General features: G+C 34.6%; 4 protein-coding genes across 7 annotated transcripts in view; all 4 read right to left on the bottom strand.

Moving 5' to 3' along the window:
- The window catches only part of LOC145334793 (sialate O-acetylesterase-like), an 11,622-nt gene extending 11,450 nt beyond the window's left edge, over positions 1–172 (bottom strand). For 2 of the 3 annotated variants that reach the window (XM_080180398.1, XM_080180400.1), the window contains exon 1: positions 118–172. The gene's annotated coding sequence lies outside the window, so the exon portion shown is untranslated. The remainder of the gene's footprint in view (positions 1–117) is intronic. The other variant, XM_080180401.1, reaches the window with a different exon arrangement.
- An 18,600-nt stretch (positions 173–18,772) lies between these two features.
- Positions 18,773–22,497, bottom strand: LOC145333858 (uncharacterized). Of its 2 annotated transcripts, none has more exons than XM_080179116.1 (12): positions 22,365–22,497; positions 21,910–21,975; positions 21,782–21,820; positions 21,216–21,275; positions 20,866–20,917; positions 20,599–20,671; positions 20,456–20,512; positions 20,319–20,362; positions 20,176–20,215; positions 19,928–19,974; positions 19,755–19,803; positions 18,773–18,964 (listed from the first exon to the last, which is right to left on the bottom strand). In XM_080179116.1, the coding sequence occupies exons 2-12, from the start codon at positions 21,950–21,952 to the stop codon at positions 18,893–18,895; spliced, it is 576 nt and encodes a 191-aa protein (XP_080035242.1). In that variant the 5' UTR covers positions 21,953–21,975; positions 22,365–22,497; the 3' UTR covers positions 18,773–18,892. The 2 variants fall into 2 exon arrangements, with proteins under 2 accessions (XP_080035242.1, XP_080035243.1); XM_080179117.1 differs by having other exon boundaries at positions 21,910–21,967; positions 22,365–22,452.
- A 21,869-nt stretch (positions 22,498–44,366) lies between these two features.
- LOC145334012 (uncharacterized) lies at positions 44,367–46,252 on the bottom strand. Its single transcript, XM_080179286.1, has 2 exons — positions 46,112–46,252; positions 44,367–44,973 (listed from the first exon to the last, which is right to left on the bottom strand). The coding sequence occupies exons 1-2, from the start codon at positions 46,118–46,120 to the stop codon at positions 44,626–44,628; spliced, it is 357 nt and encodes a 118-aa protein (XP_080035412.1). The 5' UTR covers positions 46,121–46,252; the 3' UTR covers positions 44,367–44,625.
- Positions 46,253–56,082: 9,830 nt separating this feature from the next.
- On the bottom strand, positions 56,083–69,979 carry LOC145333914 (uncharacterized). Its single transcript, XM_080179175.1, has 24 exons — positions 69,020–69,979; positions 66,958–67,754; positions 65,764–65,849; positions 65,309–65,376; positions 65,137–65,225; positions 64,651–64,722; positions 63,992–64,057; positions 63,793–63,852; positions 62,015–62,071; positions 61,836–61,907; positions 61,638–61,697; positions 61,473–61,538; positions 61,188–61,250; positions 61,019–61,078; positions 60,846–60,908; positions 60,557–60,619; positions 60,348–60,413; positions 59,999–60,061; positions 59,826–59,891; positions 59,498–59,563; positions 59,334–59,399; positions 59,002–59,067; positions 58,378–58,445; positions 56,083–57,565 (listed from the first exon to the last, which is right to left on the bottom strand). The coding sequence occupies exons 1-23, from the start codon at positions 69,450–69,452 to the stop codon at positions 58,422–58,424; spliced, it is 2,592 nt and encodes an 863-aa protein (XP_080035301.1). The 5' UTR covers positions 69,453–69,979; the 3' UTR covers positions 56,083–57,565; positions 58,378–58,421.
- Positions 69,980–72,089: the final 2,110 nt, after the last annotated feature.

Genomic DNA, 72,089 nt, shown 5'->3' with positions numbered 1-72,089 from the left:
CAGAGTTAGAGGTGCTAGAAATAGGAGAAAAGATACTGTGAAAAAAGGATGAAACTCGCTACTGCGTTATCTTTAAATGATCCGTTTAAGCTAATACAATAAATTAGTAAGGCTTACCTTCAAATTGAATTAACCAGGAGAAACTGATAAATTTACAATATTTTCAGTTCATATTTATATACAAGTGTTTTGAAAAAATAATTATTTTTGGCAGAAAAATTTTAAATAAAAAATCACAAAACCTTTCCTTAAACCTAAGAATATTTTTTACAATATTGGTCATTGCATTATCACAACCAATGCAAACATCAAAATCGTAAGATTTTCTAGATGTCACCCTTGATCTAACTACAGGCTGCTTCAAACCATTTAGAAAGAAAACAAATTTGCCTTGTTAAATCAACACTAAAACTTACCATAAACTAAACATCATTGAGCAATTACAATTAATGATTGAAAAGCGACTTTATAATATGTCTCTGTCAATGAAGCTCTTTTTAATAAAGAAAAAGACCTGTATAATACGACCTTTAAAACAGCAGGTTACATGCACAACATACAATACAAGCAACAAGCACAACACAGCGAAAAAAATCGCAAAAAAAAGGTTATTTGGTTCACCACTCCCTACATCGCTGCAGTTAAAACAAACATAGCCAAGGAGTTTTTTATTGCTAGTAGATAAGCACTTTCCTCCAGGCTCAGAACTACACATATATTACAATAGAAATACCATCTAGATTTCCTACAGCACAATGCCAACCATGCAGAGTACAATTTCTACTCATAATTAATGCATCCTTAGCGATTCCAAAATATCTAGAGTTACATTTTTAAATTCATTGGCCCAATAACTTTGGGGACTTTTATTAAATTTTGATTGGTTGGTTCATTAAGTTGAGAGTTCAAACATTTTAACTACTCATTGGAATTCTCAGAAGTGGTATTTTTTGTATCATCATTGGAAATGTACATAAATTTATCGGAAAAGCATCTCTGTAATCAATACCCAAAATGTGAGTATGTAATTAATTATTATCTTGTATTTAAGCAGTTTTTCAACAAATTTACTTACAATTTTTTTCGACTTTTATACTTTTATATTCTTATTATTCAGCTCTGACACTCTACTAGTGTTAATGTTCGTTTTTCCTACTGTTTCATAGCTTCGCTTTTATGGATGTTGTCATCCTGGTTTTTATATAATTGAAAATAAAAAAAAAACTAAAAAGTAATAAAGGAAACAAACACGTGTTGGTATTCATTATAACACAGATAGCGATGCCACATAAAAAAAATTGTGTTGTATTTTTTTGCCACCTTGGAAACTTCAATAAAAAAAGGTTTAATTTTTCTACTGTGGGATAAATATCCTGGGAAGTAAAATGTTGATCAATTCTATTATGTTTATTTACGTTTTCGTGGGTAATTTTAAATCATCTAAATAACTCATTGTGTACTAAGAATGGCAATTTCTAGGACTATTGTAAAAATCTTTAAAATTATAGGAACAGTTAATTTTTGTTCCAATTTCTGGAGGTTATTAGATTATTTTTTTTTTGCATATTCCAATATTAAGTGTTAGTATTATTAATTTTCATAAAACGTCTGCTTGTCCATTCTGCAGCGCTTTTATATATGTTGTCATCCTTGCTTTTGAAAATGCATTTTATTTTGTCAATTTCTATTCACAAAGAGACATTTAAATTGCATTATTTGAAAAAAGAGAATACATTTAAATTTCTTATCTCTGTTTTAATCGGCCTATCATTTTATTAAAACAGTTGTACACATTCAACTATTCATTCTATGTGGACTGTAAAAAGTACATATATACATCTAAAATCTAAGAATAAGAATATTTAATGGGATTTATTACTATTGTGCTAATTGTCAGTATTTTATGTATGTTAGAATTTTCATATAGATTTTAAACTTAGCATGGTGATTCCTGTAAAGGTTAGGTACGATTATGAATGAGTAGCAATGCGTCCATGCGTCCATTGATGAAAAATAGCCGAAAACCATCTTAACATTTAAATTAAAAAAAAGTAGCCTTAAACTAACCTGGGACTTATGTGAAGCTCCACTAAATTGGAGAACTCAATCCCAAGTAATAACATTTTCCTTCAAACATCTATCATTAATACCTAAAATATTTGTTTTTTTATTATTATTTTTTTGCTACATATGGAAAGACTTAATTGAACTTCTTTTTTCCTTCCTTCAGTAGGAAAACTATTTTATATCACTTTGTTTGTCTGACGGTCAGTCAGTCTGTAACGCTATGTAAGACATTGGATTTACTCATCCTATATTTAAGATATACAGCTGATATTTACAGTAAAGATTCCTAATATTCTAGAATGGAGTTCGGCGATGGCGGCGCAGCAGCAGAAAGCAAACAATGGATTTGGCAGCTAATAGTGACAAAGACAGTTTGGTTGTTAACTGGTGGTCAACATGTTTATTACATAGATACAAAATAGATATATATGAATAGATGGGTGACAATTAGAGATAGGTGGTAAAAGGCTGGGATAATCTTGTGATAACAAATAGGATGAGATTCTGTGTATCTTGATAGTAGGATTGTTTGGAAATCAGGGTGTGTGGGTGTGTGTGTAGATAAAGCTAGGGCTCAAACCCGCAGCACTGTGGACTTGGGGGCTGTGTTGATAGCTTCACAGTTGAAGGGGAAGGCCAAGCTGATGAGGGGGGGAAGGGGGTAACAACTCTCTCCTTGGGCAGGCAGGTTTTCATCTACTGGGTCCTGGCGGCTAATGGTCTCACAGGGGCTTCTAGTTCTCCTGGGGGGGGGGGGGGTACATTGGCGTCATTCTGCACATCTGGTCCAGCTCACGGCTGGAGGCATTTGCTCCCTCAGCTGAGGCCTCCTTCTTCTCATTAGGCTGGGGCCAGCCACTATTAGCAGGCAGGATTGGCCATTGCTGCTCTCCTGGTCTAGGTAGAACTTCACTCAGGGAATCCAGGCTGGGGTAGGTAGCTGGCAGTCCAGATGTGGCACTGCTCTCCTCTGGCCGTGCAACTGCAGTCAACCTGGCCATCTGTTCCTTTCTGTGCGGCTGGAGCCGTATCTCCAATACATCTGCATTTTTATCCAGATCATCCAAGCTGGCAGCCGGGTGAGAGCTAGCGGTCAGCTCTGTTGTGTACTGGCGCCATTCTCCTACATGGGCTGTGACTTACTTCAGGTTGGCAGTTGGCCTACCCGGCTGAATGAATTGGTGTACCTCTGTCATGCTAAAGACTACTAGCCAAGTCCTGCCTATTACCGGGTCCACTTGCCAGGCTTCTCATTAACCAGGTGGTGCACTAGATGCAAGACAGAGCCTCCAGCTGCATGCTTGGCCTTTTCCTCGTGTGTGGATGTGCTCCTTCCAATTACTTCTTTCTCTTTTGGCTGTGCTGACTAGAACACTGTCTGATAGTGACCAAAGCATTAATGGCCGCTAAATAACTCCCCTGGCTGGGCTACAACAGCACCACTTCCTTAGGCAGCGTAGCCTCCTTTCTGAGAAAGGCAAGGGAGGGGGTCACCCCGGTCAAATTCCAGGTCTTCCCAGGGGGCAGCTCCAGGTTCATTGCTGGCGGCATGTCTGGTGGCTAGATCCAGTCCTGGGTTGGCAGCTGCTCCCATCTTGGTGTTGACTCTTCTTCTGGGGGATCTCTGTCAGCCCTGGCCTGGTACTGCAGCGTGCTGACAACTATCTCTCTCTGGTCCACTAGCTGGGTCACCTCTTGGGAGCTTCCCATAGCCATAGCTGACAGCCCCTTCCAGTCAAGATTCCCTCCAGGAAGATGCCCTAAATTTGACCCACTACATTAGGGTCTCCAGCACTAGGGGCAGAGGGGTAATTTTCCTGGCTGTCCTCTGGCCAAGCCTTGAACCAGTTTAGGCAGCTTACACAAAGGGTTGATAACAGGGTCCAGGTGCTGTGGGTACTGGACAGCTGGTGGTGGCTCCTTGGTTGCATCCACCATTCTCTCCATACTTACAGGTCCTGCCACCACAACAGACATTCTTCTTTCCTTATTATCTTCCACAGACATCTCTCCACAGGGGGGATCCTGCCTCCACTCTCTCCAGAGGTTGTAGTCTGGCTGGCTGGCTGATAGCAGGGGCTGTTGCTGGTGATAAATTATATGAATGATAATAATTATTTATCACATCATATTATAGACAGCTTTTGGCAAATAAAAAAAAAATTGTAAGATTAAAATCGTTTATGTTAACTCTGCAGGGACAAAAAACCAGGGATAACAAAACTAGTAAAAATTTTATTATATTTTAATATTCATAAAAATTGTCTGCAATATGATGCTATACATGTTTTTCAGTATGGCTGACAACTAAAAATGTCCAGATATGAATCATTAAAAGATTTTTGAACCGTATAGGCTAAAAAGTGTGGATTTTTATCAAAACTAATGAATCTTTTGAAATTTTTGAAAAAAAATAATTTTTACTATGTGCGCCTAATATCAAAAAATGGCTAACAGCGCAGCTGCGGCTGTTACCCAGCTGCCATATGGATGGACCCTCATTGTTTTTAGTTGTATTTTTAAGCTCAGCACCCATGAAAACCTACCCCTAGACACGTCACAAGCCCTATCTACATGTAGCTTACAGTTTTCTATAGAATTATAACAGAGTGGGTAGGGGTACCCCTCCCCCCCCCCCCCTATGAATGAAAATCAAAATACTCTATATCTAAATCTTATTCTTTAGGTTAGTAGACAACACACTAAAAAAATCTAGGCTCTACCTCTATCAAAAGCATGTGCGCCAGAAACTGGCAAAAAAAAGTGATTGATTGATTGCTGAGCTGAAAAACAGACCTTAAACTTTTAGAGATTTGCGCACATAGTAAAAAGCTATATATCATGAAAATTTTTTCTAAGGAAGTTAATATGAACCCAAATATTGGTTTATAATTTAGTGGTAAGTAAATTTCTTTTTTTATTACTGTGTTATTAGGTTTTTTATGAAAAATTAAGTTTTTTTAAAAACTTTAAGCTATAGGCGCACATAGTAAAACTTATTTTTTTCAAAAATTTCAAAAGATTCATTAGTTTTGATAAAAATCTACACTTTTTAGCCCATACGGTTAAAAAAATCTTTTAATGATTCATATCTGGACATTTTTACTGACAACTGGTTCTAATCCAGCCGATTTCAATCGATTTCTAAGTTATACTGGAATAAGAATTCAACTGCCTATATGCCAGATGTATGACAGTAATATTAAAAGTTTCATAAATATATGAATTATCACAACTCATTATCGTTCAAAGTTGTAACTTATAGACAAAGGTAGTGTAATCAAAGAGTTGAACAACTATCCTAAAATGAACCAGCAAGACATTTGAGTTTAGAGGTTATTATGACAATAACTAATACCCAGGGAGGGAGGGGACATCTTTAGTCTCCAAAGTTTTATAACAACGTTTTTCTTATTAGTTTACTTTTGGGACTTAAATTAATTAAATTTTCATTGGTTTGTTCATTAATTTGAGTGTCCAAACATTTCAACAATTAATTGTTATCTACAGAAGGGCTAATTATGTTTATCATCATTGTGGATGTACATAAATTAACCCATTAGTGACGAACCGGCTTTTAACGCCCGGTTCCAGAAAATGCCGAAAAAAAACGGTTCTCAGTTTTAGGATTGCATCATTCTCAGTATGAATCCCCCCTCTACTACCCTGGTTTTCATTTCCCCCTGTAGCAGACAGTTTTACTTACTTCCGTTTGCCGGTATAGCTCAACAAAATTTGAAAACCAAGAAAAACAAGGTGATTTTAAAATACCCCTCCTAACTTTTTTGTTTATGAAGTAAAGTAAATGATTTTTTTCGTGAAATTTAAAGTTTATTGGCAACTACATTCATTTGTGAATTCATTTTATTCAAATTATTATTTTTTATATGATTTTTTTATCGTTTTTTTACGTTCTATATAGCTCTGGCTCGGCGTGAGTAAAAATACCTGCTAGTTTTATTGCCCTGCTCGGCGCGAGTAAAGATACCCGTCCACATATAATATCAAAAGTTTTAAAACTTCCTCGAAATGGGCTTTTTTAACCGAAAAGCGCGGTACCTATAGCCAAAATCTTAAATGTGATATAAATTGTTTTGTATGTTAGTTGTAGCTCTATCAATTACATGAGGTTATGTAGTTTTCAATTACGGATCGTATCGTAGTTTTAAAAAGTGTTCATCTCACTTTGGGCGTTCAAAAATTACATTTTTAATTTTTTGGGCCAAATAACCGGGTATTTAGGTCGAAAATGGGCTTTAATGCCGGGGGAAAGCACCAAAAAACGCCAAAAACGGTTATTAATGCCGAATGGTTTCTTTACTCGCGCCGAACCGGGTTTTCCTGCAACTTTCCTGTGCACGCCACTAGAGCAAAACAAAAAAATTGGAATTCCGTTTTTACCATTATAAAGCTTCCCTGAGATTTTCAGCTCGATCGGTCCATAAAAGTGGCGCTCGGCACTAATGGGTTAATCAGACATTGTCTTATCCCACACAAAAAAAATTTAATTGGGTTAGATATGGTGTTAGAGAAACCCGCAACTTTTATGTACATCCAGCTACTTTAAATTTTAAATATTTGTATTTACGGAAATAGTAAAGGATATATTAAACAAAGATAACATTATTTACAGGACTTGTTCTTAAACATTACAATAAAGAAAATATCCATTAATAAACAATAATAAATTTCATATTAATGAAAGTGGAACATATAAAATGACTTAGGATCAGGAGAATATTCACAGAAAATTTCTATAGATATCAGATCTACATGAAATTTAATCATCATTTAATATGTTTATGTTAATGTTTGCTGCAGGACAAATCTCTAGATATTAAGCAAGAGTCAAACCGCAGCTATGAATTTTAACCACTACTTGCTGTTCGATTAGATATAAACAACCAGATTGATTTTGAATCTCTTTATTCCAAAAAGATGAAAACCATGCAACTAAAACAAAAAAGAACACATTAAAACTACATACATATTCGAGAATCAGATAAAGCAAAAAATCATATCATAAAAATGCCGCGCTTGTTGGATGCCGGAGGAAAAAGAAAATTGTCGTTTTCACTGCATTGGGATAAGGTTTTGACGTCATATGGGATTTCATACAGAGCACGACAAATGACTCAAGAGAAGCCTTCCCTTCGATACACTTTTGATTGCATGATGGTAATTATATTACTTTATTTAAGGTCTTAAGATATGAATAATAACAATAATGACAACTTCCATAAGTATCAATGCTCAAAAATCATGGAAGGACATCTGGAAAAAATTAACTATAAAGCAGTGTCATAAAAAGTAAACATAAAACTAAAAAAATCACGACATCTTTTTATAACAGTTGTTACTAAGATCTTAAGCTTTATATGGATATATAAAAAAACAGACGAACAGACATCGTTTTACTTTGTATTATATGTTATAGACATAAATTAAACATAAACCAATGGAGATTTAGTTCTAAAAAATATATGTACATATTATTCATAATGCATAATTTGGAATTTAAGCAAAAACTGTCAGTATTAGAATAAATAAGAAAAATGACCATAAACAAAAAACAAAGCTCTAAAATAAGAAAGTAGACAAATGGACAACACTTTCAATTGTTTTCCTAGAAATCATACGAAAAGTCTAGAAAGGTAAAAATCAGCATGTATTAAATTAAAGTACAGTCTTTCAGATTACGACTAAAAAGTTGCTAAGCCTCCTAAAGTATACCTTACTGTTGTAGGAATCATCATGCAAAGTATGAAATCAAAAAGAACAATTCTAAAATGCTTAAATTAACGATAAGAGCTAACCATTATGGACAAACGGACGGACACTAATTATATAAAAGTTTTTATAAATACTGTCTGTGAGATATTGGTGTGCTATTGTTTGGAGGTTCAGACAAAATTATTCAAAATATTAATTCTTGCTAGATATTGTAATTTTAAATTTTATGAATCATAAATTCAATAATGGAAAAAATCATTAATTCAATAATTTTTTTTATTCTATGTTTAAATTCATTGAAATTTTATCATGCCTAAATTCAATGATGATTTGATACAAATGTTTCAAAATTCCTTGAACGTTTGCAATAATTAGAGCAATTAAAAAAAAACAAGGATGACAATATCAATTAAAGCGGTCATTAATACTAATATTAACAAATGTAGATTAAAACTGCATTTAATTTTAACCTCAATTTTGTATAAATCTATTGAAAAATTACATAAATACAAATGCTTAATATAGTTATTGAGACTATGGATGTAATAATTGTTAAAGTAATCATCATATGTAGTTAAAAATAGATAGGACAATTCTAACATACATAAACAAACAAAATGCTATTCATCACATACCAACGGCCGGACGGATGAACAACTATTTCATAACAATGAAAACTTTTGCATTTAATAAAAGCGTAGACATTTGAAGGAAAATTAAAAGAAAATGAATGAACAGACAGACAGAGGCGTGCAGAAGGGGGATTTAGGGATATATGACACAAAATTAAATGTGTTTGATAAGTGTTACCCTCCTACAGCTCACCTGTAATTTAGGGACGCAACCCCCTCATACACCTACTAATACAGTCAAGTTGGGGGAAGGGGACCAAGTTAAAATTATGTAAATTAGCAACCATATTTGCTGTTCAAGGGTTGGTTTCGAAATGTTCTAATGTGTGCTTTGCTCACCCCCCAGGCAAAGTCCTATCCACGCAAATGATTTTAGACAATTTTTTGGCCTTGCAAATAATTGGCTTTTCATCTACATATGTTTCTTTTTTCATAGAAATATTTTTACATTTTTCTTGAAATTTCTAGTTTTATCTGGCTTTATCAATTGGTCTAATTCGAAACAAATTTAACTATTTAAAATTTTCATTAATGTATATTGAAAAAATATATCTTTTACTTCTTTTTATATTAAATTTATTGGGTCATCAATTTTATTCTTTATTTAAAAGGTGTTTATTTGTTGACTATAATAAAACAATTTAAGTACTTCTATTGAACTTAGATTGGCTGGTTCAAAACTATTAGTGTCCAAACTTTTAACAAAGAATTAGAATGTGACAGTAATACCATTTGTTGAGCAAAAGTAAATTATTTTATCTTGATTATGCCACAACGTTACCTCTTGCCTAATTTATATTACATAAAAGGTGGGATGGAGAGGCAAAGGGATGAAGGGCGCTGGAGAGACAATTAAGGGGCCATTAAGGGGCTATGTGATGTGAATCAGGGAAGGGTGGCTGATTTAGAGTATGTATATATTTAATTGCCTATTGAAATAATCAAACAAATGTACACATCATTTCAACAGACTGGCCAAAAAGTATGATACACATTACAATAATACAAGATTTCTTTTCTGGTCTTCCAATATTTTGAGATGTTTAAATATGATATCAGGAAATCAATCATAATTTTAAATTTTTTTGTGAAGCTGCACAACAACTAAGCAGTTTCTGATTAAATGCAAACATGGTGTCATGACCAGGTAGGTAAGGCCGTGGTGTGAATTATTGTCTGTTTGAGATCTGTGACAGTATAAACATTCATAGAGTTTGGACCATCGAATCAAACAGGGATTTGTATACACTCTTTATTGAATAGGTAGAAAGGTGTCAAAATGACTCCTGAATTAACAAATATCAATTAGTTATAAAATAAACATACATGGTAATCATTTAAGTAATAAACTATTTATATTTAAGGCTGGGACTTTGGTTCTATTAATAAAAATTTAAGCTCAATGTTTAAATTCGTTGGGTTAAAACTTAGGAACCAACGAATTATCAATTGAATAAATATAATCAGTCTTTTAAATGTGGTGTAAACTATAAACTATAAAGTAACTATTTGGTATACAAATGGTCAAATAAGAATAAATTGCTTAAAACCATAATTATATTCTTTTGTGGTAGGGGTGAAGCAGTTCAACCCTACTGAGCGAGTCCGGTCAAAAGAGCCCCTAGCCTTAAGGATTCTATCAATAAAGTACTTCAAGTAGTTACAGTTTGAATATTTATTTAGAACTGATTATACACAACAAATTAATGGCTTTATATACAAACAGATTACAATATTGGGTTAGGTAGAAAATGGGTGAGGAGAAGATGGGGGGCTGCAGCCAGGTGAATAGCAGGTGGGCAGGCCCCTGTGGGGGGTAAGGTAGACGTCCCCCGGAAAAGGGTAGGTTATCTGAAGCATGAAGGGGGGAGGGGCAACTCCCTCCCCATATCGGCGGGTGATAACTTTGACCGCATTCTTTGGCGGTCAAAATAGAAGAAAGAGTTGGCTTAGGAATGTGATGGGTGGAGCTTTAACACCTGCATTTGCCGGGAGTCTCAGAGCGTAGTATGCTCTAGGAAATGACAGTCTGTCTGTCCGACTACCACACTTTTACTTTTATGGCCTAAAATGCCTAAGAAAACCTGCTCAGTTTATTCCAATACATGCTAGGGTGGGTCGATTTTGAAATTTCATATTACTACACATTGGCAAGGGTTACTGGGCCAATATAAAACCCTGTGAAACTTGAATGGGATTTTGTAATCTAATAACAACGAGCGCGCGGGGGGTATAAAAATTGCCTGCCCCTTTATAAAACCAAAAATTATAATTCCTTCAAACACAGGCATGTTGCATATCAAAATGACCGCATTGAAATGCTGATTACAAATCTAAAAACTATTTTAAAAAATATTGATCCTAGCTCAAATAAGATCGAATTAAGTACCTAAAACAGCTGATTTAGTCAAAACTGTTTATTTTGGTAGGTTATTTGAAAATCAGTTCAGACTGAATCAATATTTTTCAAAACGGTTTTCAGATTCGTAATCAGCATTTCAATGCGGTTATTTTGTTTGCAACATGCCTGTGTTTAACCCTTACAGATCGGGGGGGGGGGGCTGAAAGAGCCCCCCCTCTAGTTTTTTCAATCTCATTTTTTTTGTAGGTAAGATTGAGAGCTGTAACTTCATGACTTTTTAAGTTTAGTAATTATACGTCGGCAAGAGTTAATTTTATTAGGATATCTGGTCTGTGTCAGTCGTGGTGTCCGGTCAAAGTCAGTTGGGTAGCAAAAAAATTAGAAAAAATTCTAAATAAATCTTAATTTCTACATTATGACTTTTGTGTATAAGGTAGAAACCTAAAATTTTGTTGGTGAATACTTAGATATCAATGACCATCTGAGAAAGTGGTGTTATGACCGTTTGACCGCTCCCTGACCGACTTTATGACCGATTTTTGTCCGGCTTTTACTACAGACATATATCATGAATATCGTGGCTTCTATTACAGCTAGAGACCTATATTTTTTTTGGTAAATCCTTGAGCAATAATAAACAGATAAAAATATTAATTTGCGCCGCCAACCGCCGTTTTACCGCCGTAACCGCCGAAAATGGCGGTTTCCATTATTTGCCATTTTTCGGCGATGATCAGAAAAAGTAATTTTTTTGTTATGAAAAATAAAAGTTCGTCTTTAAATTTGGTCATCCTAGCTTCAAAATTGGCCGCTCTACAGCTGTTTTAAAATTTAGCGGCTGGCCGCTAAAAAGTGGCTAAGGAGCGGTCTGACTGCTATGACTAGAAAAAGTAATTTTCCCTAAAAATACACATGAACCACAAGAAAAATTTTTTATGTCTTTATCTGTACCAGGAGCCGAGATAGAGGGGGGGGGGCTCTTTTAGGCCCCCCCCCCTCCCTGATCTATTAAGGTGGGAATTGGGGCTTGATCTGTAAGGGTTAAAGGAATTTCAGTTTTATAAGGGGGATGGCACATTGTATACCCCCCCCCGCGCCCATTGTTTTTAGATTACAAAACCCCATTCAAGTTTCACAGGGTTTTATATTGGCCCAGTAACCCTTGCCAATGTGTAGTAATGTGAAAATCCCAAAAAGCTTTCAAATCGACCCACCCTAATACACGCATATAGACACTAGTCTAGTGTTATATATATGTACTAGCGGCTTCGCCCCAAGAGGTAATTAAAAGAAAATTTAAAATAAAAAAATTTAGTACTACTGGTGCTGCAATAAATTTAGAGTATAGATGTATAAACAGATAGCAATAAGGTTTCTTAATTCAAAGACCTATCACTTTGCAGAAGGTTGTTTATCGATAAAATTTTTGCTTTCTCACTTAGCTGCTAGAAAGCTCATAAGCTGTCATTGGAATAAGGTTTGAAGGAACTTTACTTATTAATCAAAATCACCAAACATTTTGGTATAAGGATTTGGGGGACCTTTATTATTAATTAAAGTCATGTGACCTAATGTACAAGAGTTAAAACAATTAAATCAAAAGATTTTAGTGTAAAACTATTTGTAAATAAGACTATAAGAATAAGATATTGTTATCAACGACAAATAATAAATGTTTTGCCTTGTTTTTGTAAAAATTTAGAGCATATTTATCATTTAAAATCAATGCTATCTTTTTAAAAGTGTTTCCATTAATTTGTTTGTGTTTTGTAACCAAAACCTGTTTTTTATTATTTGTAGTGTGTAATTTTATTTAAATATTTAATTCAAAGATTTGAAAAAAAATAAACTAAGATGAATGTCGGAATTTTCTTATTAAACATAATAATGTATATATAATTAGAATAGTAAGACCTTGAAAATAAGCGATGAATTATTAGATGATAATTATCAGTAAATTTAACAGAATTTAAACGTAATTATTAAAAAGCTAGCTTTAAAAGTTTTGACAAAAAATAATGATATATTTTTTATTCATATACTATAGTACATTCTAACAAGGATATCAAGTTTAGGAACATTTAACAAATATGTCTTTCAAAAATCAGTTCATTTATTGAATAAATATTGAAAATGCATATAGCAATTTACAGATTTTTATGATTTTCAGGAATTTAAAATAATTACATTCATTTTGTAGGTGTAAAAGCAGAGTATACCATGTATAGTGTCATAAATGAGCTACAATTTGAAATAATATACATATATTTATTAGGATGTAAAATCCTTTTCTAAAAGGCAAATACATATTAATTTTAATTACCAATTCATTGAAAAAAAATCTGGACTGACTGATGGATAGACAAAGTGAATTATAGAGTAGCTTCGCTACTAAATACAACATATAAACAGACATTTTCACTGGTTCAGTTCACATTGCTATGGACAGTTAAACTATTTAGGAAAGTTGTAAGGAAGAAAGTTATCTATATAGTCCTAAGATAAAGATTTAAAAGCCTCCTCAAATTAAATCTATAGTGCTGTTAACATGAACTTTGTTATTGGTATCATAAAAATTGGTAATAATGTCTACTTTCCGAAATTATTGTATTCAACACAGCTTGTAATAAAAAAAAATATATACCAGGTTTTTACAGTTTTATAATTTTTTGACAACGTCAATATTGTTTTGTTTACTTTATTAATTTTAAGATAAATTAATTTTTTATAGTGGGCAAACACAAATAAATAATAAATTTTATAGTTAAGGCATCGTTTCTAAAAATGAAAAAACCTCTATAAAACTCGGCCATTTTTGGGTCTATGCTGTCAATTCCCCAAGCAATGTGATTGTGTTAGTGGATCTTATTATATTAAAAAATTAATATAAGGTAGAAATTTGTTAAAATCCATTTTGAATGTGCAATGGAAAAGGAATAAAAAGACATCTCGCCACAATTTTATACACAGGTAGGGAGATACTAATTTTGTTCTAAAACACACAATTTTCAGAGTTCTTTTCCTTTAAACTTGCTTAACAATCAAAAACCTTTAAATCAACACATTTATTAATGTGTAGGAGAACAGCTTTTCACAAGTCATTTTTACCTGGAGCTCGATTGTGGAAAAACCCTGGCCTAATATCAATTTTTTTTCATAAATGGAATAGTCCATACTTGGGTAAAATATGATATCAATGCTAGATTTGCTACGTTACCTATTCTAACTAGTTCTATAACTGTTTCCAAAAATCTAGCTTTCTTTTTTTGCACTTCTTTGTACTTGTTTTTTGTCATCCTTCTTTATTTTGTAGTCAGGCGAAAATAAATAATATTAAAATATTTCTGTACATAATTTCCTAAATACCATATAGAAATGATATTTACATGTACAGAAACGTTATGCAGATTTAATTGCTTCAAGATTCAATTTTAAAATCATTGTAGAGTTAAGTTTCCACTCCGACGTTTGGTAATCCTGCGTTGTTCTAGGACCAGTGTCAATACTTAAAAATTTTATTAGATTTTGTTATTAATTTATTTCTAACGTACTTTAATTCCCAAAGTCAAATATTAATCATTTTAAAATGCAACAAAGAAGAGCAATTATTACGTGTATAAAGAAACACTTGTAGATTTAGAGCTAATTATTTGCAAGGCCAATTCATTTAATTTTATTTTTAGAAATGAGTCAGCACCAATTATTGCAAATTCTAAAACCTACAGATGCATTTTAGCTTTAGCAACTAAAAGATAAGTAATAAGTGTAATTTGTAAAGATTCTGACTAATAAGACGTAACTAAAAAAATGTTTTTTCAAGAAGAATCCTTTTGTTTTTGTTTTAAATTTTAAAGCGTCCCGTTCTGGAAGGTAATTTGTTGAAAACCTGCTTGATACAGGATAATGTTTATGGACATACTTACATTTTTAGCACTTGATTATAAAGTAGCTTCGCTTAAAATATTGTACTTTGTTGTCCCAGGAATCAATATACCAAAAATCAGATCAAATGTACAATTAGATCACATAAAAATTTGTTGTTAAAAAATTAGAAAAATCAACATGTTAAAATGGACGTAAGGACACTTTGGTAATATAGAGTTGCTATGCTCTCTAAATCGTACCTAATTACTACAAGAATCACCATGCAAAGTTTGAAATCGATAGGACAATTCTAACATTCCTTAATTAACGGAAAAAGTTATCTGTCTCGGACGGACTGACCCTAGTTATAGAAAGAGGGGACAATGGGCCGTTTATAACACGAGTCCCTAAAGTTTTATATTAGCGCTTTCTTATGCGTCGGCTTAACAACTTTGGGGAGTTTTGAATTTTGATTGACAGATTATGACTAACCCATGCAGGATCACTAAGCCTGTGGACTGTATAAAAGACTAATAATAATGTATTGCATCATATTATAGACAGCTTTCCATGGGTATTAAATTAAATCCAGTTTTTGTAGCCGCGAAGGGTCGAAGGCCTGACCTAACAAAACTAGTATTACTTTTATGGTATCGTATTTTATGTATTGTCTGTAATATGATGTGCTGTACATAATTTTTCTGTATGGCTGAGAGCAGCAGGGGCGTCCAATCATTTTTTTGGGGGGGAGGGGATAAAAAAATTTTAGGGGGGGGGGTAATTCGTTTCTTGGGGGGGCGGGGGGGGGGGGTAAAATTTCTCAAATGCCAGGGTAGGGGTACATTTTAAATAGCCTACGGCACCCCCAAATTCGTTATATTACCCCCCCCCCCCCGGCCCCCCTTGGACGTCTATGGAGAGCAGGTTATAAGCCTGTGGATATTAATCGGTTTCGAAGCTATATATAAGGTAATCTTAAAACAACCCTTCCCATTAGTAAAGAGGTTAAAAAGTTTTATAATTTGAGAGGTTTTGTGATAATTAAGAAATAATTATTAAATTCTACTCTTAATAGGGAAACCGTAAAAATACGCTGACATACATACAGTGGGTTGCAGAGTAGTTGAAATAATAAATTTAATTCGCCAATAGTTATTGAGGGAGATTACAATGACAATTAGACAAATTAACATTTGGATGTTAATTACACTAGTCCCCAAAGTTTTATAATAACGTTTTCTTATTCGTTGGCTTAACAACTTTGGGGACTTGAATATTGAATAGTTTATTAAGTGTCCAAACGAATTAACCACTAATTTCAAGGATAATTTTGTGTATTTTGGGATGTAGATAATTTACTATCCATTGTCTTATCCCTTTAAATTAATTAAACTTTTTCTATATATATTACAAGCTGCCACAGACAAAATATTATAAAAAGAATGTATTTTTTCGCGTAATTCTGTATAGTTGTTTGTTAGGTTGGAGTCAAATGCTCTAGTTAAGTCAAACTGTTTTCATTATGGAACATTTCAATATACTTTATTTTTACAACCCTCCTTTAAAATATGTGTATGGGCCAATAAGAAGCAACATTGTAAAGGAGAGCCATATCAGTCCACTGTTTAGCGAGATCCTTTGGTAGACAAACACACTTAGATCTTATTACTTTTATATAAAGATGAGCATGCAAGGTTTTGTGATTTTTGAAGAATTATATAGCTACTTAAAATAATGGAGCTAATGGGATAGGACAATGGGCTATGAATTTATGTACGTCCCCAATAATGATGATGCACAAAATTACCCCTTCTGTAGATTAAACCCAGAGTGGTTGAAATGCATCAACACAAACTTAATGAACCAATCAATCAAAATTCACTGAAGTCCCCAAAGTTGTTAAGCTAACGAACAAGAAAACTCTGTTATTATAAAACTGGGGACAAATCTGCGCTAAAGTGCAAATAAGTTGACGTCAATTGTGCTAATATTATTGAAAACTATTTATACAGATTAAAATAAATGTTTATTATCTAACTTTTATTGATTTATTTAATCAATAAATATTTATTATCTCTAATAAAAAAGTTTATTGATTTAATTAAATATTTTTTCAATCAAATGCAAGTCTTAATAACAGGGATCGGAAGCCTCACGTAAGCCGCGTGTAAGCCTCAGTGAAATCGTGATTTTATCACTATAAAATTCAGCTGGATGTATAAAACGGCTCTTTAGCAGACAATCCTTCTTTCTTAATTTTTTTTATTCTGCTCACAAGCAGGTTTAAAACTGAGGCTTATGCGCGGCTTACGTGAGGCTTCCGATCCCTGCTTAATAATATTGTACAAAAATTTGTTGCAATATTGCTTAATTACTTAGACTTACAAATTTATGTTCTACGTATTAAGTTCTAGGAGTTAATGTACGTTTGTCCTTCTTCTGATTTTAGAGCTCTGCTCAAATGGGTATTGTCATTCTTGTTAAACATGATATATAATTAATCTAACAAACAAGATAATTTTATCCTGGATCAAAGGTCGTCTTTTCTTGATTTAATTTTAAATTACTATTTAGATTTACATACATCTAGAATTTTAGCGGAAACATTAATGTTATGTATAAGTAATACAACTAACTTTAAAACAAGGATGAAAACAACCATAAGTAGTGAAACATATATAATTATGGAATGGATAAACGGACAATGTGAGTTATAAAGCGAGAGTAAATAACAAAGTTTTATAACAACCTTTTTTTTTTTTGTTGGATTAACAACTTTGGCGACTCTAGTGAACTTTGATTGGTTGGTTTATTAGGTTAAGTGTTCAATAGTTTCAACCACTAATTTTAATCTATAGAAGGGGTATTTTTTGTATTATTATAGAAGATGTACATCAATTTATCGAACATTGTCTTATCTTTAGATCCCTGGTTGAATATAGCTCATGCCCCCTTTTTATTTGAATCATTCTTATTCCAATTCCCTGGCTAGCTGCGGACAATTATCCTATTATATAAAGTAGTAAGCGTTTTTTGTCTGTCCCGAAGGATCTCGCTAACCACTGAACCGATATTGTTCTCCTTTACAGTGAAGCTTCTTATATGTCCTGGGAAGGTTTTAAACTATTTTGGAGAGGGTGCCTTCATCCCCCTTCCCCCCCCCCTCCAAATTTTTTTTGTTGACTCTTTTAAATTTCAAATTTCAAATGGGATGAGGTTGACTTTTCCCCCTCCTACATTAAGTGCCCCTAGAGGCTTCTAGGGGCGTAGCCGCTAGTATGAATATAAATTGCATATTCTACATATTGAGTCTGGAAAAGTTTCAAAATAATTGGATAAGTAAGTACACCAAAACATATCTAAATTTCAAAAAAAATATATATCTATTTAGAATGTTAGAAACTCAAACTTTGCATGATGATTCCTATGACAGTTAGGTACGATTTATAATCTTTAACATAAAGACCATACGTCCTTAAAACATATGATAATCCTATCTGATTTTTGTAATAATGATTCTTAAGTCAATAAATTAAAATATTATAATCAAATCCTAAAACATATATATTTATGCAATTTTGCTACAAAAACAAACCTATGTATCATTTTGTATAGACTTGCAAAATAATGTTCTGCTTTTTAAGTTATGACACTCTCCAATAGTTAATGGTCGTTTATCCTTCCTTTTGATTTTAGAGCTTCCTCTAACCTAATATGAAAAATCAGGGATCTAAAGGGATAAAACAATGGCCGATAAATTGATGTACATCTTCAATGACCATACACAAAATTACCCCTTTTATATTTTTTGGTTGAACTTAATGAACCAACCAATCAAAATGATCTTAGTTGTGAAGCCAACACAAATTTCCATGAACTTTGCTAAATGTTTGGCAGAGAGTATATTCAATATTATTTACTACTCTCTATCTTACTATTCACTGGCGGCTACGCCCCTAGAAGCGTCTGGTGGTTGGGGGGAGAGGGGGGGGGAGTGAGTGAAGTCGAAACCTCCCCCATTTTTAATTCAGTTTTTAAAAGAAAAAAGAAACAAGTCATATTTCTAGTTCTAGATTATATTGAGTGTTTAAAAGTGTATAAAAAAATTCAAAAATAATGCTTATACTTTATTCCATGATTAAATATTAATAGCAAACAAAGATATATCTATATATATAATGTGATCACAATATATAAATCATACAACTTAATCACAACTTGATAGAGCTAAACATTAAAGATTAGGACATCCAATTATTTGAATACCTTTGAATCCAACGTATGTTGGTCCACCATATGGTACCATCTAAAACAGTTAAAATATAGTAGTATGATAGAAAAATAAGCACATCAACAACTATGACATTTATTTATGGTTTAATATTTAATATTTACTACCTGCAGAAAAATGTTTATAATACCAGCCAATATATATCATTGTATTTAAAAGTGAAGCTTTTCTATAATTAGGGTTTGTCCGTCCGTCCGTACTGGATAGCTCTTTTCGTTAATTTAGGCATATTAGAATTGTTCTATCAATTTCATACTTTGCATGATGATTCCTATAGGAGTTAGGTACGAGTTAGTAAGTGAAGCAACTCTATAATCGTTACCAGAAAGTCCGTACATCAATTTTAAACATATTGCTTTTAAACTTTTTTAACAACAAATTTTTATGTGATAAAATTATCTGATTGGTCTAATTTTTGGAATACTGATTCCTAGAACAACAAAGTACATTGTTTTAAGCGAATCATATCTATAATCAAGTCCTCAAAACCTAAGTATGTCCTTAAACAATATCCTGTATTTAAGCAGTTTTTCAACATCTCTACTTAATATTTTGTTTTTTTCGACTTTAAAACCTTTATATTCTGATTATGCAGTTCTGACACTACTCAAGTGTTAATGTTTATTTGTCCTAACTTTTCAGAGCTTCGCTTTTATGGGTGTTGTCATCCTTGTTTTTTGTTATTTTATCAAATCTGTGACGGTTACATGTTACAGTCCCAGAGTGCACAAGAAAAATCATTGCATCAGAAGTGTTTTTTTTTTAATGTTATAATTATAATCAATAAAGTAAACTAACTAGATACCTCCATTACTTTAATCCTCAAAGATTTGATTGGAGTAACACGTTTCAAACTTAATAATTTTATTAAATTCATTATTCATATGTTTGTCTTAAAATTTCAAATTTAAACTCATTAAATAAATCTATCTTTTAAAACTCTATGTTTGCAGTAAAACTATGTATGAACAATTTTACCTGATATCATTCCATTCAAAGCTTCCAAAATTTGACAAGAATGCTTCCTAAATATATAAAATTAGGTTACAAACCAAAAAACCATTTAAATACTTAGTGTATAGGAAGGCTTTCTGATATTTGTGTTGTTTTGTTCGCAAAGATATAATTGTAGTACAATTTCAAATATCAAAAAATTAGCTTACTATGAACTAAATTTCAAAAAAAAAATTAAAATACTTTATACATTAGTTAAAACAATAATTTACCTCATAAGAGTTGTCATCAACATATTCAAATCTTATACGCCTTAACAATTTGATATTTATTTCAGGTAAAATTTATGAACAGTTAAGTAATTAATATAAAATAGATATTAAAAAATAATTTTATAATTATTGTTTTGTTTTACCTGGCATTTTCATGAGAATAATACCTCTGCAAAAGTCTTACCATCTGACAAAGAAAAGAAATCAATGATCATATGTATTTTAATTTAGTTAATATATAAGATGGAAAACCAACTTGAACAATACTGAATGGCTTTACCTTTACAACAATGGGATCATTAAACTCGAGGTGAATCCATGCGCCAACTCCTTGCCCCTGATTTTTAGTTTTAATTATAATTTGAGGAAAAATGTGTTATTATCAATTAAAATACTAAATTCTTAAATAAAAGAAAGGAATACTTTAGTTGCCCAGGCTCTCCCATTATCTCCTCTTTGGTAGGGTCCTTGTAAAGCTTTGCTGCAAGTGTATCGCCTAAAGAAGGAAAAGATTGTGATACTAAAATTAATAAAACTTAATGATGCATTTAAGAAAGATATGTAAAAAGAGAAATATAAAATAATACCAAAATGTAACTGTTACTGAAGAGTAGTATCATTATCAAACAATAGGCATTACTTATAACCTTGCAATCATCATTCTTATATAATAATAAATTTTTTAATTACGTGTCATAAGTAGAAGAAGCTGAACACTTTATCATTGTGGCTGGCAAAATCTTTGAAAATAAACTATTTGACTATATATCAAGATTCAAAGAAGTAATTTTTTGTAGAAATAATACTTTGGCTGGTTTTAGAATATTCTTCTGCACTATTTTTACCACTTTCTAAACTAAGAACCTAGATGCTAGGGGCGGAGTAGCTAGTTGCATAAATTAATAATCTGTAAAGCTATATTTTTTAAATCTTGTTTGGTAAGTTTGAGTGTGGCAAAGATGGTTAAATAGTTTTTTTAGTCATGTATTTTATTATTCATATTACTATCTCTATTGACATATAGACATTTAGCATTTCCTGTGGAGTTGTACCATCATCACAAGTAACTATTACATTTATTTGCCGTGTCAATGGACATGCTAAAAGAAATTTACAAGTAAATTAAATGTTAGTTAGAATTGACAATCAACAAAAAAAATTTACATTAATATTAGGAAAATTAATAGACATAGTATATTTAGATGATCTATCTGACCCCTTTTTTTAACAAACTTATGAAGGGATTTTTAGTAGAGAAAAGTATTGTTTATTTTTTGTTATATACAAAATATAAGAGAATTTCCTGATGATACAATTTTTATAAAGCTAACTTTATCCTAAGAAATGCAACTATTCATAACTAAATTGTTATATGTTTTGTTAAATGTTTCATATTTTACATATAATAATTTAAACATTAAAAGCTTATTAAAGATATACAAAAATATAAAGCTGACTCATAAAACAAAAGAAATGAGAAAATTATGCACTAACATATCAAAATCTGTAATATATTTTAAACAATGACATGTCTAAAATGTAACTTCCTATTGGCTGATTTAAAGTGTATATCTCTAGATTATCTCTAAAAAATAATTACATTTACCTATATTTTGCTGTCCAGAAGAAGAATTGACAATGTAACCTGATAAATTGTGAGTTTTGTTTTAATGTGGCAAAATCCGAAAACAAATTCAAAAATAAGATATTTCAAATTCAAATTGATGTATTTACCAAAAACAAATGCAAACAGAAATGTTGATAGTTTACTCTTCATTTTAACAAGTTGCTCCTGCAAAACTATGTAAGAAAAGTATTTGAAATTATGCTATAATTATGAAAACAATAATAAAATCTATTTTAATTCAAGGACATAGAAAACTGATTAATAACTATCAAAATGCCTATGTATTTATAGAGAGAAACAAGTGATTTCATAATTCTGTGAGTCATTTTCCTACAGTTTCAATCAAATCCATATTTACTCACCAAATAAACCTAATATATTTGATAGATTATTTTAAGTTAGGTAAATGTTAATGATTGCCCCGGAGGGTTAGGAAAATTTCCCCGCAGAGTTAGAGGTGCTAGAAATAGGAGAAAAGATACTGTGAAAAAGGATGAAACTCGCTACTGCGTTATCTTTAAATGATCCGTTTAAACTAATACATTAAATTTATAAGGCTTACCTTCAAATTGAATTAACCAGGAGAAACTGATAAATTTACAATATTTTCAGTTCATATTTATTGGGATATACAAGTGTTTTGAAAAAATAATTATTTTTGGCAGAAAAATTTTAAATAAAAAATCACAAAACCTTTCCTTAAACCTGAGAATATTTTTTAAATATTGGTCATTCCATTATCACAACCAATGCAAACATCAAAATTGTAAGATTTTCTAGATGTCACCCTTGATCTAACTACAGGCTGCTTTAAACCATTTAGAAAGGAAACAAATTTGCCTTGTTAAATCAACACCAAAACTTACCATAAACTAAACATCATTGAGCAATTACCATTAATGATTGAAAAGCGAATTTATAATATGTCTCTGTCAATGAAGCTCTTTTTAATAAAGAAAAAGACCTGTATAATACGACCTTAAAAATAGCAGGTTACATGCACAACATACAATACAAGCAACAAGCACAACACAGCGAGAAAAAATCGCAAAAGAAAGGTTATTTGGTTCACCACTCCCTATATCGCTGCAGTTAAAACAAACATAGCCAAAGAGTTTTTAAAGCTAGTAGAGAAGCACTTTCCTCCAGGCTTAGAACTATACAAATATTACAATAGAAATACCATCAAGATTTCCGACAGCACAATGCCAAACATGCAGAGCATAATTTCTACCGACAACAAACACATCCTTGGCGATTCCAATATACCTACAATTGAAGGATGCAACATGTAACGGATCGGACGTGGTTCTGGTCTTTTTTAAAAACCAAGGAAGGCCGCCTCGAGCGGTGTGGCGGCACTTCACGTTGAGCTGGTAACGTTGTGGCTGAAGCGATTCGAGAGCGAAGCAATTCGTTCCCTTCGTCTGTACGTCTCCGATAAGTTAAAGAACAAAACTGCACGCAAGTACCCACAGGGGATTTATATAAGTTTCTGAATAATTAATTGCAGCTAGAGATAGCTGCCCAAAAATAAGAGTGATACTCTACTAACAACTGTTTGTGCGGAACTGATGTATTTTCAATAGACAAGTATAGTTTACACAAAATCATGAATACATATTATAACATTATACATATAGGAAAATTACAGAGAGTATTGAAGTATTGAGGGGGCGTTTCTGATCATGCAGGGATGGCTAGGGATACACGTAGGTCTGCGTAGGATATATCAGCAGGCCGGAGTGTATGTTGAGTTTCCCGTGTAGTCACGTTCTGTTGTGCCGGGGAAATCTCCGTGATGCATTGAGGATGCCAAATCCCTGGATAACTGGAGCCTTCTCTATAAAAGTACATAAGTTAAATATCGCCTAAAACCTACACGCGTAGATGATAGAAAGGTCAAATATACATATAAATGCGGAGCATTATATGTATATTGATTTCGTGGAAAAATATGGCCTCATATGAGATATCACAAGATTTTAACAGAATATAATAAGTACAAATGTTTCATAATTAAAACTCGAGATCCGTCATTTGTGGGCTTAAAAATTCAAATAAAAGTAAAATCAATAGAGAAAAATAAACGCTTTAAAATGGTGCTAATTTCGTAAAAATCTGTCCACTCGTTTAGGATCACGAAAATGTCATTCTGCTTAATTTACAAGTATCTCAAGTAAGACCCACTACACAACAATATACAACCCAAAACATGCCCATTGGACGGTAAATGCAAAACTATAAACATGGTCTATAAAGCCACTGTGACACTAGATTCAGACCAGAGCCAACATCAATATATTGGCCTAACCTCTGCAACTTTCAAGCAAAGATATAGTAGGCACAAATCCTTTTTCTCACGAGACACAGCTTGCACAAAGCTATCTGATTTCATCAAAACACAAAGACAAAGAAACACAAACTATAAAATTGAATGGTCAATTGGAAAACTAGCAAACCCTTACAATCAAAATTCCAAAAAGTGTAACCTTAGCTTAACAGAAAGCTTAGAAATAATGAATGCTTTCAAGTCTAACACCCAAACTTTAAATATCCGAAATAAAATTTTCAGCAAGTGCCCACATAGAGACATATCTTTCAAAGTGAACCATATCCAAAGCAGTAGTTTTTTTATATAATAATTATTAAATTGTAACTGCATATGGAATAATTTGACCTAATTTCTCTTTTAAAAATTCCCTTTAAACACCTCCCCCTTTTTCCTATCAAGATGCTAATCTCCCCCAGCCCATGTAGTATATGAGTTTTAAAAACCCCTGCAGTGGGTACAATTTTTTAACACATACTTCTTTTTTTTACTTCTTTTTTAGTCTATTAAGAGGATTAAAATGCAAAGACATATATTTTTTTAACTCTTATTTCATACATCATTGGAATTGATGATCCATTTAATAATGAAACAATTGTCTTCCATCCATAAAATGTTTAAAAAATAACCTATGTGTTTATATATATATATATACTTCATATAATAAATTATAATTTCTTACAAATTTTAATAGAAGTAAAGACGTACATTCTAAAAACTACAGATGCATTTTAGCTTTTGTTGTTATTTTCAATAGGTTATAAAAATAAAACAATAATTTGAAAAGAAGCAAGGATGACAACATCCATAAGTAGTGAAGCTCCAAATTTATGGATGGATATCCGGAAAAAAATGAACTATAGAGCAGTTTCATAAAAAAGACATTAATCTAAAAATCACGAAACCTTGTACAATTTATAACGTGAAAATCTAGGAATCGATTTAGAACCTTAACTAATAAGAAAATCTTAATGAAACTATATGGGGATATATAAATTGTTAGGTTATTTAATCCCTAAAATTATCAGTTGTCTATCTCGAATAGGAATAAAGAAAATCATGAAAACTTAAAAATCTAGGAATCGAACTAGCACCACAACCAATAAGCAAATCTCAATCAAATTTGGTGTAAAAGTATTCAATAATTATAGAGTAGCTTCGCTACTAGAAATACGTAATAAGTGCAGTAAAATGATTTGTAAAGATTCTGACTAATGAGACGTAATGTGGTAGGGGTGAAGCAGTTCAACCCTACTGAGCGAGTTCGATTCAAAAGAGCCCCTAGCCTTTAAGATTCTATCAATAAGAAACTACAAGTAGTTACTGTTAAAGAGATATATTTAAACTGAATCATTACAATAGATATACAGGTTTATAAAGCAAATAGAAGTATAATAACAGATTATGAGGGATAGCTGGTGAGGGGTTCCTTTGAGCTGGGGCTGTGTCCACAGGTGCAAAGGTAGGAGGGAAGGCTGCCTCCTTGGGGTAGGCAGGTGATGGCAGAGAAAAGGGAAGGTCCGGCTGCGGAAAGGGGGAGGGGGTAATCCCCTCCCCATGCCCAGGTGGCCATTGTATTCCATAACAATGGGTTGGGTGTGACCGCTTATCAAAATTACCGTCTTTTGATAGCGTATCTAAAGTTGATGGGTGGAGTTTTTAACACCTGCATTTGCTGGGAGTCCCAGAGCATATTATACTCTAGGAAAGGCTTGTCCGTATGATGCCGCCTACCACAACCTCCCCTTCAAGGGCTGTGGGACCATCGGGACATCAGGCCTTGAACCATGGTGGGCGGCAGACTCTCCCTGGGGCACAGGACGGTGTAGGACAGCTCAGGCCCCTCTGGCAACTCGTTGCTCAGTCTGGCTGTGGTTGGTAATCCGCATGGTCAATTCCTGGTTGGCTCCTAGCTGAGGGTTGGTGACAGTCAAGCCTCGGCGCTGGAAGTTAGACCTCGTCTGGAGAACTATTTCTTTCCAACTTTCCAATCCGGGAGAACATTTGTTAGAATATCGAGAGATGTAGGGGTAAGAGCCAGGTACAACCACTCAACATTAACAATACGATGACCGGCAGCCAGGCGGTGGTCATTGATGCCAGGTGGTTGAGGGTCCCAAGCTGGCCATCCCTGACTTCTTGCTGCACGGTGGGACGTCTCGTTTGCCCAAGGCAGGCGATAAGCTGGGCCAGGTGACCAGGTAGTGGCAGGTCCGAGTGAAAGGACATGGTTGCAACGGGGCCTCCAGGGGCAACCCTACTGTACAGGGTTGATGTTACAGGTAGCTTCCCCGGCGGGCAGTCCTGAGGCTTGTGGTTGAGGTCCTCCCCAGGCCTTGATCCTGTGGGGGCCTGGACGCTCCTCAGGGGGGCTGGCTCCCCCCTACTCCTGGTGCCGGGTGATGGCCTCTTCCTACGGCCCTGGGCTGTATTGGGCTGAAGCTTCCATCCTCCTGGGTTAAAAGGGTAATTGACGTCCTGGCATTGTCCTGGAGCGCTTGAGCATGGGGTCTGTCTCCCAGAATTCAGTCTTGTCCAGCTCCAGGTCCGCCTGGAGTCCTACAGGTTCTCCCCTGGCATGTAGACATTGGGGTAGATTGGTGGAAACCTTCAGAACATCAGGCTTGACTAGCTTCCTAGCCACAGGGAGGCCAGCATCCAGTAGGAGGTAGTGCTCCCCAAACTGCTGCGCTGGGACAGCCAAGCGAATTGCGGCCTGAAGGGGTGACTTGCTTGGCTGTGATCAGCGGGGCCGCGTGCCTGTTCAAGGGGAAGGCTGTTGGCGATTCTATTGCAGCCGTGTCTGGTACAGGTAGAAGGGTCACAGCCGGCAGGTTGGTTCCCTTGCTGGCGATGAGGGCCATGTCCTCCCAGTGGGTTCCGCTCTCACCGACAAGGGATGATTCTGGGTTCAGGCCCGGCAGCGGCTCCTTGTGGCTCGGTTCATGTTCAGTGTCGTCACAGGTGGCCGACCGTAATTGGACGGGCTCGGCACCGGGAACGTCTGGCCGCGGTTGGCAGGCTCGGTCTTGGTGGTGGCCAGCTGCGACTTGACGAGCTCGGACTTGATGTTAGCCGGACTCTGCTGGCCGAGCGCTGTATCGGGGCCTCAGGCCGTGACTTGACGGGCCTGGTCCCGGACTTAGCTGACCGTGACTCGACGGGTTCGGTTCTGGGGGTGGCTGTACTCCGCTGGCCGAGCGCAGCACTGGGGGCATCAGGCCGCGACTTGACGGGCCCGGTCCCGGACTTAGCTGGCCGCGACTCAACGGGTTTGGCCTCTGGGGGCCCCTCATAGCTTAACTCTCTCTTGGCAGTCTCGCAGTCCACTGGGGCACCGTGGAGGGGGATAAACTCCCCACGCACCCACAGGCAGGGGGTCTGCATGTTGAAACAAAGCCTAGTTCCGAACTCACACAGAAAGACCCCCCCTAAGCTCAGTGGGTGCGAGAGATTCCTGACCACAGTCACGCGGTACAAATGGAGGATGAGCGAATGGCTCACCGCCATATAGAGCTCGCTTAGTTCGCCAATTACCTGGAATGGCTGCCCCTTTTCATTGGCAGTTATGATACACGTATGTGTTGGAATCAGTAGTTTCTGCACGCCCATTGCGTGCATGAGGGACTTGGAAATTACTGCAGACCCGGGCATACGGTTGCCGGGATCTATCATTGCATTGACCTGCACGTGCTGGGCAGGGTCGTGAGTGGGGAACTGCACCCTGATGTGGAAGGGTAGATCCTGGCCACTAGACAGGGGGTAGGGGGTTCCCGCGTTCCGATGGCGTCGGGCGGAATTTCAGCGGCCGCCGGGCCGCAGCTATGATGCCCTCTCCTACCATGGTGGGGGCACAGAGCTCTAGAAGCTGATTCTTGAAGCGGTGGCGGCAGAGAATGTCCGTCCTGCAAGCCCCGTTAGTTTGTGTCCTGGGCTGGTCCCAGCGACACAGGTGGGTCTAGAAACCGTGGCGGCAGCCCGGAGCAGCTGCCAGCCATTGCAGCATCTCAACCTGCCCTGACCCAGTGCCACCAAGGGACAAGCCCCCCAATGTGAGATGTGATGAGAGGAGAGGTGGCCCCTGTCACCACCAAGGAGAGGAGAGGGGCAACGAACATTGCCGCCACGGAGAGACCAGACCTACCGTATGAGCCAAGAGAAGGAGTGACCACCATTGCCCCCAGGAAACCAGCCAACGGGGATCTGCCAGAAGTCGGAGACCCTGCTGGGATGCTGGGGCCCCAGCCAGATGAACCGAAGGAGACTTTAGCTGAGGCCACCACCCCCAGCTGTGGACTGGGTCAGAGGTGCAAGGGGATAGCAGAACACCACTCCCCAAGAGGCCTAGAGGCCCCTGTGAGACGACTGGCCACCTGCCTCTGCACAGACCCAGGAGCGACCAACCTGCCTGTTCCTGGGAAGGATTCACCAATTCTACCCTCAACTGTTAATGAGTGGTCACCTCCAGCCAGACACCCCTGTCCAAGGCCATCCAAGAAGAACTTGCCAGCCAGGGGAGACCTTCCAAAACCTACGCCTCCAGCTGATGATGTGTGGGAACCAGGAATACTGACATCAGCCACCTCCAGCAAACTCAAAGAAGCCACCTGGAGAAAGAGAGGAGATGCACCCAGTGACGAGCCCAATCGTCAAAGACCTTGTCCTAGCCCAGAGGGAGACAGAGTGCCAGATCACCTCCCGGCTAGGGGAGAGAGCCCAGAGGCCAGCCAGACCCCCGCCGGACCTCCAGACCGGCGCCGACCCCTGACACAGAGAACTGACCTACCCCTACACTGAAGATCTAACTACCAGTCTCCTACTTGCCCCCGTTCACGACAACCCTAGGGGAGACAAGGTGGCCGCCAAACTGCCACCACCACCTGCCAAACGGCCACCACCAACTTTCTGAGACCCTAGAAGCTGGATACTCCTGGACCAGTCCAATGGTGGAACGGTTGCAGCAACCTTACCAGCTAGCAGTCAACCTGGCCAACTGCCCCTGTACCATCCAGCCGAAGTCACTGTCCTGCCACCGCCAGCTGTGGACAGGAGTCTTACCAGCAACCCTACAGAAGGAGGAGAGCAGTCTGGATCTGCGCCTGCGCCGCCAGCTGGTGCCATATGTAATCCAACAGACGAACTAGAGTTTGAGATACCTAAGAACCGGACCAACCACCCTGGAGGGGAAGAAGAGAACCTGACCAGCCAACCTGCAGAACTGGGAACAGCCCCTCCGGCGCTACCCACCGACATGACATGGAACCCAGATGCCGACATGGAGCCTCTGCCAGCCAACAGCGAGTCCCCATGACGGGAAGCAGCCACTGAGAGGGAAGTTGCGGCCCCTAAGGATGAAGCCAAAGCAATGTGCCCCCTCCAGATGACAGCTATACCCACCGTGGTTGGAGCCAAGGCCTCCAGTAACCTGGACAAGGCAGGCGCACCCCTGGAGCTCTATGCGCCTACTCTCATCGCCGTCCCCCCTCTAGGGGCCTCCAGAGTGAGCTTGGGCCTCCATGTCAAACTGCCAACTGAGACAGAAATAGTTCTCCAGACGAGGTCTAACTTCCAGCGCCGAGGCTTGACTGTCACCAACCCTCAGCTACGAGCCAACCAGGAATTGACCATGCGGATTACCAACCACAGCCAGACTGAGCAACGAGTTGCCTGAGGGGCCTGTGTGGCCCGAGCTGTCCTACACCGTCCTGTGCCCCAGGGAGAGTCTGCCGCCCACCATGGTTCAAGGCCTGATGTCCCGATGGTCCCACAGCCCTTGAAGGGGAGGTTGTGGTAGGCGGCATCATACGGACAAGCATAGAGTATACTATGCTCTGGGACTCCCGGCAAATGCAGGTGTTAAAAACTCCACCCATCAACTTTAGATACGCTATCAAAAGACGGTAATTTTGATAAGCGGTCACACCCAACCCATTGTTATGGAATACAATGGCCACCTGGGCATGGGGAGGGGACTGCTTCACCCCTATTAAAATTGGTGTCAGCGTGTTTTGATCGAGCCCTGCTAAAATAGCTGATTCTATCTCAGGCTGAAAGATTGGACCCTTTTGCAAGTAAGGGGACAGTCAACTGACACCCAACAAGACTTCAAGAAGCCAACTGACAAGAGAGACTGCCTTTTTAGGCAATTATTTCATCATTTTGAACGCATAAACGCGGGTATTTTTACCTGCTGAGGGTATTTTTTGCCTGCTGCACGCATTACACGGCACCCTTAGTGACCGAACAAGCCGCTTTGCGGATTCATCCTACACTTGCTGGACGCCTTATCGTCAAGGCCAGCACAGGTAGGACCAAACATTGGGGCACTTCCACAATTTTTGCAGGTTTGATAAGTGTCTGACAACCTGATTCTAGGGCTCAAAGGACCAAAGGTCTAGACACAACTGTAGCTGAAAGCCTCGTTTCCGAGCAGTTACACTAGCTGACACTCCTAAAAGCTTGGAGAATGCTAGCATAGTTGTAGTCACCTCCTGCAAGAATCAAAGGACCAAAGGTCTAGACACAGTTGTAGCTGAAAGCCTCGTTCCCAAGCAGTTACACTAGCTGACACTCCTAAAAGCTTAGAGAATGCTAGCATAGTTGTAGTCCCCTCCTGCGAAAATCAATCTAGAGGGGAGTCTTGAATGAATAAGGACCACATTTGCCGCAATGTTTTGTGATTATGCTTAGGAAGGAGCATATGAACGCATTGTCGGAAGTGTGGGGCACCCCTGCGGGGTGTAACAACTGTGCTTAGGAAGGAGCATAAGTATTGCATCACAGAGGTGTCCATCATTTGCCGCACTGCTGGGTAGTCACGAGGTGGGGGACTACCGCAGTGTTGGAAGTGTTGTCCACGTACCTTTCTGCAATTACTTGGGAATTGTACACCACTTTAGTATAACATTTGCCACATCGCTGGGTAGCTGCGATTGGGGCGTTACCGCGGTGATTGGAAGTGTTAGCCCATACTGTTTAGAGCGGGTTCTCAGTGTAGACCCATCTGCCAGAATTGGCAATGTGTAGCTGGGAACAAGCCCCAGGACACAAGTAAGGCCAGAACCATGAGACAGACAGCTACGTAGCTGGTCCTCTGTGAAGTTGTGTAGCTGGGAACGAGCCCCAGGACACAAACATTAGTAACCCACCCTGGATAACGGTGTCTAACCCTAGATCCGGCAGGTGGAAGTGAGTAGCAGGCAGACACGAGAGCTGGGAGCTACCAAGAGACAACGGCGGATGTGGCTACAGAGCCGGCCAAGACGAGCAGGGAGGCCAAGCATGCTTCCAGAACTGCGGAGAGTGGCGAATCTAACTGAAAATCGTGCGCTAGGCGGCTGAAACATGCCCAATAACTGCAAACCGTGTGTGTAAATACAAGTATAGGCGGCTTAAACGCGCCCCAACCCCGCTGTGCCTGTAGGACGTGTGTTTCCCTACAGCCACTTTCTACTGTGTCGCCTGCTGGATACGTGTTTCCAGGCAGACACCCTCTTCTGTTTCACCTGCCGGACGTGTTTTCCTGGCAGCCATCATCTCCAGACAAGCCTACTGCTGGAGACCCGTATTTCCTTCACAATGGCTGGTGGAGGTACGTTAGCGGCAGCCCGCCTGCTGCCACAGCCTGCCTGACGCCAGCAGAGAATGAGCACCCTCTCTCCAATGAGAGGGGAGAATATTGCCATCCATGGCGTATCGGCCACCCATGGCGACACTGAACATGAACTGAGCCACAAGGAGCTGCTGCCGGGCCCAAGCTCAGAATCATCCCATGTTGTTGAGAGCAGAACCCACTAGGTGGACCCGGCCCTCAACGCCAGCAAGGGAACCAACCTGCCGGCCGCAACCCTTCCACCTGTACCAGACACGTCTCCGGTAGACTTGCCAACAGCCTTCCCGGAGACCGATTGCCTCCCGGAAGCCTCCCTAACTGCGGATACTTTCATCAACGGCCAACCGTGACACCCGTCACCACCAAGCAGAGGGAAGAGGTGACCCCCGTCACCACCAGCAGAGAAGGAGAGGTGACCCCTGTCACCACCAAGGAGAGGAGAGGGGCAACTGTTGCCGCCACAGAGGAACCAGACCTACCGTATGAGCCAAGTAGCAACCAACCCGCCTGCTCCTGGGAAGGATTCGCCAATTCTACCCTCAACTGCCAATGAGTGGTCACCCCCAGCCAGACACCCCTGTCAAAGGCCATCCAAGAAGAACTTGCCAGCCAGGGGAGCCCTTCCAAGACCTACGCCTCCAGCTGATGATGTGTGGGACCCAGGAATACAGACATCAGCTATCACCAGCAAACTTGAAGAAGCCGCCGCTGTCGCCTGGGGAGAGAAAGAAGATGCACCTAGTGATGAGCCCAACAGTCAAAGATCTTTTCCACTTCCCCCTAGCCCAGACGGAAACGGAGTGCCAGGTCACCTCCAGGCTAGGGGAGAAATCTCAGGATGTTGTACCCTCGCAGCAGGGACTGTGGAACTGCCTGCCCAGCTAGACCCATGCCGAACCCTCAGACCGGCGCCAACCTCTGACACAGGGAACTGACCTACCTCTACACTGAAGATCTGACAACCCTGGGGGAGACAAGGTGGCCACCAAATTGCCACCACCACCTGCAAGTGCTATTCGAGACCCTAGAAGCCGGATACTCCTGGACCAGTCCAATGGTGGAACGGTTGCAGCACCCGTACCAGCTAGTCAACCTAAAACCATTGGCCAGCTGCGCCATCCGCCCTCGCCATCCCTCCTCTAGGGGCCTCCAGAGTGAATCTGGGCCTCCACATCCAGCTGCCAGCCAAGACGGAGATCGTCCTGCAGACCAGACAGAATTTCCAGCACCAAGGCCCGACCATCACCAACCCTCAGCTGCGAGCCAACAGGGAGCTGACCATGCTGATCACCAACAACAGCCACACCAAGCAGGGGGTGTCCCGAGGGGCATGTGTGACCCAAGCTGTCCTACACCACGCTGTGCCCCAGGAAGAGTCTGCCGCCAACCATGGTTCAAGGCCTGATGTTCCGAGGTCCCTCATGCCTTGAAGGGTAGGTTGTGGTAGTCGGACAGACTTTCACTTCCTAGAGCATGCTACACTCCTAGAGTCCCGATAAGCAATCAGGTGTTAAATCTCAACCCAGCACATTCCTTAACAAACCCTTTCTTTTGTTGACCGCCAGCTTAACGCGGTCAACACTACCAGCCGCCAGCGGGGGAAGGGATTGCCCCTCCCCCCTTGTGTTCCAGTCAACCTACCCTTTTCTGGTGGACGCCAGCCTTACCCCTCACACTGGCCTGCCCTTCTGCCTTTCACCTGGACAGCATTTCCCCATTCTCTCCACACCCATTGTCTACCTAACCCAATATCTGTAATTTGTTGTATATAAAGCGATTATCTTATCATGTAACTACTTGGAGTATTTTATTGATAGAATCATTAAGGCTAGGGGCTCTTTCGCCGGACTCACCAAATAGGGCTTGAACTGCTTCACCCCTATTACACAAAAAGTTGTTGTCTAGAAAGGTAAAAATCAGCATGTATTAAATTAAAGTACAGTCTTTCAGATTACGACTAAAAAGTTGCTAAGCCTCCTAAAGTATACCTTACTGTTGTAGGAATCATCATGCAAAGTATGAAATCAAAAAGAACAATTCTAAAATGCTTAAATTAACGAAAAGAGCTAACCATTATGGATAAACGGACGGACACTAATTATATAAAAGTTTTTAGAAATACTGTCTGTGTGATATTGGTGTGCTATTGTTTGGAGGAGCAGATAAAATTATTCAAAATATTATTTCTTGCTAATTATTGTAATTTAAAATCTTATGAATCATAAATTCAGTAATGGAAAATATTATTAAACCAACAAAACTATAGATTTTATTTTACATTTAATTTAATTGTAATTGTGCTAAATGATGATTTGATAGAAATGTTTCAAAATTCATTTGACGTTTGCAATCACGCAATAATTATTGAATAATAAAACAAGGATGACAACATTTACAAAAATGGACATTTATACAACGCCATTAACAAATATAGACTAGTTTATTGCATTTAATTTTAACATCAATTCTGTAAATATCTATTCCAAAATTACATAAAAACAGGAATTTTAATATGGTCATTGAGATTGTGGATGTGCTAATTGTTACAGTAATCATCATATTTGGTTAAAAATTGATAGGACAATTCAGCATACATAAGCAAGTACAATGTGATTCATAACATACAAACTTACGGATGGACAACTTAATCTAAATGATAAAAACTTTGCAATAAATAAAAGTGTGGTCATTGAAAAGAAAATGAATGAACTGAAAGACAGAGGAGTGCAGAAGGAGGGTTTAGGAATATAACACTTCGTGACAAAAAAAAAGAGATTAGAAGATTCACCCTCCCACAACCCCATTGATTTAGGGACACAATCCCCTTATACACCCACTATTACAGCCTGGGTGGGGGGGGGGGGGTCAAGTTAAAATAAAAACTAGACTTAGGACTTATGGGGTTGTTTAGAAGTGTTCTGGTGTGCTTTGCCCACTCCCCTTGGCAAATTCCTGTCCATGATTTCAGACAATTTTTTGTCCTTGCAATAATAAATATACAGATGTTTCTATTTTTAAATTTTTATTTATAGAAATATTTTTCTTTAACATTTAAATTTCTAGTTTTTCGGGCTTTATTCATTGCCTTTTTAGTAGCGAAGCTTCTCTATATTTCACAATTTGCGTCTGTCCATCCGTAATTAATGAATTGGGGGAAACGTGATTTTCTCGGCTGCTATAAAAGGTAGAAAGCTGAAACTTTTTGACAACATTCTCATCATTAAGGAGCACAATTAACTATAAGACATCAATGGCATTTGGACTGCTTTTTAGCAGGTTCTAGGCTATTTTTATATTTTCCAAATTTTCCCCATATCTTTTGTTTTTATGGTGCGATTTTCAAAATTTATTTGTTAAAGATATCAAAATTAAATTTCCCGTCGTTTTGTGCTTCGCTTCTTATGGATGTTGTCATCCTTATTTTATACTAAATTTAATGGGTCATTATTTTTATTGTTTTTAAAAAAGATGGTTATCTTATTAGTTGACTTAGAAAACTTTGGTTAATTCTATTGAACTTAGATTGGCTGGTTAAAAACTTTTCAGACAAGAATTTTAATCTTCAAAAGAGGTAATTTTGTTTCTATCATTGGAGATTCAACCATTGTCCTAATAAAATTCCTAATATTTAAAAATGAAATAGTATTAAAAGAATGCTTCTTAAGTTTTTTTTTGTAGGAAAGCTACTCTTTAATTTAGAATATGACGGTAAAACCATCTGTAGAGCAAAAGTAAATTATTTTGACTTGATCATGCTTGGGGAGTGGCTGTTAAATACAAGACTGCAATATCAGGTCCCACAACCCAGAATGAATAAAGTGGAGCAATAATCATCCATTATTCCCCTTTTTAAACAGGAGATGATATCGCCTCTTTTCCTCTTCAATTTCCTATTATTTTCCTCTTCAAAGCGCCTTCACAATTCCTATGCACCTTCATCACCTCTCCATCGCCCTGAACTGCCTTTCCTACGACCCTTCATGACCTCTTCCTTAATCCTTATACTAAACTAACAGGATGTCTGTGTGTTTGTATGTTTGTACCGAAGGATCTCGCTAACCGCTGAACCGATCGGGTTCTCCTTAACAGGGTAGCTTCTCATAGGTCCCGGGAAGGTTTATAACTATTTTGGGGGAGGGTACCACCACCCTCCCAAGAGAAATCGCCCCTAGAAAAAAATGACCGCTCCCGAAAAAGAGACTTGAACGAAACATAAACCAATTATTTCTTTAATTAGATATTTTAATTAAAAAAAAAACATTCAAAGTGCCACTAGAGGCCTCTAGGGGCATAGCCGCTAGTTTATTATAAATAGCTCTGAGGGACTCTGTATTATAAAATAGAGATGAGGCGATTAAGGGGTGATGGAGGGGCAATAAAATGGGCCATCTAGGGGGTATTTAATATAAGTTAGACAAAAGGCAATGAAATGAAGATAGAGAGGCAAAGTACGAGCTTTGAAAGGTATATAAAGGGGAGCTGGAGAGACAATAAAGTGGCTATGTAATATAAATCAAGGAAGGGGCGATAGAAGTAACTGTAGTAAAGCCTAACCTCTCAGAGCTAATTAAAGAGTAGCCCCACTCCCGCAAATATTGATTTCCTTAATTGTACATAATTCAAATAGCAATATGTCCACCCCATAATCCAAAGTTATTCAATGATTGCGATCTAAATTATCTATTTGACATCTGCAAAATGTTAATGTTATTACTCCTAATGACGTAGCGTATACTCCCCTGCTCCCAAGAGACAGGGATATGTATTGATTTAAACTATTGTAATAACATGTAATCTGCTTATAACTTAATCTTTGTATATATCTATACCTGCATCTATGAAATGTAACCCATTATATATATGTAGCTAGTTTCTTGTCAACCGTTGATTTCAATACACATTTTTTGTTGATCATTAGATAGAAGCAAAGCTTACCTATACTGGAAGTCTGTATGTCTAGCACCCACCTAATTCCGTTATAAAAGAAATCGAGAGGTATCAAGCCTGCTGGATACTACACAGCAATAAAAAAAATTATTACTCCACTGTTTCCTCCCAGCTGATTTAACCTTTAACAAATGGGCCCCTTGCCACCCCTTTATTGGTCCCTAATTATCTCAGCTACTATTACAGCTAGAGGGCTAAAAAAATTGTGCATGTCCCCTGTTGATAATGAATTTTTGCTTCCTTCACCGTTTTTATTGAACAACCTTTGTTTTTAGGTAATTTTTTGCTAAAAAATTTCTTATTTTTGAAGCTAGAAAAACTATCTTTTCAGGAAATGTTTATCTTTATGTATAAAAAATCTCAAACATAAATTTTGTCATCCACAAATGATGTTTAAAAAAAGTTTAGAATCCAGCAGTAAGTCTGTACTAATTAAAGAATATAAAATATGCAAAAAGATTAAATATAAAGTGAAATCTTAGTGAAGAGATTCCTTACATAATCATATTTACCCCTTCCCATCAAGTGTATCTAGAGGCCTCTAGAAGTGAATCCACTAGTTCTAGATATAGAGATCAATCAATCAATTATCTTACTTTTATTGAAAAACTAGCGACTACAACCCCTATAGCCTCTAGATTCACTTGACTGAAAGGATGAGGGAAAAGGGTGGAGAAATATCCCTCTTGCCCAATTTTCAATTCAAGTGTTAATGGAATTTAAAAAATTGTCATCTACGTTTGCGCCCTTGGCATAAAATATTTTAAACATTTTATAAAAACCAATTGATAAAGAAAAAACATGGATAAAATGTCAAGAAAAATTTGTCATCACTTTAGGTTGCTAACATTGATCTTATTGATTAGTCAGTTCGTTCATCATGTAGTGAGGGGAGGGAATGGATATCACCCTATTTTAGCCAGCTCTGAGTATCACTTTATTAGAGTATATTTTTCGTTTGTCACGAGATCCTATCGTGCATTCGATCAGTGCAAGACAATCATCCGCGTACTTTTTCTGCCATAGGACAAAGTCAGCTGATTACCAATCATATATTGAGATGAAAACAGTTGTCTGAACAAAAAGAAACATATTACAAGGTACGAACAATATGACGAGGTACAACATCAATTGACTTATCTCAAAAGGATTATAAATTTTCAATACATAAACGCAACTAATACTATTACAGTCAGAAATATATCAAACATAATATGAGGCAATATTATTATCAGCACGTAATGATCATAGTTTAAACTCAATAAATGCTCAAATTATTTATTTTTTTTCTTTTTATATTAAAGGAATCTGCTCTATATCTAGTCTTATGTTGGTCAACAAAATTTATCAAACCTGGTTTAAATCCGTGTAACAGAACAGCCGTATGGGAGATGTATGATGACAGACATGTAAAATTCCATTTGTTGTTTTTCACATCTTTCCACGTTCACGTTCCAGAAGAGATAGAAATTTCTAGATCTTTCCAGAGAAAGGTGCAACGCCTATGAGATGCCGTGTCAGACGCAGGACTCCAACAGAATGTCGTCTTAACGACCCTTTGGGTATAAGGGTGACAAAGGTGGGGATTCTCATTCATGAACGACTCAAAGGACTGAAGGAGGGCTACGCCACAGTATGTGAAAATCTAGTGCAATATCAAAGTTATAATAAATCGATTAAAAAATACATGAATATATATATACATTATACAATATACATATATATATTTAAATGAAGTTTTATTTCAAACATAAACAAGTGTAAAATTATTTCAATATCATCAATTAAATACTAAAATAATAAATATATTGAAAATGTATTTTAATTACGCTTATTTGAAAAAGTATCATGGATCTAAAGGGTTAAGACAATGACCTACAAATTGATGTACATTGTAAATACACAAAATATTTATCACTTTTGTAGTGAATGATATATTTGGGCATTCAGCTTAATTAATAAACTTACCAATCAAATTCAATAAAAGTCCCCAAGTTGTTAAAACGCTATTATAAAAATTTTGGAGGCAAGTGTAATAAACAGGTCAATGTCCCCTCCCTCCCTGGTGTATTATTCCACATAGTGATATAAGATTTTAATTATAAGTAATTCTAATTATTAGTTTTTCAAGGCATGGACATTTTTAGCGGCTGCGGCTGTCAGATATATTTTTAAGGCTATTACCTATCAATTGTCTTATATAGGCGAGCCTGCTGTATATGACTCTCTAAAGTAAGGTCTAACAACTAAAGACAGCCATCTCATAGATTGCACGACCTTTGCAAGTTCTAACTGTGCATCTTGAGTTGAGCCTATTTTATGCCAAGGCATTCAGCCTGCTATAACTATTAATGTCGCGCACCTAACATAGAAGCAGTTTTAAGCCAAGATTCAAACATTCACCTCCCAGACAATGAGCATATGAGCTACATGCTGAGCCTCGTTCGCGGGTCAATTTTTAGGAAAACTCCAGGGTTAATCTTTTCAAATGATTTCCAGTATGGCTTTGAAACAGATTTGTAACCATTTGGTTTCTCAGCCATACTGAAAAACCATTGTAAGCATTGAATTAAAAACAATTTTCCATAGATATTGTTATTGAAATAAAAATTATACAATTATTACCAGTTTGTAAGCCTAGGCATTTTCTCAAAAAACTGAAGGATTGTGTTCTCACATTTCTTTCATTTTTTGAATTATCCTAACCGAATCCCCAACCCCCAACCCCTTTCTCCCTGAAAATGGGCAAAAAGTACACTCTCATGGATCCCTAATGATGATATACAAATTTTCACTTCTATAGATGCAAAAGTGAGCATTGCTAGATTATACCAACTAAACAGATTTTTTCATGAGCTCCAAGATAGAATCCAACGAATGAGTGAATTTGTGCACCATGGGATGAGGTATAGGGTGGCCATTTATTGTGAGACATATGACTCATCAATCAAAGAAATAAAAAAAATAACTGGTCTTTTCGTCTTTGTGTAAAAATCTGTATCCAATAGGAAAGGAGTAATTTGTTTTTGTTAATTTGCATTTAATTTTAAAATACACACCTGTGTTGTTTTTAAAAGACGTAATAAGCATTTCAATAATATTAAATAAAAATATGACTCATCAATCAAAGGGATAAAAAAATTAATTGGTTTTTTCGTCTTTGTGTAAAAATCTGTATCCAATAGGAAAGGAGTTAAATTTTTTTGTTAATTTGCATTTAATCTTAATATACACACCTGTGTTGTTTTTAAAAGACTTAATAATCATTTCAAAAATATTAAAATAAAATTACTTTTTACGAGTAATCAGTCAATGCCTAGATAGAATTTTAATAGAAAATAATGTTAGGATATCAATTACCAGTAAAATATTATTAATTTCGGAGGTGTAATAATTTATTTAATTTCCAAGAATTTGCTATGTGAAGGACAGAAAAACTAAGTTTTGCAAGATGAAGGACATAGGCAGCCTTCCTAATGTAAGAATTTGTCAGACAAAAGACATAAGTCACCTCCCTTAAGTTAGATTTTGTTAGATAAAGGACACAAGTAGCCTTCCTTAGATCAATTTCCAGTTACTTCTGTCCTAATTAGGAATGACTTTGTTTTCTTTCCATGATCCCAATTCTGTATACAGGGTGTCACATACTATTCCTAGGACAACAAAGTAAAATGTTATAAGCAAGGCATCTTTATAATCAAGTCGGAAAAATGTAAGTATGTCCTTAAACATTACATTTACTTTCTGGTTTGTCTCGACTTCTTAGTTCTTTACAATTATATTCTGATTATTTAGTTTTGACACTCTACAAGGGTTAATGTTCGTCAGTCATAACGTTTCAGAACTTTGCGTTTATGGATGTTATCATCCTTGTTTTTCAATAACGCATTAACATTTAAAACAAATTGTTTTGGCCTTGATGATTAAAGTCCTTCTTCAATTATCAAAAAATTATCAAAAGAAAAACCTTGATTATTTGTCGTAATTGGTAGCAGGGATCTAAAGGGATAAAACAGAATTGATGTACATCCCCAATGGTGATACACAAAATTAACCCTTCTGTAGATTAAGATTAGTGGATGTAACGTTTGAACACTCAATATAATTAACCAGGAAATCAAAATTCACTAAAGTCCCCAAAATTGTTAAGCCAAAAATAATAAAATGTAATTTGACTTTGGGGACTTTTGTGATGAATAGCCATTGTCCCCGAATTGGAAGAAACATTTGTAAAAATGATTGCAAATAATTGGCTCTAAATGATTCAATAGACGTTAAACTTTATTAAATGTCTAGAGAAGGTTTTTATACATATATTATAGATTATGTGGGAGGGGGGGAGGGTTCACAGGGATTATTTTCGCGAAAATAGCTTAAAACCACCACAGAACCAATACATATGTTTCCTGAATAGTAGAGCCCAATTGGTTCAGCAAATACTGTCAGCAAATTTGTAAAGATTCGGCAAAGTAAAAGATGATGTTTTCAATAGCACACTTGTTTATATTAGTTTTAGATTAAATCTTTTACCAGAGAGAGGTTTTGTGATTTTTATTATTCTCCAAATTCTAGCTGTTATAGCTATTAGTATATACTATATATAGAAATAGCCTATAACCATCCCAAGACATAAATTCAAACTGAAATTTTCTAGGGCCTCTCTAATTCTATGAAATGACAACATCCATAAAAGCGAAGCTCTGAAACGGTAGGACAAACAAACAATAAAACTTGTAGAGTGTCAGCACTAAGGTACAGTAGGACAATTCTAACATGTCAAGTTAAAAAGATGGTACGGTTAAAGACGGATCGAACATTGTTGTTATATATTCCATTGTCTGTGTTTTTTCTCGCGGATTTTCGTAAAGTAGTCAAATGCTCTAGTTAAGTCAAACTGTTTTAATTATGGAACATTTCAATATACTACATTTATACTTTTTTACTTTTTACTTTTTACTTCTTTAAAATATTTGTATGGGCCAATAAGAAGCAACATTGTAAAGGAGAGCCATATCAGTTCACCGGTTAGCGAGATCCTTTGGTACAGACAGACAAACACACTTGGATCTTGTTACTTTTATATAAAGATGAGCATGCAAGGTTTCGTGATTTTTGAAAAATATTATTGCTATTTAAAACAAGGGAGCTAAAGGGATAGGACAATGGGCGATGAATTGATGTACGTCCCCAATAATGATGATGCACAAAATTACCCCTTCTGTAGATTAAAACCAGTGGTTGAAATGCTTTAACACTCAACTAAATGAACCAACCCATCAAATTGTTAAGCCAATGAATAAGAAAACATTGTTATTATAAAACTTTGGGGACTTGTCCATACGAAACGCTACAGGGGAAATGTAATTTTCTCAGCTGTCAAGATGAACGGCTGATTTTTTGTGAAGATTCCCTATACCAATAAGAATCTAGTGTGTAAATTACTTTGTCCGTCGGTCTGACAGCCATGCTACAAAATATAAATTTTAATATGTTAGATATGTTTCTTTTGTATTTAAAATTTGTCTTTAATTCTCTTTCCCATCCAAGATGAGGAAAGAGGGGTTGACTTCCGCCTCCCTCCCCAAAACCAACCAAGAACCTCTAGGGGCTTATCCGCTAGTATTTTTAAAATTTACTAACAGATAATAAATTGATTATTGATTTCAATATCTTTTTAAATCAAACGTTGCACGTCTTTAAATAGTAATTAATGTCGGGAGTGGGAATGGCGTACATATTCACGAACGGATAGTTATGTAGAGAAGCTTCACTTCAAACCAATAACACTGGTAAGTAAGTATAAAATTGTACTTAGTTAGTTTATTTTAAGCAAGAATATTATGTTAATGATTTAAATATATAGGGTAAAATGGGCTTGAATAATATTCCCTATATATAGTTACCTTACTTTTATAGGAATCATCATGCAAAGTGTAAAATTCAATAATGCTTGCTTGAATTTTCTCAATTAACCAGCTCTGCAGTAGTTTTTAAAATACTTTTCAGTTGTAATATCAAAAACGGCGGTTTGTCGTTGTTAATAATAAAAATTCACTAAAGTTCCTAAAACATTTCGAATTTTAAAATTGCTTCACCACCACTAAAAACAGATGATTTTTTGCTTGAAAAAAAACTTATAGATTTAATCTTTTAATTTGATTCGTTTATGTCCAGTCACTTTGTTTTCAAAAGCAACAAGGATGACAACATCCATGAAAGCAAAGCTCTGAAATGATAGTATAAAACTAGTAGAGCTGTCCGTTAAGGACAAATGGACCAACCCTTTTTATAGAAAAGTTTTGCATTTAAAAAATGTTTTAAAAAGTGTTTTTCCAGGAATCTAAGGCATGGATAAGACAATGGTCGATAAATTGATGTACATTCCCAATAATACTGATAATTATCCCTTTTGTAGATTACAATCACCATTAGTAATTGAAACGTTTGAGCACACGGCTTAATGAACCAATCAAACAAAATTCCATAAAATTCTCCAAAGTTGTTAAGAAAACGTTATCATAAAACTTTGGGGACTAGTGTAATCAACAGCTCAATATCCTCCCCCCTCCCCCTGGTTTCTTTTGATGCATAAACTGAAGATTTTCTGTACAAAAGGTTGATCTGTCTGTCTGTTCATATCTGATTATATATTTCAGTTTTAATTTATAAGTATAATTTAACAGATAATCATAGACACTATATAAATATGAATGTACTTGCGTCCATATTAAATGTTAACCCTTTTAATAAAGTAATAGGATGTTTGTCTGTCTATTTGTAAGGAAGGATCTTGCTAACCGCTGGATCGAAATGATTCTCCTTTACAGTAGAACTTTCATAGGCCCAGGGAGGGCTGTCGACCCCAACTTTCAATCGTAGTTTTAAAAAGAAATATTTTTAATAAAAAAATGTGGGTCTCTTTTAGAGGAGATTTCTCTTTGGCGGATGTTGGGACCCTCCTTCATAATAGTTGGAAACCTTCACAGAACCAATGTGAAGCTACATTGGAGCCAAATCGGTTCAGTGGTTAGCGAGATCCTTCTGTACAGACAGACACACATAGATCCTGTTACTTTTATAAAAGGATACGCATACAAGGTTTCGTGATTAAAAAAAATAAAATTACTACTTTTTTCGGTAGTCCTTTTGTGAAAGAACGTACAGTATCCCTGAAAAGGACAGAAAACAATCTTTAAATTGGACCAATAGGAACCCATCAATGGAAATGTCCAACCACATTATTGGTTAGAAATTTTACACATTTTTCTAACATAATTGCATTTTTTCATTTCATGCTAATAATAACAGTTTTATTAATTCGGTAATTCAGCAAATTAATTCCATTTGAAATTGCTGAAAACTTAGATAGTTTTATGGTGTAAAACTTAATTAGATCTGTAACTAAATGGAAGTGGGTATGACGGTGATTTAAATTACAACAAGAATATTGCTGCAATGACGGATGCGTGATATTATTGGTTAGAGTGTTGTGGGGCTGGGGAAAGTAAATCAGTTACCAAGCAGTTAGGACTTTAAGACAAAGGTTGCAATCAAAAGGTTGGTTGTGTGTAGGCCGTTTGACCACCGCGTATTCATGCCCTGTGTTAGCAAGATTTGGATAGGATATGAAACAAAAATGAATAAATAAAAAAATGGTAATATAAAAATACAAGTGTTTTTCAATTATTTATTTATCATTTGATCATTGCTCTTTTTGGACTAAAAACAAACTATCACTGAAGGTTCAGGTAAAGAATTAATTATAAAATTACTGGCTGTATGTATACATACACTGTGTTGGATGGTGACTTTAACATTTGGTAGATGAAACAAGAGAACAGCTGATTAGCGACACCAGCGACATGGGTGCAGACACCAACGTTGGAGGTGGGCCATGGGCGGTGTAGGCAACAGCGTGGTCAGGTCAGGGGTCTAGGCCTGTTCAACGGCGGGGGCAACAACGGCCTGGTTGGCATCAATGGTGCACCCACATCCACAACAGTTACCTCCACAGCCGCAGGCATCATAGGTTGTGACAGCAGGGGCATCATTGGTGTAGGTCAGAGGGGCTCCGTAGGCGACGGGGGCGCCATAGGTGTTGACGGCGGCAACGTTGGTGTAGGTCAGATGGGCTCTGTAGGCAACGGGGGCGACATAGGGGTAGCCGTACACACCGGCATGAGCGGCGTAGGGGTAGGCACCAAAGGCGGTGGTGTAGCGAAAAGCAGCATCGGCTTCAGGCTCGGCTGCCACAAAGGCACTCAGAGCGAGAACTACGAGCTGAAATTAGAAAATATTAGATCATATCAATAATTAACACCATAGATATAAAATAATAAACCAGTGAAATAGTCTTCATAAGTAGAGCAGTAACATTTTATAAGCTAGGATTAAAAGGAAGCCTGCAAGAAATACATCTATCTAACTGCTAAAAGACTGCCACAAGTAGACCCAATGCCCCAAATTTGAAGCTTTCAGCTTTAATAACAAAAAGTTGTAGGCATTTTAAAATGACATTTTATGTACAATGAAAATTTTAAAGGTTTTGCTCATGTTTAAAATTAGAAGTTAAACTACGTAGCCTAGAAACATAATAATAAGTTAATTTTTGTCATAAATTTAGGTTGCTAGTAACTAATTATTTATTTATTAAATAATTGTCAAAATCATTAAAAAAAATAAGTTTAACTTGCATTGTACTGAGAGCACTGTATTATTTCCAGCCAATCAGAAGGCTGAATCAGTTCAACAACCAATCATAGCTGAGCTTGTATTAGTTTCATTTGTTTCCGCTATTATTTTATGCCTACAAACACAAATTAAACCAGATTTTTTTTCAGAGTTTATGACTATGACTTGGTGTTTTTATTGTAGAAAAGTATTCAGTTACCGGCAACCTAAGTTTCTGGCAAAGATAAGGTTATAATTTTGTGTCCATGCGACATAATTTAATATTGTAATTTCTATTAAGAGCAATGATATCTTTCAAAATTTTCATTGGACATAAAATGTCATTTTGAAATGCCTAGAACTTTTTTTTATCATTGAAGCTAAAAGCTTCAAATTTGGGGTATTGGGTATACTTATGGAAGTCTTTCAGTAGTTAAAGCTTTGTATTTCTTACAGGGATCCTTTAAATAGATTTTATAGATCACTCAGACATAGAGTAAATCTGTAGGGAAAGAAGACTAAAGTCCATAAAGATTGTTTAAAGAAATGAAAGCTTATCATTCTAATAAAGTAATAAAGTGTGTTTGTTTGTTTGTACCTAAGGATCTCGCTAACCGCTGAACCGATCAGGTTCTCCTTAACAAGGTAACTTCTCATAGGTCCTTGGAAGGTTTATTACTGTTTTGGGTACCACCACCCTCCCAGGAGAAATCACAAAAAAATTTATGAATATGAAGTGAATGCTTACCATCTTCATTTTGTGATGAGTTTTGTTTTACAGTCCAAAAAGAAATGTACCATAATTATGGCTGACAAGTCCTTTTATACCACCAAGCCGCGTCACACACACACACACTTACACACACACATACACACACACACACATACACACACACATACACACACACACACACACATACACACACCCACACACACACCCACACATACACATACACACACAGTCTCCTTTCTGACCCCTGATATCTACCCTTTTTTAGGAGGGTACTAATAAAAAAATGATCAGTACAAAACGCACTTTTTTATACATGTGCGTGGAGTGCTATCTATAATACAAAGTAGAATGATGGCTGTCCGTCCGTGCCTGAAGATCTCGGTTACCACTGAACCGATTGGATTCTACTCTTCAGGGAATATACCTACTGGTCCTGGTGGTTTTAGGCTTTTTTTCACAAAAAAAATCTTCAACCCATTTTTTTAGGTAAGCTGTAGCACTTCAGTAGGTAGCCTGTAGCGGTGCCTATTTTTGTTTAACAAATTCTATAAAGGGGGGTTGACTTCCCCTTACCTCATAGGGCGAGGCCACCAGAGTATATATAAATCTTTTAAATGAAAAATTTAGAGCATAGCAAATTACCAAACGATAAAAAAATTTAATCTTTATTTTTAGTTGGATTTATTGTATATACGAATAACCGTATTAAAGACAACTTTCTGTAAGTATTTAAATGAAAAAAAAATTTTTTTAGCCCCGAGGGGCCTGGACTAGGTTGACACTGCTTCAGCTTTAATTTCTGAATTAATCTCACTCAGGTCTACCCAGCATCTTTTTATATCTAAAAATAAAGATGAAAATGTCCCCCCGGGACTCCCTATTAACCCCCTTACCTAACTTAAAATTTTAAAATTTACTTTTGCTCATAGAATATGTTACTATTTTAATTTTATTAAACCTTATGTGTATCCTTAGTGAATTGAAATTCTTAACTGCACAGAGACATCTCACTACTTTAATATATAACTAATAAAGGGTTACAGGATAGTACGAGGAGAAAAAAAGTTTTAGTTAGCAGGGAATTAAGTTTTATTGAAATAAAAATTTTTAAAAAGTGATAGAAAAGTATAAAATTGTATATGTTCTTATATTAAGGTTGCAAGAATAAGAGACTACTTTGTGAGCTAAAGGGACAAGGGACAAGAAAAGGAAAGATTGTTAGCCAAATGAGATCCCACAAGTGACTGACTGCCAGCAATGCCCGCAGCACCCATTATTGAATAAGATTGCCAAGAAAATTTCTGCCAAGGTCTCTTTTGCGCGCAATAGTCTTTTAGTTTGCAACATTTTTTAGCACAAAATTATTCCATACAATACAGCATATTTTATTAATCATTTTATTAATAACAAAATCACAATTTCATAAAAATTAAAGATTTTCATAATATTTACTGATATATCAAGAATTTGATCTTAAAAAGTCTTAAATTTACTGTTATAAAGGTTCTACTTTTTATTGCTTGTCATGTTTTAAACTCTCTCTGGCAATGTTTTAGATAAATTTGGTTTAAAGATCTTTTAAAGAACACAGTTTTATAATGCGGCCCAGTGAAACAGATATTGATTTTGTGATTTTAAATCTTTATATTCATGGAAAGTTATCTGTTATTCGATGTTATACGTGAATTTTCAGTTTGGCTGAGAACCGGATATTAATTGGTATAAGCCAAAGAAAAGGATGCTGTGAGTATTGGTGCAAAAAATATGACGTAACAAAAAAAATAAGCCAATGAGAGGCCACTATAAATTTTACCATTGGTCAATAACGGCCTCTCATTGGCTAATTTTTTTTGTTACGTCATATTTTTTGCACCAATACTCACAGCATCAAGAAAAGTTTACTTGGTCTGAAAATCTTTTCAACAGCTGTTTAGAAGATCCCAATGGACCATTGCATATCTAGCTACTTTAGACGCTATTTTTTTACGGCTTTACAGGAATTTCATTGATGATTTTACATAGAATAAGATAAAAGGGGGGAGAGGGATGGTAGTTTTTTTTTAAAGTGCGTATATACAGAATACAGATAATTTTAATCAAAAATAAATTCTAGCACAAAGATTAAACATAAAAATCAAGAGAAACGGTGGTATTTTAAATAGCTTTATTGCTTGGTTAGGTTATAGGCTATTTTTTTATGAAAGGTTCGTAACATTTCTTGAAAACATCCCCCCCCCCTCCCCCAAAAAATTAGAACTAAGGTGAAATAGAAGAACAGAGAAAAAAGTTTATTTGTTCTTGAAAAAAAAACCAATAAGGTTATAAAATGTTTTCTCGTATTCATTCGAATCCGGTGGATAAGAACCGGTTCTCATCCATACGAAAAAACTATGTCTAACATCGTATTATATCCAGATTTCTGCGGATATAAAAATGTACAATCATAAGATTAAAACCAGTTTTTTAGCCCCGAGATGCCGAAGGCCGAAGCCGTTTATAATACGATGCGAGAAATAACTATTAAAAATTTCTTTTTCTGTTTCATTGGATTTCAATTTTTCATGATAGTTCTGTTCCAGTCAATGACCCTTTACTTATATTATATATTAATGCTGTTTTTTTTCTGTTAACAAGGATGACAACATTCATAAAAGCGAAGCTCTGAAACGGTAAGACAAACGAACATTAACGCTTGTAGAGTGTCAGAACTGAATAATCCGAATTTTAAATTATAATTTCAAAGCAAATTTTTAAGTAAATTTGTTGTCCTAGGAATCAGTTTTCCAAAAATCAGAACAATCGGAAAATATTATCACATAAAAACTTGTTGTTTAAAAAGTAGAAAATAAACATGTTTAAAATGGACCTACGGACTTTGACCATAATTATAGAAAAAGCCTCGCTTTTAAAAAGAGAAACCAGTAAAAAACTTTAATCTTGATTACTTTCAGATATTTTTGAACGTTGCCGAAACGAAAAACTTCCAACAAGTTAAAGGCTTTCACCAACCCACTTGAAATTTGTATTTTACGCATTGTGAAGTACATATATAGGGATCTAGGCCAAGATAAAATGTAGGGTCTTTTTCAGTGACAACTAAGCAACTAGTTATACTATATTAGCAACATTTGAATCTGCTTTAAAAAGGTCTCAAAAGAAATCTACAAAATGCCAAGAGGATCATTTTAATACCAACTATTGACCAAATATCATTTAAAAAGGTTGATTCCTATGTAATTAATGATGGATTTTCCCTGAAGATATTATAAAAAACGGCTTAACGGCTTAACGTTTATTTTCCAACTTTTTATTCGATTTAGGGAAAATAGACCTGACAAGGATTAATCATTCAATTTTTTTTCCTGAAATTCGGATTCTATGTGCCATTTGCACATTGATTATGAGATGGTTACATTAACCGCCCCCCCCCCCCCCCCCCCGGTAATGTGCGAAAGTTGCTATGTACTGTATGGCCGCTAACAGCTTGTAATTATTGAAATGAAGACCTTACTTTGCATTTTGAACTTTATCTAATATTTGATGTTGGAAGCATGACATTTGGTAAAACAAGTTTATATTTTTGGGGCCACGGCAACAAAAGAAAGTTGAACTGTTGGTTAGGAAATGATAAAGGGATCATTTATTAACAAGGATGACAACATCCATAAAAGCGAAGCACTGAAACGGTAGGACAAACGGACATTAACACTTGTATAGTATCTAAACTGAATAATCAGAATTTAAAAGTATAAGAGCCGAAGCAAAATTGTAAGTAAATTTGTTGAAAAAGTGCTTGAAGCAGGATAACGTTTATGGACATACTTATATTTTTGGACTTGATTATAGAGTTGCTTCGCTTATAATATTGTTCTTTGTTGTCCCAGGAATCAATATACCAAAAATCAGATCAAACGGATAATTAGAACACTTGAAAATTTGTTGTTAAAAAAGTAGAAAAATCAACATGTTTAAAATGGACGTACGGACATTCTGGTAATGATTATAGAGTTGCTACGCTTTCTAAATCGTACCTAACTACTACAGGAATCATCATGCTAAGTTTGAAATCGATAGGACAATTCTAACATGCCTAAATTAACGAATAAAAGCTATCTATCTCGGACGGACGTACGGACGGACCCTAATTATAGAAAAGCTTCGCTTTTAACAACAGATAGTTGATTTTCATTTATGTTTTAACTTCTGTATATAATTAGAGTAAGACACTAGAGGCAGAAATGGTTAAATAACTATATCTCCTCATCGCAACCTTTCTATTGGGTCATTGAAAACCAACCAATAGTGTCGCTTTTATATACATCTATACTATAGATCGTCTGTAAACTCTATAAAGCTTATTAATTAGTGCTTCTAGAGGTGTATAATATTACTTATGACAATTAAATGGGGCCCGTTAAAATACTTTAAGATACTTTTAAAGAAATTTTTTTTTTTTTTAAATAGGCATTGCAATTGGAAAACTTATTCCTGGAAAAATCCATATTCTAATGGCAGAAACAGTGAATAACCAGACTTATAAAAAAAAAACCATTCCCCTTAGAATTTTAGGTAATATCTTCTTAGAATTTTTTTTTCAATTTTTAAATTTGAGTAAATTTTTTGGGGGGGTAGAATTTTCTAGAAACAATTTCTCTTAGGAGGTTGGTGGTACCCTCCCCCAAAATAGTTATAAACCCTCCCTGGACGTATGAAAAGCAACTCTGTAAAGGAGAACCATACCGATTCAGTAATTAGCGAGTTCTTTTGGTACAGACAAACATCCTGTTACTTTATTATAAGGTTTAATGAAGGATGACAACATCCATAAGTAGCGAAGCACTGTATCTATTATGAAATAGACAAACGGACAAAGTGAGTTATAGAGCTGATTATCTGTTATCATAACAAAGAAAAGCAAGAGAGAGAAAATGCAAAAACTCAAAACCACGAAACCTTAAAAAAGGTTTATGTCTAATAAGTGATAAACTGTGCTAGGCGAGCTTTGAGAGAGGGGGGGGGGGCAATGGGCCGTTAATAACACTAGTCCCCAAAGTTTTATATTAACGCTTTCTTATTCGTCGGCTTAACAACTTTAGGGACTTATAAATTTTGATTGGTAGATTTATTAGGTTGAGTGTTCAAACATTTAAACCACTAATTTTAACCTACAAAAGGGGTAGATAATTTGCTTATCATCATTGGAGATACATCAATCTATCGTTTTTCTTTGACTAACCACTGTGGGGTCGCTAAGCCTCAGGGGCTACCCTGTGAATTATATAAATGAGAAAGAGCATAAAAAAATAATATTCATTTATCGCATCGTATTATAGAAAGCTTTCAGGTCTAACAAAACTGGGTTCGACTTTTTTATTTTAATAATCATAGAAAATTGTCTGGAATACAATGCTGCCTGTATATGATTTTTCAGTATGCTTGAGGTTCTAATCCTGCAGATATTAAGCCATACTGGAAAGATTAATAGTGTTGAAATGATAATTTTCGTGATAATTAAGAAAGTATTATTAAACTTCTTAATAAGAAAAACGCCAAAAAAACACTGACAGAAATAATGTGAAATTGATTTGCAGAAAGTAGTTGATATAACAAATTTAATCTGAAGTGCATCCTCAAAATTGTCCTTTCTTTATATTACAATTATTGGTTGAAACGTTTGACACTGAAATAGATGAGCCAGCTACTTAAAATACAATAAACGTCCCAAAAGTTATCAAGCCAACAATTAAGAAAACGTTCCTATAAAACTTTGGGAACCAGTGTAATAAAAAACTCAATGTCCCTTCCCTCCCTGCAATAACTGTTTCTCCTCCTATATATTACAAGCTACTACAGACCAAAAATCATAATTATAGGAAGATTAATCTATCTTTTAAGCATTTCCTGCTTAATTGTTTTTTTAATTACAAGAATACTAGCAAGTTTACCCTGGCGTCAATGGCTCTCTATTAGAAGGGGTAGAAAAAGCCTATAGACAGCCAAAAACCATCCCAAGACTTAAATATTAAAATGAGTTAGTCTGAAAACTCCCGGAACCTAAATGTAACTTCCATAACATGAAAAACTCAATCTGTATCTTAATCTACAGACAAAAAAAACCTACTGCGCCCCTAGCATCTATGGTCTCTGCTTTCTAAGGAGTAAAAATGGGGGCAGAAAAAGGCATTAAACCATCCTAAGACTTATATGCAAAATTAAAATAGACTAAACCCATCCTAGGACCTTATAAAGCTCCTATGAAAAAATAAGATACCTCAATATTTCAGTAGATATTGATTTTTTTTCTAGATTCTAAATAGAAATAAACTTCACAGGACCAATAAAAAGCCATATCGGTTTAGCGGTTAGCAAGACAGACAGACACACACACACACACACACACACACATAGTTCTTGTTACTTTTATATAAGGATATAAAATGTTTTTGATTAAAAAATAATATTGTTACTTTAAAACACATTCATGGTGATTTTGTCAGTTCTTTGAGTTTTGATAATCAACAAATCTACCCTATAGCTCACTTGTTTGTCTATCTATGATTTTTTGTTGTTGGCTTCATATGAATGTTGTCATCCTTGTTTTGATGAAATCGATTATACAAATTAAGATATGGAGTTGATTTGCTACAAAAAATTGAAAATATAAATAAAAATTAAGAATTTTAGCTTGTTTGATAAGACGTATACTACTTCCTTTATTTTAAGTAATTTATACAAAATTTTAATATTGAAATTTACAAAAATTTCTACATTTTAAGTTTAGTAGCAAAGGAACTCCATAACTACTTTTTGTTTGTCAATCTGTCCCTTTCACTCAAAGTGCCATCTTAATCACTGATACCTTATTTACACTATATTAAAGACTAGCGGCTTGGCCCCTAGTCTCTGGAAGCTTTGCCCCAAGAGGTAATTTTTAAAAAATTAAGTATTTCTGGTGCTGCCATTTTTGTGAAGTAACTGCCTCAAAACATTTTTTTAGGGGGGAGGTGTCCCACCTCTCAAGAAAATAGCTTAAAACCACCACAGGACCAGTAGGTATATTCCCTGAAGAGTAGAGCCCAATCGGTTCTGTGGTTACTGAGATCTTAAGCTTCAGACGGACAGACAGACATCGTTCTACTTTGTATCATAGATAAGGGGGGAAGGCAAGGGGTATCGCAGGTATAGGCTCCGCAGGATTAGGACCCCAACAGGAGTTGAGCATAGGAAGAAAAACAACCTTTTTTGTGTGTCTACAGCATTAAAAAGGATGACACCATACATAAAAGCGAAGCTCTAAAATGGAAGGACAAACGAACATTAACACTTGTAGAGTGTCAGAACTGAATAAAATGAATATTAATGCAAATGTCTATACAAAATTGTAAGTAAACTTGTTGCAAAACTGATTAAATACATGTTACTGTTTAAGGACATACTGACGTTTTTTAGGATTTGATGATAGAGATGCATCGCGTATAATACTATACTATGGAAACGATTATAGAGTTGCTGCGCTCTCTAAGTCGTATCTAATTGTTACAGAAATCAGCATGCATAGTTTAATATCTATAGGACAATAAGGGCTAACTGTAACGGACGTACGGACGGACGAACGGACCGACCCTACTTATAGCAAAGCTTCGCTTTTAAAAACAAAAGAAGACATAAGAAATAAGAAAGAAAGAGAAAGATGAAAGAAAAAGGGGAAGAATAAAAAAAAATAATAAAGCCATCTACCATAGCTAAACTCAGCAAAAAAAACCTTATCACTTTATATTTAGACTTGTTTCCGTGCCCCTAAACTCTAGGGCTATTTGAAGAATTTTAAAAATCTGAATTTTTGCGCATTTTCTCATTTTTTCATGATTTTTCAGTTTAAAATTTTATCCCTAGTTTCCATCAACTTCCTGGGCCAGCAAAACTTACTTATTATGTGTTACCGTTTCTAATATCTTGCAGGAATAGTTATTTCTCGCATCGTATTATAAACAGCTTTCCGCGGATATAGAATGTACAATTATAAGATTAAAACCAATTTTTTTAGCCTCGAGGTGCCGAAGGCACAGGCTAAAAAAAATATAAATATATTTATATTATAAGAATTAGGGCTCGGCAGCCGCGACTAAGCCTCAAATTTAAACCCGTTTGGATGCTTTGAATATTTTTTAGGGATTATTTATACTTTGTGCTCATTTTTAAAGTTGTTTAATGCAGCTGAAACCCTGATAAGAATCAAATTCTATAGCCGTTATCAATGCAAACTCATATTTTGATTACGTCTTGCCCTTGACAGTGACATATTTTGACGGGCTCGGCAGCTGTGCGACTGCCGCAACTAAGCCTAAAATTTGAACCCGTTTGGATGAAAATTTTTTTTAAAAAAAGGGATTGCCATGTTTGAATCCGATTTTGACTTCAAGCTGATGTTTAAAACTGTGAAAGTTTTTTTACCTAGGGCTTATAAGCGGCTTAATCGCGGCCGTCGAGCCCTGATAAGAATCAAATTCTATAGCTAATATTTTTAAAACGAATTATTCATTATCAATGCAATAATTTTGATGACGTTTTGCCCTTGACAGTGACTTATTTTGCAGGGCTCGGCAGCTGTGCGACTGCTGCAACTAGGCCTAAAATTAAAACCAGTTTGGATGCTTTAAAATATTTTTGAAAAGAAGGATTAATTGGGCCTGGTTATGACTTTCAGCTGAAGCGCGGCTGCCGAGCCCTGCTATTATGCAGTTCTTCATAGCTTAAATCAAGACGCTGCTGATTAAGTCAAAGTAGGAGGAATGCAGCTGCTATTCAATTGTCAGGTGCTGCTGTGTTTCAGCAAATTGATTCCACTTGAAATTGCTGAAAATTTAGATATTTTAGTAGCATAACACTTATTTTGTGCTGTAACTAAAAGGAAATGGGTTGTAGGGAAATTTTCACTTAGAATTGTGTTTCAGAATCATAGTCCCTATAAAAACATACAAACACAACATTTTATAGTAGCTTTAATTTTGGTAATAATTCATTAATATAAAAACTATTTTATTACCCAAACACAATCAAAATATAAAATACATTATTATAAAGTTAAACAAGAATTACAACATCCATAAAAGCAAAGCTCTGAAACGTTAGGACAAACTAACATCAACTCTTGTAGAGTGTCAGTACTTAATCAGCAGAACATTTATTTCTAAGTCTAAACGAAATTCTACATAAATTTGTTGCAAAATCGCGTGAATATAGGATGCAGTAAAAGGACATACTTTTATTTTTAAGATTTGATTATAGAAATGCCTCGCCTGAAATATTTTACTTTTTGTCCTGACCCCTAAAGATCGTTATTTCAAAAATTAGTCGTATAGGATAATTATATCAAATAATGTCCAAAAACGTAAAATTTTAGCATATTTTAAATGGATGTTCGGACTTTTTGATAACGATAGAACTGCTACGCTTTCTTAATCGTAAGTAATTGTTATAGGAATATCAAAATTTGAAATCAATAGGACAGTTCTAGGACATTATCAATTAACAAAAAGAGTTATTTAAAGGACATACAGACCGACCCTAATTTTAGAAAAGCTTCGCTTTTAAACATTACAATCATTATGATATGACAAATATGCCAAGCATTATAAAATTACAACATAAACAAGATCGAAAACGGCCATAACACAGTTTGGAGGTTGAAACCATTCTTATAAAGGCAGAAATTCAATCTATGATTACGGTTTAATAAAAAAAGAGATGAAACTGGAATGGTGGTTTATTCTTTTAACATCGACATAATAAGAATTTTCCATATAATTCATAGATTATGTTAGTCATAAAAAAGCATAAAATATAATGTAAAATTTAACAAATTGTATGTAAAATTTAAAAAATAACTAGTTTATATATACCATTATTATTATGTTGATTTAAATAAGTAATAATATGTAAACATAATGTACCATTACAGTTTCGTCTCTATTTAAAGTGGAATTGTAGCTTACAAATATATATCATACCATGATCATACCAATAGAGGGGAAAATTAAATCATAAAAATGGTTTAAATATAAAAAAAATATATCAACCTCCTGTAAAACGCCCAGAAGAAACTGAATGACACAATTACATATATAATGAAATTTATGCTTTAATTCATATACTTCCAAATCTTATTAATTCACAACCAAAGGCCATATCCCTTCATCCCTGCCAAGTCCTTATAATAAAGTAACATGATGTCTGTCTATATTGGGGGAGGGTACCACAACCCTTTTAAGAGAAATAGCCCTAGAAAAAATTACACCCACATCTTAAAAAGAATGTCCTCCAGGAAAATATTTTAACTTTTTCTTTTTACATCTAAAATTTAAAAAATGGGTTAGAGAATTAAACTCCCCCCTCTTCAAGTACCTCTAAAGGCCTCTAGGGGCGTAACCGCTAGTATGGATATAAAGCACGTCAAACTAAGTTTTGAATAGTTATTTATCACATTGTGTATCATAGAAAGCTTTTTCGCGAATGTTAAAAGAAAATTTAAGAATAAGACTAGTTTTGTTAATTTTGTGATTTTCAAATTTTAATTGAGATGTATATAACAGTATGGCTTCGAATCAGCTGGATCAGAACCGGTTCTGAGCCATACTGATAAAATCACGTTAGCCCAGGCCTTAAGCCCCTCGGGGCTCACAAAACTGGTTTAAATCATAAATGTTGCTGTCTATAATACGATGCGATAAATAACTATAACAGAATTTTTCTAAAATGTCAGAGTAATTTGAATTGCTACGGTCATATATTTTGTAAATAGACTTTTAGGTGCGTAACATCTCTATATTAATATTAAGTATAAGCTTCTCCAACTGCATTACTCACTGAGAGTTGAATAAGATTTTCTCTATAAGAGAAATATTGTATACCGCTGTTAGAGTGAAAGCTCGGAAGCTGCGTGTCAGCTGCCTTTAAAGGGCGAATATAGGTTCGATATGATATAAGCTATATGTTATTAACGTGCCATTATATAATTTTAGAATATCTCTGCCAAATTTAAAAATTCAAAAAATCCTTAAGCCTCCGGGAAACCAACCTTATAAAATATTAAAAATCAGCTGGAAGTCTAAACCTGACCCAAACATGGCAATCCCTATTTTCAAAAAAAATTGTCTTAATTTGAGGCTTAGTCGCGGCTGACGCATAGCTGCCGAGCCCTGACAGTTAGTGACAACAATATAAATTAAATAAAAAAACTCTTTCTCTTTATAATTCTAAAAAACGTTATTAATTCTATGCAAATCATATAATATATATGTACATTTATGCATCTATGACCGTTTTCAGTCTTGTTTTGAAGCTAAATTGATAAGAAAATGCATGCAAAAAATACGATTAAGAATGTCAAGGTTATGTTCCTTGATAATTTCTTCTTTTTTTTCGTGGCCACAAAAATGAAAAATCTTCTTTTTCTTAAACTTAACATTAAACCTGAAATATATTACATAACTTTAGAGACGTTTAATAGTTATTAATCACATCGTATTATTGACAGCTTTCCGCGGAGAGTAAAATGAAAAAAATAAAACCAGTTTAGTTAGCCCAAGCCGCAGATGGCCCGAATGATTTTTATTTCAAGATATTCGTAGAAAACTGACTGTCTGTAATACGATGCGATGTATAACTATTTTGTAAAGGCTTTTGAACATTTGGGGTCTTTCTGCCTGGCCATATGTTCGTACGTCTGAAACGGATAGGTCTCATGGTTTATTTAGCCACTTTAGTGTCATCCTTTCGATATCATAAATATCATGGCGATCCATGTAGCATTTAGGTATGATTTAGAAAATTTAGTTTTTATACATTTACAAGGGATAGTTGTTCAAAATTTGTACATGCATCCATGAAATCAGATCCTGTTAAGTGCAGATATTATAAATCATTTATCACAGACAGGAAGACGGACAGCAGCCGTCCAATTAATTTGTTAGGTTATTGCATACTAGCGGCTATGTCCCTACAGGAATGTAAGTGTTTCAATAAATTCTATGTTAAGATCGGCTGTGTACCAAGAATGTCTAAACGACCGCTAGTTTCGTAGAATATGATTTTATATACATTTTTTTGGGAAGGTGTTTGTACCCTCACACAAATTAGTTATAAACCAGCCCAGAACCTAAATGATAATATACACTATAAAGGAGAACCATATCGGTTCAGCGATTAGCGAGATCATTCTGTACAAACAAACAGACAGACAGAAGAGATCCTGTTACTTTTATGTAAAGATTATTTTTACCTACCTTTAACAAGGCCACATCATTGTACTAGGCAGATACATGCATATTTATTCATCCCTATCACTCTTATCCTGTAATAGAAAAATAATTAATTTAAAGATTTTTTGAAATGTCCATAAAAGCAAAACTTCTTTAACCAGACAAAAGTACAAACAAACACAACTTTCTAAACATAGAATAAAGAAATAAAGGTCTGTTTTAGAATGTATTATCTTAGAAGTCAACTTATGGTCATGGCATAGGAACTAATACAGAGTAGCTGAAATTTCATTACTGTTTCTAATTGTTACAGAAATACTCAAGCATAGTTTAAAATTATATACGACAATTACCACATTTTTTAATTATTAAGATTTACATTTACTCATATTTAGAGGAGATTTCACAATATTAACCACCCCCCTCCCCCCCCCATTATCTTTTAAATAAATTGAAACTAATAGTGAGGTAATTTTTAGCTTGTTTGTTTATTACTTAAGGTCAGCAAAGGTTTAATTAGGTTCCCCCAAGGGGTAAGGCATGGAAAAAATCTCATCCTCTATTATTTTAGATCTATTTTTTTTGGGGGGGTGAGGGTTCAATGCTCTACAATCCATTTAAATGAAAGCAAAGGAAATGTATATAAACCTGATATGTGTTGGTCAAGAGAGGATCATTATTTTCATCCATATCTCCATCACTCACACTGGCATTCTAATAATAATATAAAAAGATCAGAGGTGAATTCTTTTAAAAAATTTGCCTCACTAAAATCAGTTTGCCCTCCTAAAATCAGTAAGACAAACTAAAAATTTAGAGGGGAAAATTTTAGTGGGGCAAACTGATTTTAATGAGGCAAAAGTTTTTTTTAAGAATTCTCCTTAGATTTACTTTAAAATATTGTTAAAATCTAAAGCCTCTTATTTATAGTAAAGATCAAATATCAGTGAAAAAGCAAAGTTTATGAAATAGACTAAAACCTGATTAGGATTGGTTAAGAGAGGACCATTATTTTCATTCATATCTCCAACTCTCACACTGGAATTCTGATAATAAAATATTAAATTAAAATAAGATCTTATATGGTTGACAGTATATATATTTAATAAATTATCTTTTAAAAGTCTGATTTATAGACTAAAACCTGATTAGGATTGGTCAAGAGAGGACCATTATTCTCATCCATATCTCCAACTCTCACACTGGCATTCTGATAATAAGATGTTAAATCAAAATAAGATACTTATATGGTTGGCAGTATATATATTTAATAAATTATATTTTAAAGTCTGATTAATAGACTAAAACCTGATTAGGATTGGTCAAGAGAGGACCATTATTCTCATCCATATCTCCAACTCTCACACTGGCATTCTGCTAATAAGATGTTAAATCAAAAAAAGATACTTATATTGTTGGCAGTATATATATTTAATAAATTATCTTTTACCGTCTGATTACTAGACTAAAACCTGATTAGGATTGGTCAAGAGAGGATCATTATCTTTATCCATATCTCCATCTCTCACACTGGCATCCTGATAATAGTAAAATATTATTAAATTATAATAAGATACTTATATGGTTGACAGTATATATTTAATAAATTATCTTTTAAAGTCTGATTTATGAAATAGACTAAAACCTGATTAGTGTTGGTCAAGAGAGAATCATTTTCATCCATATCTCCAAGTTTCAAACTGGAATTCTGATAATAATAAAAGATATTAAATCAAAATAAGATACTTATATGGTTGACAGTATTTAGATAAAAAATGAAATTTTAAAGTCTACCTTAAAACATAGTAACATTTTAATGTATTATATATATATTAGTTATAGTCTATGTAAAAGCAAAATTAATGAAATAGACTAAAACCTGATTAGTGTTGGTTAAAGATTTAATTCAAGATATTGTTAAAATTTAATGTATCATATCTATGGTAAAGATCAATGATCAGTGAAAAGGGAAAAGAAATGAAATAGACTAAAACCTGATTGGTGTTGGTCAAGAGAGGATCATTATTTTCATTCATATCTCCATCTCTCACACTGGCATTCTAATAATAATATAAAAAGATCAGATTTACTTTAAGATATTGTTAAAATCTAATCTATATCTAAAAAAGATATTGTTAAAATCTTATCTATAGTAAAGATCAAATATCAGTGAAAAAGCAAAATTAATGAAATGGACTAAAACCTGATTAGGATTGGTGGAAAGAGGTTCATTTTCATCCATATCTCCAACTTTCACACTGGCATTCTGATAATAAGATAAAGATATTAAATAAAAATAAGATACTTAAATGGTTGTCAGTATTCAGATGATAAATAAAATTTTTAAGTTTAAACCCTCACACTATTATTCTAATAAAAAATAATAAAATAATATCAAATTTACCATAAAATATTGTAAAAATTGTATTTAACTTATCTATGGTAAAGATCAAATATCAGTGAAAAGCAAAATTTACGAAATAGACTAAAACCTGATTAGAGTTGGTCAAGAGAGGATCATTCTCATCCATATCTCCAACTCTCACACTGGAATTCTGATAATAATAGAATTAAATATTGAATTGAAATAAGATACTTAAATGGTTGGCAGTAAATATTTAATAGATTATCTTTTTAAAGTCTCATTTATGAAATAGACTAAAACCTGATTGGCGTTGGTCAAGAGAGGATCATTATTTTCATTCATATCTCCATCACTCATATTCTGATAATAATATAAAAGATATTAAATTTTAATAAGATACTTAAATGGTTGACAGTATAAATAAGATAATAAATTAATTTTTCAAAGTCTAATTGATGAAATCTAAAACCTCATTAGTGTTAGTCATAAGAGGATCATTTTCATCCATATCTCCAACTATCACACTGGCATCCTTATAATGATAAAAAATGGTGAATGAAAATAAGATACTTATATGGTTGGCAGTATGCAGATGATAAAAAAAAATTTTAAGTTTAAGCCCTCACACTAGTATTCTAATAATAATAAAAGAATATCAAATTTACCTTAAAATATGGTAAAGGTTTTATGTAACTTATCCAGGGTAAAGATCAAATATCAGTGAAAAAGCAAAATTAATGAAATAGACTAAAACCTTATTAGTGTTGGTCAAGAGAGGACCATTATTCTCATCCATATCACCATCTATCACACTGGAATTCTGATAAATAATAAAAAAATGAAAATAAAATAAGATACCTAAATAGCTGAAAGTATATATTTACTAAATGAAAAAATAATTAATGAAATAGACTAAAACCTGATTAGTGTTGGTCAAGAGAGGATCATTATTTTCATCCATATCTCCAACTTTTTTATTCTAATAATAATAAAAATATATTTAATAATAATAGATAAATATAGATGAATAGTTGACAGAATAAAAAAAATACAAATAACTCTCATTGGTTTGAATACTCAAGAAATATGAAATATTGCTTAAGAATTTTACCCATACCTGTACATTTTGAACATTGAAATTGCTGGCACATGCACTTGTGTCTTCATGAATTTCAACTGTGATATTTACCTAAAGTGTATGAAATTCCAAAACTCAATTTGGAATAAATCTAAGTTATATGAATTACTGATGTAGATTAGTTTAAAAAAAGAAAAGTTCATGAAATAGACCAAAACCTTGTTTGTCAAGAGAAGTTCATTTTCATCTATATCTCCATTTCTGACACTTGCAGTCTATTATAGTAAGTATTAAATAATAGAAAGCAACATAAACAGTCAAGATATTTCTCTTTTTGGAATTCAAGTATTTTGGAACAGACTATATATAAATACTAAAGGCAATTTAATTATCAACCCTACACAGTGGGATCTTTTGCCAAAAAACGGGACATTAAGGGTAGACAAAAGTAAACATCAATAAAAAAGCTTGTATTTGACGAAATGATGTAATTTCTTTTGCTTTAACTCAAAAATAACATAAATTTTGCTCCTGTTAACTTCTAATGTGCATTTGGTAAGTACGTCTGGCGGTTTTGGAGGAGCGAAGCTACCCTATTTTTAAAAAATCTATAAACCTTCATAACTTTAGTTAGGATAGGAATATTTTAACAAAATAAACGTCTATGTAAATATTTCTTCAATGCAAACAATGTTTGTGAACATGAATATAGCGTCAGGTGCACCCAGTTCGAGTCCCGGCATTTTTAGGTAGGTCCAGTATAAGTAAAATAGGACACTAATAAGGCATGTTTTCTAATGTTTTTTTTTACAGATATAAACAACAATAACATAATTTTCAAAACTCTTTTGATTTTGTGTTAATACCTTTATTCTAAGTCTAGCTATCTTCATTTAAAGTTTGTATAAGAATATAAACATAATTGCTTCTATTATATTCTCTCTCAAACGTATATTTCTCTCTCTCTCTCTCAGACGCATATATAATGTTTTTGAAATATTATAATTAATCCCCGAATTTGAATTTTTGCTGAACCAAAACCAGTTAGAAATACAATTTTTTTCAGAACACATGAAATTTAGCAAATTTAATTGCTAAAATAAAAGTATTTTTATGTCATCTTTTTTTAAGGACTTCTTGTTCCCTTAAATGTCCATTAAAACCACGAGAACGGCAAAAATCGTTAAAAATCACACCTACGGCGGCAAATAACGGCGAAACGGTTGGCCGGAGGCAAATGATGCATAAGTAAAGAAAGTTCCGCCTCAAAAAGTTAGAAAACATTGCAGAGATGACTTTGGGCTCTAAAATGACTCCTTCCACCTCTAACGAGGGAAAATTTCAAATTAACAAGAACGAAATTGTTCAAACCATGCAATGTAAAATGCTCAATTACTCAAAAACGGCCGGGAGGCCCCAGGTTATGAAAACTGTTTTAAACACAATACATGTTGCATATTAATATTATTATTGTAAAACCCGGGGCATCACGGCTGTTTTTGGGTAAAATGGAGAAAACTGATTTTTTGGGGTTAAAAATCTTAATATTTTTGGTGAAATTTTCTCACAAAATGTCAATTTACACCACCAAAAAAATATTTTTTAAAAATTTTTCTTTAATTAGACATTGGTACAGGTATCTGAAAAGTACCTCAATCAAAAATTATTTTCATAAGATGAACATAAATGTATTTTTTGTTGCTTTGAAAAAATTGTGTAAAAAAATCTGGAAAATCATCAAAACTGAAAAGAAATTTTTCACTACCTTTTTTAAAAATGGCATAAATCCGCCAAAAATGAATATTTTTAAAAAATTTCTTTTCTAGCTGTCTACTTACAGCCATTATTAATTCCTAGGATAGATAAAAGTCAATTTTAAATTTTTTGGATGTCCCACTGGATCCCACTGTGCCCTAGTATATCATTATAACCCTACCTAAGATTAACTACTACTGTCAATATAAATTAAATGTAATTATATAAAATAGTTTAAAACCTGTTTATTGTTTGACAATAGAGACTCATTTCCATCCATTTCTCCATCTTCATTCTCATACTGATACAAATATCAAATAATAGTGAGGAAAAAAACTGTTGAAGTAAAATAATGTTATGGATTTATTTACAGTTAATCAAATTTTCAATTTTAAAATTACCAAACTGTAACGTAAGTTGTTATAGAAATATGATTCTACCTGTTCAACATTTAACTTCATGTTAAGAGCATTACTTTCTTTGTGAATATCAACTGCCACAGCATCCTATTATATTATTAAGAAAATATCAAGATAGTAGACAAGCTGAGTTTATGTTTATCAGCTCTGAATAGATCACATATATCTAAGAAAGGCAATCATTGCAATAAAAGATTTCTAGTGTAGAGCTATCTTTAAGGAAATCTCATAGAAATTGCAGCTCTAAACCCTAAAAAAACAATTACCTACAATCTGTTTAAGGAGACAGAGAAAGTGAGTCTTAGTGAAGATTTAGCATTTAAAATGTAATTAACCTGATTGCTGTTCATTAAGAAAGGTTCATTGGTGCTACCAGTAGTATAAAGATTTTATATTTTTTTTTATTCATTAATATTTAAAAAAAACTTAATAAGGAAAAGAGTTTCTAGGCATGATTTGTTGAAAATTATAAGTTATTTTATTCGTAGATATTACTCCCCAAGCCACTGAGAGAAATCAGACATGAATAATAAATTCATGTCAAGAGCAATTGGTTTAAAGCCAAATTTTAATTTAATAAAAAGCACACTGTATATGCTTCTATTAGAAATGACATTGAAAATTCAAAATGAATTATTTGATACTTTAAAAAAACTTCTGTTGCTAGACTGTTATTTAACCTGCTCAACTAAAGGTGTCTCTTGGTTTTTCATCTTCACTTCTGTTAGTAAAATATCATGATCTGACATAACCTGATATGAAATTCAATTTTAATTGCTATGGTATTAAATTAGACATAGAATAAGAATTAAAGAGTTTATTAAGATAATGCTGCTTCAAAAAAAGACAATATTAACTTTTTTTCTGTTTTTATGTTTCTTATAAAGTTTGCTATCCTAATAAATAGGTATAACAGTTTTTGTCTTTCTATCTTAAGCTTAAAATTTTATTAACTTAATCAATTGAAATTCAGTTTTCAGTGAATTTACATACTGTTCTGTGCCAAAAATAAGGCCAAGCTGTATAAAGTAAGAATAGTTTCTGTTGCTGATCTTAAAAACAATTTGTTTCAAGACAGGGAAAATTACATAAACCATAAAGTACTTTACCTAATCATTTTAAATACTTACAAACAAGTTCAATTATTATTAAAATATTTGAATTACCCCAGAGATGATGACATTTTTATCTTTCATATTCCAAAACTCAGTCTCATCCATTTCTTCACAATGTTTATCAAAAGGATTCTCAAGTCCTGAATGAAAAGTAATTTTGCCCAATCATAAACATGAAAAACGTTTACAAATATTTACAGTAAAACTTTTTTTGTTACTATACCTGTATAATCCTCTGTTGTACAATAACAAATGCATGATATTTTCTGTACATGATCTTTGAACAACCATCTTAAAAAAACTTAATTTAGTTTTATTAAGTTTTATCAGAGCATGAGGGTATAACATGTTTCACAAAAACTTTTTTGTCTTTAAATTTTAGTGTATCCCTAAGAGATGGAGGATATGCCCTTTCATCGAATTAAGAAATTAAAGGAGTGTTTATGATTTGATGTAAACCAGAGGTGAATTCTTAGAAATCTTTTTTGGCTCACTGCCTTACTAAAATCAATGAGAATCACAGTGGGGCAAAATTATCCCAACCTAACTTTTAGCGAGCATTACTGATTTTAGTGAGGTAGTAAGCCAAAAAGTTTTTTTAAGAAACCACCTCAGATTTATGCATACTTTTGCTTTCCTTACTTCTGTTAGGAGGTAGGAGGGAATCATCAATGTTACCTTGTATGAAAGGTATATTTTCCCTCTTCAAGTTTCTGTACTCCCAAGATTTGTCTCCAAACATGACAATACTTGTAGTACACGAACTAATAATTAAAGTTTTTGCAATATTCATTATTAATACCTCTGGGGATTTATTGCATGACCATTGTCATGCATGATAAAAAGTTTTTAATGTTTTTGTCTCAGAAGCAGGTACAATTTTAATCTATTTAATTATAAATTGGTTTGGGCCAGGATTCAAACCACCACTTCCACTATGGTGATTTGTCCTTTTAATGTAGAACAATAGCTTGCCATCTCTGGGCAAGTAAGGCATGAAAGATGTAAAGTGCCATCAATTTAGAAATTTCAGATTTTATGAAAATTAATCCTGAAGCCTGACTAGTGGCTTGAGGTTCCTGTTTATTGCAGGAGCAGGGGTGAACTAGCCTCTCTCACAGTTCACTCGAAGCGACAGTAAGAGAAAAAAAATTTCCCAGACATAAGGCCAACTGTTTCTAAAATGTCCCTATGAACATATAAATTTAGTGGAAAAACGAAAATCTTAAAATGAGGCCTTTTTGAGAAAATTAGATTTGAAAATTTTAAGTTCATTTTTCATCCCCTACGAGTTACCGCCAAATCATGGCAAGAAAAGCAAAGATTATTTATTTAAAATTTTGAATAAGTTTGCTTTTATAAAGTTCTTCATAAAACTATTCCTGAAGGGAGTTAATTAATGGCCATTTTTTTCAGTTGCTTTGCTAAGGTCACGGAAATTCAGCCTTAAATAAATCATATATAGAGAGGTTTTATGAAAGACTTCATAAAAGCAAAGTTGTTCAAAATTTTAAATAAATAATCTTTGCTTTTCTTGTCATGATTATGCGGTAACTCCTAGGGGGTGAAAATTGAACTTGAAATTTTCAAATCTAATTTTCTCAGAAAGGCCTAGTTTAAGATTTCAAGTCTTTTATACTAAATTTATATGTTCATTGGGACATTTTAGAAACAGTTGGCCTTATGTCTGGGAAATTTTTTTTCTCTTACTGTCGCTTTGAGTGAACTGTGCTCTGAGCTTAAAAATTTTAGTATTTTCAAAACCATCTGATGTCATGCGTCAAACCACAATCCCAATGACCCACCTTAGAGAACTTTTGTTGCAAACAAAACAATACCTTACTACTTTTAATTAAAGAATTAATTGATTACCTCTGTGAATATACTGAATATCCATAGACAGCTAACAACAACTACATTGATTCTCAAATAGGGTTCTGACATGTTGTTGTAAAGATGTGGATACATAAATGGCATAAGTGAAAGGCTAATGTTTTCAATAAATATCACCAACAGAAATAAACATCTACTGATTATATCATATTTTGGGCAATTGATTTGTGTTGAAGAGTTGTGGTGGATATTATTCTGTACAAATGTAGAAGATATACAGCTTATGAATACCATCAACAGGACTTTCAACTTTTTCAGATCTTTAGCTCTTAATTCAAACAATATTTTTATCAACAGGCAAAGGGTTGTGTGGATCACTAGAAATAAAGTGTATTTCAGCATTCCACTTTGTTCCATAAGCATCAGGGTCCACAGTGAAAGCAGCCTTGCAACAACTTGACACAGAGCACCAGGAAACAATACAAGAAATGACTTTATCTTTCTGCTAACATTCAAGCCTGGTTTTTTTAGTCTCAAGAGTGAACAACCAACAGCTATGGAGATGACAGCAAATACAATCTTTCCACACTTGACTGCAAAGTTCCCAGGATCAATGTAATTGAAAGAGAGAATATCTAAGAGCCCCATTAGTCCTTCATAAACCAGTTCATTCAACTTTTTAGATGGTGCACAGGCTAAGTATGGAATAAGTAACCATGTCATCAGTACAAGCTGTAGAACATTTTCTACTGATGTTTCTACAAACTTGACTCCAAGCCATAGGTTGTTTGACATACCTTTTCCTTTGCTGTACTTAATTGGGTTGTCAGATGTGCCTTTAAATTGGTGTATATGTTCCTAAATGTTTTACTTTTTATTAAATTTATTAAAGTTTTCAATCAGCATATATTAGGGTGGGTTGATTTGGACATTTTTTTTCTGAGACCAAATCAGGAATCAGCAAATGATTTTCATGAGTATAATTCACCTCTGGATGATTTAAAAACTGCTGATGACCAGACATACAATTGTATAGCTATTTGTGAATGAGTGTCAAAAATTTACTGAATCAGAACTATGGCTTCATGTTGCTCCCAGGAAAGGCATTGAGGAGTAGATCAGGAACTTTTTACTGTTCCAAAAAATCTCGTTCCTAGCCTGAGAAAATCTCAAAATCTCTACAAATTGGACAATTCTCAATAAACCTTTAAAAATCATGTTATTTAGTAATTTCTAAGGCTAGGAACGAGATATTTTGAAACAGACAAAAGTTCCTGATTCTACTCGCCAAGGCTCTTTCTGGGAGCACCATGAAGCCATAGTTTTGATTCAATAAATTTTTAACTATCATTTACAAATAGCTATACAATTGTAGGTCTGGTTGTTGGTAAAAGGTTGGTAATTAAAGGGTAAGGAAGCGAAATATGACTTTGCCCGACTTATAGTCGGAAATTCATTATCAAACTGGGGAAATGCACAAAAAAATTAGCCCTCTAGCACTAATAGGAACTGAGATAATAAGTTGAGTGAACTTGAATGTGGTCTTTGCTTATGTCTTGTGGTCGCATTCTAAATCTCAATTTTTTAAAATTCTTTTTCAGTCAGAAATTTTATTTAAGTTAGTTTAGTCTGTAGTTTTGTCCCTAGCATAAATTATGAGTATTGAAACATTTTTAAAGTGAGCACAAAGCAATTTTTGAAAATTTGATAAAGAATAACTATTTATAATTATGACTATTTTAATTAGGAATTTTAATAACCTAATCTGTGATAAGAGAAATGCCAAAATATTTAAAAGTTTGTTTAACAGATGATTTTATTCATGAATTTTGTGAATACTGTAGGTACCAACTTTAAAATTGAAGTTTTATAGCACTTTTTATAACAAATTTAGCAAAATTTTTATTATTATAAAGAACTAAGTAATTCTTTTTTTGGAAATTACGAAATTCTGCTGTTAAATACTTAACCTTTGTTACCTAGTATAGTATCTTTAAAGAGAAGGACATGTAATGACCCTCCATTTTCATGAATGTATTTGTTTGGCTATATTTTTTTTACAAAGTGTGGGGAATTATAGAAAATATACACCACTCAATACCTGTCAAGAATTCATGAGGCAATACAATCAAGAACGGCCATAATAATTTTGTAAAATTTCTGAACTCTTTGAAAAATATCATCTTTCTTTTGATTTCAGGAAGTTTGGGTTTGAGTTCATCATATTTCTTGTTTTCTTCAGCAGATGTAAGCATACTTTCCCTTTTCCTGTTGTCAATATCACGATACTTTACTATATCTTTGTTATATTTATCCACTATTTGATCTACCCAGGTTGGATTACTAATGATTACTCCAACAATGTAAGAACAAAGATTTGAAAGAAGTACCAATAACATTATATTTCCCGCCAAGGCATATTGTTTAGTCAAATTAATTGCATCATCAATTGTACAGGCTGTATTGTTTTGCAGGTTCATTTCATACCATGTTTCATTGACATTTTTTGATGTATAATCTACCATTAACTTCATATCAGATACCTTAGAAAACAAATTTTCAAAAAATATGTTAGAAGCAAAAAGTTTTATTCATCTGTTTGTTTATCTGTCAGTCTGGCTTAATTATTTAGGAGTATATATAAGTTTCCCCCTAAATTGAAGCTGAATTTTTACTTATAACAAAGAGCATCCAATTTACTTGGTCTGTCTTTCCATCAATAGTATTACGTTTATCCATGAGCCCCTTTTCTACAACTCATTTGATCTGTGTTAATCTCTAATGCTCTTTAGGACATCAAATTTCCATTGAAGAAATGTTACCTTAAACTAGTGATCATAGATAGAAGACTGTTTTTTTTCATAGATTTTGCTGAATATTGCAAATCTAGTCTATAATCCCTTGGTCTGTCAGTATGTCTGTGCTACGCTTTTCTGTAAATATTCACATTACCACAAAGTAGTCTCTAAAAACTTAAATCATAAGACTGTCTAATAAAAAATATTTTGAGAAAAGATGCTTGTTTTTACTTTTTTGATTATTTAGTGAGCAGTTTGTTTAATTACTGTCTTTTCTTTGATGCATTATTCATGATTATAATTGTCCTTTTGTAACTACATATATTTCTAACATTCATTGAGGGATTTTGATATTATTTTATGTCAAATTTTATCCACATTTTAATAATTGATCAATAATAAGAGCAAATATGAGTTTTTTTAAAATTTGTCTTTCCTGGTCCATTGTATATGGTAGCATGGACAGGAACACAGTACTAACAAAAATTGACAAACAAATCCACAGCTTTCTCTTTTTATTAATACCTATCTTTCCCAAACAGTCATTATCAACTTCCTTATTTATTTGCCTAACATTCCATTGTTTCAAATCTTCATTAACCAGATTTATTCTGGTACATTGTAGGAGAGATAACTTATTTTTACCATGAACTTCATTTTCAAACTTCATTATTTCAGTAGCAGACTCCTGGTCATTGTTCTTAATTGCATTGTCCATTATAATTGTGTCTAAAATTGCATGTCCAACTATTCTGATGTGAAAAATGTCATAAACATCTTTTTTATTCAATATTTTTTGACTTGTAGCCACCTCCATATAATGAAGAAAGAATTTCAATTTCTCATTTCTTGTATATTTTGTTGACAAACTTAAATGAGTAGCCAGATAAGACTTTAAGGCTTCTTTGGAGGTTGGTGGCCTTTCAAGTAGTGTTGGAATTTCCATTTCATTCAATAACTGTATATAATTTTCTAAACAAATATATATTTTCATAAAGTCATTACTGTAATCTATCATTAGGCACGATTTTAGATTTGATAAATTATTCATTGTAACCTTTAGAGAAAAAACTTTCAGTGCACTGATACCCCCTATAAGTGCAGTCAATATTTTTTTTCCTTTGAATGATATTGTAGTTACTTTATAAAAGATAGCTAAATAATAATTCATAATTCAAATACTTTTTCCTGTTTTATGTCTTTAAACGTAGAATTGTTGCAGTTTTTTGTCATCTGTATTCTAATAAGACTAAAAGCTACTGTTTTAGTACAACTTATTACAAAAATTATTAGTTTTAAAAACCCAATGTTTTTAGACGGTTCCTATGGAGAAAATACACTTTTCAGATAAAAGGCAATCAAAATCCTTATCTATATTATAAAAGGTTACAACTGCACTTATATTCAAAAATTTTATTGGTTTTAGTGAAAATTGACTGCACTTAACCCCCAACCTTATTTTAAAATTAAATCTAAAGAAATGGGGGGGGGGGGTATTTCTCTACTTTAACCCTAATCTTGCAAGCCCTGTACATGTAGTGCAACCCTTCAAGGGAACCCAGTATAACCAAACCTAAAGTAACAAACAAAAAACTCCCCCCTCAGCAGCTGAAAAATTCCTAATAGGTAAACACAGTACAAAATAAGTTAACCTGGATTAATTAGCTGATCTGAGTCTCCTCCATAGAAGATCAAATATTCCAAACACTTAGCATGAAGATCCCTGTAAGATGCATAACACACTGCAGTGATTCCTTAAGTTATATGAAACATTATTAATCATAACTTTGCTTTCAAATTTTTGTCATTTTTAGGATATTAAATGTTTAGTCATATTGAAAACATTTCTAAATTATATCTGAAAATACTTAGGTACCATTTAGAAAGCATTCCAACTATATAATCCTTACATAATATCTATCCGCATTTTTATTTTTAAAATGATTTTGCCATAATTTTGAAATAAATTTATGAAATGTTGATTTCTTGGATCATGTTATCCTTGTTTTTAATAAAAAAGGCATAGCTCTACAGATCAGACAGACAAACATAGACAAACATGGAATCAACAATTGGCATGCATATGACTTATTAAGGGGGTGTAAACAATTAATAAATTTAAAAAGGGTAAGGCATGCCTTTCCAATATATAAAATTCAGGGGGTTGTTAAAACCTCCACCCCTTTCAGCTACTAACAATGCTGTAACACTTGAATATAATTATAATAATTGTCTTTTGTGTTTCCTTATTTATCTGTCTATCTATTTTCCATCCATCTATCTATCTATGATTCATAACTTAAAGAAACCCTTTAAGAAATACACCGCTTTAACTGCTGAAAGCCTGCCACGAGTAGACCCAATACCCAAAAT

Source organism: Acartia tonsa, chromosome 12 (assembly GCF_053477335.1).
Source record: "Acartia tonsa isolate MP-2025a chromosome 12, ASM5347733v1, whole genome shotgun sequence".
NCBI classification, from domain to species: Eukaryota; Metazoa; Arthropoda; class Copepoda; order Calanoida; family Acartiidae; genus Acartia; species Acartia tonsa.
Note: the sequence above shows the minus strand (reverse complement) of the source record. Positions and strands in the feature narration are given on the sequence as shown.

What these genes read in the sequence shown, in the direction of transcription:
- LOC145333858 (XM_080179116.1), bottom strand. Translation starts at nt 21,952, where the DNA reads ATGAAGAGTAAACTATCAACATTTCTGTTTGCATTTGTTTTTG. An exon ending in TATTCTCATGAAAATGCCAG is followed by an intron (nt 20,216 to 20,318) that starts GTAAAACAAAAC and finishes CAAATTGTTAAG; the next exon opens with GCGTATAAGATTTGAATATG. An exon ending in TTTGAATGGAATGATATCAG is followed by an intron (nt 19,804 to 19,927) that starts GTAAAATTGTTC and finishes AAAATTATTAAG; the next exon opens with TTTGAAACGTGTTACTCCAA.
- LOC145333914 (XM_080179175.1), bottom strand. Translation starts at nt 69,452, where the DNA reads ATGAAGTTAATGGTAGATTATACATCAAAAAATGTCAATGAAACATGG. An exon ending in TTATGACTAACACTAATGAG is followed by an intron (nt 61,079 to 61,187) that starts GTTTTAGATTTC and finishes TATTATTATCAG; the next exon opens with AATATGAGTGATGGAGATAT. An exon ending in TCTTGACCAACACATATCAG is followed by an intron (nt 58,446 to 59,001) that starts GTTTATATACAT and finishes TTTCTATTACAG; the next exon opens with GATAAGAGTGATAGGGATGA.